Source organism: Salvia splendens, chromosome 21 (assembly GCF_004379255.2).
Source record: "Salvia splendens isolate huo1 chromosome 21, SspV2, whole genome shotgun sequence".
Classification (NCBI taxonomy): Eukaryota; Viridiplantae; Streptophyta; class Magnoliopsida; order Lamiales; family Lamiaceae; genus Salvia; species Salvia splendens.
The window spans coordinates 3,678,162-3,742,311 of NC_056052.1; the positions used below are offsets into that span (position 1 = coordinate 3,678,162).

The window sequence follows — 64,150 nt, forward strand, 5'->3', positions numbered from 1 at the left end:
TAACCTATACTATAAGTTATATGAATGTGGTGTGGTGACATGTAACATGACGCCCACATTCACCCACACATCCCAGGAGACACGCCAATGGACCATTTGCTCTCTCTCTCCAATCCCATCTGGGCCCTCTCACTTCATACTTCTTTTTTTTATATAATCAATTTTTATCTATATAAGTATTACTATAAATTAATGATTTTTTTTAGTAGTATGAGAATTAGCTTTCATGACTTTCTTTGACTAGACACACGTACATTTTGCTTAGTATGACTTAGAAACTGCTTTCAAGTAAGTTATGCATGATAATATTAGATTTTATATAAAATATAGTTTAGACTTTAGATCGAAATATCTTTTTTTGTGCTCGGAATTTAGCAAGCATCAGTACATTTAAGTGCTCGCTAAACATAGTTATCTAAATATATTGTCAGTAGCTAGGTACAAACTTACAAGTTACAACCAAGCATGTTGGGTAGCAAATCTCATGCCAACTAAATATTAAGTACTATTCCATTTTACAAAATTTCCAACTTATGTGATGGGACTAATCCAGCTGAGCTTGATAGTGATCAGTTTGTTTGAGTGCATACATAAACATTGAATGCCTTTCCATAATCAAGTAGTACTAGCATATAATATTACACAAAGTTATGGGACGAAATTACTTTCAACTTTGTACTAACACTTTTGGTGCTCTAATTAATTTATTTTTCTTTCCTCGTTTAATCCTACTTTAGTGAGACACCATGTCCAATCTGATGAGGAAAATGTTGCGATCTATTTATTCTTGGATAGAGAAAGATTTTGTAGTAAAGTTGGGAACCATAGAGATCTCACACCATTTAATTTTGTAATCTTCTTCTTTTCCTCAGTGCACCCTTTCTCCACCTACTCTGCCTAACTTCTTAATATCTTTACACCAACAAACTGGGGCAACTTAGACATATAGTACTACAAATTAAACCTTGGGCTCATTCAAATTAAAATATTACTACTATAATTCTCTACTACTCAATGACATTAGTGCCACATTATATTATGCAAAATTGTGAAATGGGGCATCCATCTCTTCATCATGTGGTAAACTAAGTTGTTGATTTCTTTATAGATGGGGCAAGATAGTTGATTGAGTGACAACATATTCATAGGTAGCATAATGTTTGATGAGTTTACAACATCAATATTGGACTAACTCAAGACATGGGAACAGAACTGAGATATCAAAGTTTGCAAATGTTTTTTAGTGCTACTGCTTAAGGAAGCATAATGCAGCTACTTGCCATCAAAATTGAAGTCTAAAGTTCCTTTTTTTTTCTCAACTAATTTCATCTCAATTAGGATTATCAATTGGGCATCTCAGTGAGGATTAGTTATAGGATAAGATTATCGAATAACAATTAGAATTTAATTAGGAGTAATGCACTGTAAAAGTAGTTTGAATCTATTCTACTGCTTATAAATTGTTTGAATTTGGTAAATACTTTTCAAGAATTTATAAGCTATTAGTAATGTTTTATCGATTAAATGCTTATAAGCTCAGTCAATTCAAGAGAAATTTCGGAATATGGGTTTAAATTCGCTGACCTTTCGAGATAAGGGATTCAGTTTGCTTACCTTTCGAAATATGGGTTCGAGACATGCGAATTTTTCGGAACAAGGGTTTTACACCTTTTTTATATTTATTGACTTCATTTTTCTTATTATTTCCCTTCCAATAATGATAGATTTACTAAACTATCCTTTAACTCATCTCTCAAAAATTTCATTTTACCTCCCTCCAATAATAACATACGGTTAAACTTTCATTTCTTAGATTAACATTATTTTGAGCACCCACTTATGTTTTCTCCCCTTTTATACTGTCTTTTAATCTCATATCCTCAAAACAGGATGAAGTAGACACCTTGAAAAAGACATCTACAAATACCATCGATAACTTTATGATCTACTCTGAATGAACAAGCAAAAACTCCATTAGTCGAACTGCTCAAATTTTTATAGCAACTGGAAATCATAAAGCATCAGAGACATTTAGTCGTTCACATATAAGTATGTGCACAATCATAATCTGATAACAGATATCGTCAGTAACAAATCCACTTCCTCAATCAACAAATATTTCTCTAATTTCCGCAATAAATTCCAAATTTAAACGAATAATAACAAAAAATTTCTCAAATGATAATTTTAGTAAATAATAAGAAATAATAAGAAAAATGAAGAGAATAAATAAGAGAATAATTTCTCAAATGAATTTTTTGAGAGATGGGTTAAATGATAGTTTAGTAAATCTATAATTATTAGAAGGGAAATAATAAGAAAAATGAAGAGAATAAATATAAAAAGGTGTAAAGCCCTTGTTCCGAAAAATTCGCATGTCTCGGACCCATATTTCGAAAGGTAAGCGAATTGAATCCCTTATCTCGAAAGGTCAGTGAATTTAAACCCATATTCTGAAATTTCTCGTCAATTTAATCACCCAGTTTGGATTTCGCTTTTGTTAAGATGAATAGGAATTATATTGTGGGCTCTATATATTTGGATGAACAAGATCACTATAAAACAGAGGAATAAAAATTGTTGGGCAATACCGAAATAGTATATATCAGCCCAATTTTAGGGTTTTTAGATTTTGATCATCAAATCTCTTGTGCCCAAGAACATATTTATCAATTTTAACAAATCAGGTAAATCATCTACACTCTACCTTACCCCAATTTAGACCGCAACTCTGTCACAATTCCCTTAATTTTTGTGTTAGACCACACCCCAAAAACCTCATATCTCTATTCATACCACAACTTAAATTTATGTGTTTTTATTTTCTTTATTTATTTTTTATTTTAATTATGCATAGAATTAAAATAATAACGAAAAATCACATTAACAAACACCAAAAGTTACATTATTAAAATACCCATAATTACAATAATTAAATACCAAAAAATTACATAATTATATTTCTTAAAAAAAATACACTAACTATACACCAAGCATTACATAATTTAAAGGTTAAATTTTTTAACAAAAAATAATATTCAATTAAAAAGTATGACCACAAGCCTCACACTGCGGCCCAAGCCTGACCAGCTGGGCTGCACCTCTAAACACTATTGGGCCCGACCTCACCACAAGATTTCCAGCTCCAGTTTTGCCCCAATGCTAAGGGATTGGTAACATTACAACTTATTTTTGTTAGTAGTACTACTCCTCCCTCCTTCCCTTATAATTTGTCACCATTTGACTCGACACGGATTTTAAGAAATGTAATAAAAAGTGGGTTAAAAAAGTTAGTGACATGTGAGTCCTACTTTTGTATATTAGTTTTATAATAAAATGTGAGTGGGAACGAGTTTGTGGAATGTGAGGTCCAATGCTATGTTGTATGTCGCTGATGGTCCCGGTAGCCAAAAGATATATAGGGTTGAGGTATGATGAAATGCATAAATCGGTTTCGAAAAATAGACATGTAGAGTGGGGAAGGTTTAGTAGTGAGGGACTTGAAAATATGGTGAAAGGGTATTGGGTGATGGCTCAAACTAGTAGTCCTCAGTTTGTTCTTGCCAGGTATTCCGTTTCTTCGCTCTCTGGAGTCTTGTGTCTTTTCACAGCTCTAGTGTTGGTACAAGATTGGTTTGTTCGAAATAGGCTTGTAGCTCATGCTTCCAGTTTTAACTTGGCGTATCTTGGTTCGAGCTATGGCCCCTCCGTCTACTGGATTTTAACCGTTCAGACTATGGGAACAATTGCTCCAGTGCTGAGATGGCTCGCTGCTTCGTGGTTCAAGATTGCTGAGACGGAGCGAAGGAGCTTCAGAGATGAACTCAAGGTTGACAAGTACTGGACTTTGAGGCTGGAAGAGTGGAGAGACAGACCACTTCCATTTCATGTTCAAAACCGCGCATGCAAGAAGATACTTCGCGATGTTGTAAGATTCGTTCTGAATTTCTGCATTGGAGTTCAGATTCTCTTTGTTTCAGCTGGGAAACTAGTTTTATTCATCTCTTCTAGATTTGGTAGTGTAGTTTTCTTTTGTTTCTGCAAGAATAAAAAAAGACCTGTTTTAGTGGGGGCACAAGTGGATTTTAGCCAATATGTTCTTCTACTTGAAGGCGAGCCTCGGTTGCCCTATAAAATCCTCAAGAACATCTGCAACGAGGGCGGATAGGCTGACATGTGTAGGCGAAGAAAAGCAGCCAAGAAACTTGATCCAGCTTCTAAAGAAATCTTCAAACTTCAAAGGGGTGGGACGATTTGACAGCTGCCATGTTCCGAGCTTGCATTCTGAAGAACCTCGAAATTGCTGGTCTATGCCCGTGGTGACTTTGACAGCCATTTCAGTTGCTCTTACCAAAATCGCGGATGAGAAGACTAACCAGTTACTGGTTTATGTAAGTGACGGCCTGACTATTGTAAAGCTTATCGAGGAGACTCTAGACGGAATTGGAGAGTCAGAAAGCATCAGAAAAGCAGCAGATGTGGTTTGGATTGGAGTTGTAGTGTATAGAAAATGGGATGACATGGATTTGAAGAGCACGAGAATTAGAGGCACAACGCACCGGGAAACACTGCAAAACCTTTCTAGCATTGCAGAAAAGGTTGTGACAGAATTTATTGCTCGAACGAAAGATATTCTAATGCAGAACCCTCTAAACTGGCCTGCTAGAGTTATAGCTGCTAACTCAATGTACAGAATTGCTCAGACGATCTTGGTAGGAATGGGAGATGACGAGCACCAAGATGACGACGAGCTATTTGAGAGTATATCCATCACCATCTCGGATATACTAGCAGGGTGCCTCACCAATCTAGTGCAGGTCATAACATTGAAGTGTCACACAAATGACATCAGAGAAAGGGAAAAAAGTGTAAGGCGAGCAACGATTCTTCTTGGTGAGAGCAAGCAGATTCTTGAAATCCTCCAGGAGCGTGAGCTTCCGAGTTTAGATGTGGAGAAAGCTTCTTATATTGACGAGTGGAAGGCTTCTATGGCATTGGATATTGAAAATCCTCCATCATCTGCTTCTGCTTCTTCAAGTGACGATGCAACAATGGTGTAGATTTTCATGTTGTTTATCTATTTTCAGTTACAAGAGTGTTTCTTTATCAATTTTACCAAAAATATCAAAATTATTGTTTGATATGTGCTTTTGAATTTTGCTCTCCAATTTCACTCTGAAGAGGTCCAAACAAAATGTTCACCAGAGATTAAGTGCTTTGAATGATTGTATTATAACTTGTTTGAAATCTCTCACTCAAATATTCAAAACCAATAAATGGAATCAACAACTACAAACAAATAGTTAGATTCAAGTATAAATCAAGTTTACATGGAAGGTAGCTGCAAAATTTTGCTCTCAAGCAGCAACTTTGTTGACTCTGAAAGCATCCATAATCTCACGCAATTCCTTTTCTTCCTCTGCAAACGACTTCTCCGGTGTCTGTAACCTAAGCTCGTACAGTCGGTTGTTCTCAACCCCAAGTACTGAAAGATAACGACGATCCCACTCCAGTCGTGCCACTCGGTCCTGAGGCATGACAGCCAACTCATTGTTGTTCGCATACGACTTTATGTTCACCTAGTTACACCAGCCAAAATCAGTCAAACGAGAAGATAATAGGATAAAGTGTTGTTAGAACTTCACATTGTGGTGAAAATTGTACAAAGGTCTTACTTCGACTTCATAGTATAGCCTTCCATCCCTAGCTACTTTTGACGAGGTAGAAAGAATACTAGATTCGCGCCTCACACCAAGTCTAGTGGACATAAACTCGGTCAGATACTGCTTCAGTACTTTCTTCCCTGCTTCTTCAGGTGAACCTAGATCTTCCACACTTTTGTATTGTGACGACGAAGGTGAAGATATGTTCACTGATATGTTCTCGTCAAGAACAAAAGGATCCCTGAAGAATATATCAGCACCAGCGCCACGGACTTGGATCCAATTTGATGGGTACTGCAATGTGTAGCCATCAAATTGATCTGTATATTCCCTGAATGTAACAGAGTTTGCAAAAGCATTATCGCACGTGCCAGCTTGTGAATAGATGAAACCTGATAGAAGCAATGCCATTGCTTTCCGCCTTGGAACTGCAAAATCTTTACTAGACTGTGTCTTCTCAGAAGCCAGGCAATAGATAATGTCACCACTAGACTAAAATGATATTACTTCACGACGAAAACAAGTTTATTATATCAGAAAATCATGGGATAAAGCAAAGGAAAGAAAGGCTCAAGATAAACATTTCATGAATTCGTGAATATCAATTCACATACAAATTCAGGTTTTAATGTGTTCCATCATTCCAGTAAAGGATTATAGTATAAAATTCAACATTAACAGATACATATATAGGGATAAAAATCATTTCTTGCTTGCACAATCTCTTCATTTCCTGCCATGGAAATTTTCTCAATTGTGTTCCTGACAGATCATATTAGGGTGCATTTTGAAAAATGAGGCATAGATTCACGATGCATTCGCCCTAAAATTAAATCCCAAATGTGAGTGATAAATCCTAATTAGGAAGTGATGAAATGTAACTAGGGTTTAATAAAACCTAATTGGAGTGGATGAAACATCCATCCAAATTCAAAATTACACAGCCTTAGCTAAACGAATAAACTTGATTTTCTGCAATAATTATAGATAATGAATCAGAAACATATACCACGAAGAATTAAAAAATTAACAAATGAAGAAACCAGATTAATAGATGTAGTAATTAATAGATGTAGTAAAATTGGGGGATTTCAGAAATGTGGGGCTGACCTCGTGCAATTGGCAAGAAGTGGATTTTGCTGCTACTGATGAACTACGGGGAAGTATTCCATGTGAATGAGGCGGCGGCCGGAGTCTTGGGAAGCAGGGCGGAGGGTGAAATTTGAGGCCCACAGTAATGCTGGCCATGGGGTATCTGTGAAGATGTTACAGTTAGAAAGCGATAATGTGGGAGTTTCGCAAGGGTAGTTAGCTTGATTTTGATTGCTGAAAGCGGAGGATTACGGCTCTCACAAGATCGATATCATAAAATTCTTCTGTTACTGAATTTCTTACCAGCTTGTGTTGCTGCTGAAGTTGAGTTGTAGAGAAGAGATAGAAGAAAAATACACGGAGTCACCCTTATCTTATCCACGAATATCTCAATTTATGGAATTTTAAAATCCGTTCTTAAAAATCTTAAAATATGGAGTAATGTAATTTCCAAATATTTTATTCTTTGTGAGGTTTCTTTACTAGTTTCTGACTTATTATATTAATTTATTATATAAGTACAAATTATAATTATGTATAATAGTTATTATTATTATAGTACTATGTTATTATTAAGTACTAGTAATAACTTATTAAGCAAATTTTAGTTTAATTTTTTAAAGTATGGATCATACTTTAATCGTAGCATCTTACTATTACGGTTATATTTAGTTAGTTGAATTTAACTAATCAATATTAATTTAGCTCTTAATACTTACAAACACAATATATGTAATTATTGTAAATCATATTCTTTAGAAATCATATTTTTAAAAATTATATAATCAGTAGGTAGTACTCCCTTAATCCTTGAAAGTTTGTCCCATTTTTCTATTTCCATTCGTCCTACAAAAATTATCTCATTTAACTTTTTATCATTTTTTATAGTGGACCTCATATTCCACTAACTCATTCCTACTCACATTTTATTATAAAACTAATATATAAAAGTAGGACCCACATTCTGTTAACTTTTTCAACTCACTTTTCATTACATTTCTTAAAATTCGTGCCGGGTCAAAATGGGACAGTATTTGGGGGACGAAGGGATTAGTAATTTGTTGACACACAACAAGTGGCTCCTTGAATCCTAAAATTTGATTAATCAACAGGTTTAAGCCCAATTCAAATGATCATATTATACTCAGCTTTGCCCCATATTAATAGTACATTCTAAACTAGGCCCAACTCAATTCATTTGAAACTTCCCAACAGTAAGTCAGAGGATAAACTTTGCACACTGTATTTTAGCGTTGTCTTCAGAAAATGGAGGCAAATCTGTGTCTATAATTCTATTCCTAAGTATGAAAATGAAATTCTATTGATAATTTTACATTGTATTGATATGTGTTTATGTTATGGTCTTTTAATAGCAATGTGGCATCTCTGAGCTTATAGTAATTGTAACAATACAACAAAATAGCTTGATAAAATGTTGATTTATTGCTGTTTTGGGTGAAATCTTTTCTTAAATCCTTAAATTTTGTCTATTCGTACAGTATAGTTTGCTCTCTAAAATCTAAACATGATTAATTAGTTTACTATCTCAAGGAGGTAAATTAATATTGCAAAAGTCTAGAGCGTCAAAATGTTTAGCCTCTTACTGAATCAAATAAATTCAGCATCAAACCAATCGAACTGAACTAAACCGAAACTTACAAAATCTCTTAAGAAAGATTACATCACGTGCTTCGGAACACATCCGTCCACGTAGAATCAAGCGCTGAGATATTCGAGGTCAATTGAGGCATCGTGACCAAGTGTGTCGTGGCAAGTGGGTTCATAGGAATCAACGAACTCAAACTCCCAACTCGATCTTTCTCATGATCATGGCACGCGGCCGCTCTCCAATCGGAGATTTGAGGGCGGTCTAGTTGGTGTAGGGACTCTTGACCAGCATAGATCGCGGCCGCGTCTCTTTTTGGCCTAGCGATCTCCCCCGGTAGAAGGCTGTCGCTCTCCATGATCCGCTCCACGTCATATTGCGATATATCGAAGTTGGTCACAGCATTTGTACCCCTAAATTTGATGGCAGCCACATCATATGCCTCAGCAGCTCCTTCTTGGGTGCCTAAAATTGAATCATGGTACCGATTTATTAGAATACGAAATTAACAAATACTCCCTCCGTCCCATATATTTAGTCCAATTGGGCTTTTCATGTGCCTAAAAATAAATTTTTGAAGTGAGAGGTCTCGGGTTTAAGAACTCACCGAATGTTCCGAGATAAAGATCCTTGTTCCCCGCAACTCGGCCAATACGCGCTTGCCAACGGCCGTGCTGATGATGCCTGCTAACAACAATACAAACTAAGATTTCTAAACAATAGTAGTACTATAGTATCTAAATAAATTAATTTCGATATAATTAATCATGTAGACCTTGTCACTCCTCTGTATATGGAAGCGCCCCTAGAGAAACCACTGCTCCTCCTACAATTGAAGTTTCAAGAAAATTCAAAAGCTAAAACAATGTGTTAAAAATCCTTCAAATTGAGAAGAAAGTGTCACCTTCTTAAATGAGCAACATATTCTTGTCTGCTCATGTTCTTCATATCATGGACTTCTTGTTGATAATTTTCCAACTGCATCCACTTATAATGTTCAGTTTCTAATTTTGGATAAGAAAATGAGAATAAAATTGTCAAGGAAAAAAATCACACCGGAAAATTGATATGTGTGGAAGGTCCCCAATACTTGATTGCTGCAAGATCATAAGCCCTTGCTGCCTTTTCTTCCACATCATAACCCCCTAAAAAGTTAAATTTTAGATACTAATCTTACAAAGTTCAGTAGCAATTTATTACAAAAGTTGAAAACATAGGAATTACCTAAATAAACTGCAAATGTATTCATGTTAATGTTATCCTCCCATCCAGACAACAACAACAAAAGGCAAAAGCAAAGTTTAGTAAGAAAATGATGTTAGTTTTTCCAATAATAAGACAGTGCATATAGGAGCATATTCTTGCCTTGTCTCCCTTTTCTGCTCTGCCCTTCTTTCTTACAACTATTGTCCCATAAATGAGCTTCAAATCTCCCTGTCCATCTATGCCTAAATGCACCATGTCACACTCAAATCTTGAAAATTAAAAAAATTAATTATACTACAAAGTAGCAAAATTACCTAGTGACACCTCTGTACTGAGAGGTCCTCTGCCCGAACGTGTCGATCGACTTGCGATGAACAATCTGCTTCTGATGGGCCTTTTCAAGGCCCCTTTTCCTGCTCTCAGCCGCAATGCAGGTTGAAATTTGGCCCGAACCGGCCAGTTTAGCTACCGGGGCCATCGATAGGCTCAGCGTGTGCAGATCATCGCCATACATATTTCTTGAATCCCAATTGGCTTCAGCCACTGGTAGTTTGTTGTTGATGAGGAAGCCTTGATCTGGAGTGTACAATGTATGTAAGGTGAGAGCCATTCCTTCTCTGTCACACCCTTCATAGTTATGGGTCCCCATTGTTGTGAAATCCACACCTAAGTAGTAAAAGTCAGTCAAATTAAATAAACCACACATTTTTCTTCACACACAATATACATTTGAAAAAAAAACCTTGTGGTTGATCATTAGGCCTATTGATGGCTTCCATTATAGAATTGAAGTCACTTCCACCGCAGTAGTCGGTTAACGGGAGGGCGGGGCAAGGCGGAGCCACGGTGGAAGGGGAGAGGGAGAAGCCTAGCCAATTGTTAACTTGGTTGGTGTTATTTTGGTTAGTCATGGCTTAATTTTTTAAATTTTGTTGACTATTGGAAGGGAGTGATGCAAAATGTCAAAAGGGAAGGTAGTATTGTTATAGTGAAAAAAAAGAGGGTGAATAATAATGAAGGAAAGCAAGTCAATGATTGGAAAGAAGTAAAATAATGTGGCGTCCAACCCTCCCTTTGTTTCCGGGTAAATTCCACGGATGTACGTCATGGGAGATAATATCCGTCATTTGTACCCGGAAAAAAAATGTTTCCAGTGATGGGAAAGACGCGTGAGCCTCTTGCATGTTTTAACCAAAAACGCGATAGTCTCTTGCGTGTTTCACCCGACCGGGTGATTTGAAAGTTAAAATCACCCGACCGGGTGTTGTTCTCTCTGGACCCCTCCTGTCTTAAATATTTCACCCGGCCGGGTTTTTTGAAACTGGAAATTCATCCGATCGGGTGTTTTCAAACACGCATGAGCTTGATGCGTGTTTAATTAAAACACGCATGAGAGTAACGCATGTTTGGTTTATCAAAGACGCGAGAGCCTCACGCGTCTTTCCCATCACTGGAAATATTTTTTTTCCGGGTACAAATGGCGGATATCATCTCCCATGACGTACATTCGTGGAATTTAGCCCTTTGTTTCCCTCCACTTTGAAACAACATGTTTGGTTTGTTTTGTAGCTACAAAGATAGGTAGAAACGAAATGAAGACTAGAATCTTGCTCACTTTGTTTTGTGCTTTAAATTCTTTAGCAAAAAGAATGAAATGTTGATCGAATTCATAGGGATCTGCGCACATCAGCTTCGTCTTTTGCTTTTATCGGCCTCTTCTCTTCACCTCTCCTTATCATCTTTTGCATGGATCTGCAGTGTGTGTATATGCTGCACCACCTACTTTTTTGGGCTTAATAAATCAATGAATTAGCCAAGATGAGAACATCAGTTTCTGCAGGTTTACTACCTTCAAAAACTGCTATGTAATGCAATTCCTCTCTCCATGCTTTTTATACGGTGGCTGATATTTAATACGATGTGACACGACCAAATAAATGGGATTTAGTTGACTGTTTCTTTTGCATCATATGTCGTTCATTTCCTAGTAGTATAATTGTTTGTTTGTGTATGATTTTGTAATACATGATTATAATGGTATTGGCTTGTCTTTATGTTGATTGATTGATTATTGTGGCTTTGTCACTTTTTTAATCTTGAAATATGGACTCATGTCTCACTCATTATAGGAGAAAACCGTTTCACTAGCCTCACTATGGCATTTCAAAAACCAGCCTATGTTTTGCTAATTAGAAAAAAAGTTGTTTCTTTTTAACTAAATGAGATGAATACTTCACTTTGAAAAATAGTACTCCTATTTGGATTCATTACCACCAGAATTTATATTCAGTTCCAATTCGATGATAGGAGTATTTGATATTCTTTGATGTCGAATCGCTCTCGAGAATGACCGAACATGTGAGGGAAACGAAGCGAACCAATACAGAAACACAAGTTTCTAAATCCCGTTAATTGAATTCTTCAAACACTACCATTAAAAATAGCAATAAGTTTATCATTTTATCAATTCAATTCTAACCGTATTAGGATGTAAATCGGATTCATCACTCAATTTCAAACACCTCAATTCACGTGTGGGTATCACCAAAACATATACGAAAAAAATACTCATTCTTAACTACTAAATTCAGAAGCGAATCAATATTTGATAAGTAACTAAGAAGAAATTTTTCGATCAATCAGAGCCACCCCAATCAAGTTTCGGGCTAATCCTAGCGGGTTCATACTACTTTTATTGGGCTATAAACTTTTGGCCCTACCGGTTTTTCTTTTTATTCAGTCTGTCTTCCCATCGATTGACATTTCTAACTGATTACAAAATTATTATTGACTATGGTCTTATATTTTTGCAGGATTCTGTTATTCAGTAGATATGCTAAATATTATCTTAGACAAGTCCATGATGATAGAAAGACATATGCAGCTACTACTGCATAGCTTAAAGCTACAAGTCAGTCTTGGTTACTTCACCACAATCCACAAAAGTGTGTGAACTGTGTGTGATGACACAGTAACTAAGCAAATGGGTGGTGTGTAAGGAAAAAGATAAAGATAAAGAATCTGAGTTTGACCAATGCATGCTTTTTGGTGCATGCTCTTTTGAAGCTTTTTGATTTGTATCTTTGCATCCAAAGTTTGAATGGATTACTATACAAATCTGGTACTCATATACTTCCTAGTAAATCTTCTTATTTTTAATAAGAATTTTCAAAATATACATGTAAAATATATTTTTTGAGTTAGTATAAAAATAATTTGCTGCTTTCATCCTAACTATCTAGAGTCCAGTTCATTTTTGAGTCGTCCCAACAATTTTGAGTCGTTTCCTTTTCGGGAAAAAAGTATAATTTTTACACATTTTTAGCGAGAATAAAGAAATAGACGATTGATTCAGTTGGAAACAATATATTCAAAGAAGAAAAGATGTAGCAATGTATACAAGTGTGACAATAGTATATGATCCAATATTATCTACTACATGGAAATTCTACAATGTTAATGATCTCTAAAACTCAAAATCTCTTCCAGGGTATTAATCTGACTCAACCAAGCAAAGTAATCATACATACAAACTCTGCCACCAAAAACAAAAACACTATCAATTACTTACAAAAGGTTTTATAGTAACAAAAAAATGAAAATATTACCAGAATTTGTGTAGTTACCTAAATGCACGACACGCGACTTCGTTGTAAGGATCCATCATGAAGGTGAGGCCGGCCTTGAGGAATTTCTTCACAGACACAATCAGCAATTGTTAGATGACGAATCTATATGGAGTTTGATGGTCACATTAATACCTTGAATATCATATTAGCTCCAGCAGGAATTTCTCCGTGGCGAGGGACGGGGAGGTTTGGCAGGAGTTTCATGCATTTCCGAGCACCAAACAGAGCATGACTGCGTATACCCAAGCGCGCTTGACACAGGCTTCGCTTTGTCACCCACGAGAGGTTATACTGATAAAGACTAGAAGCCTACGCATCATCACACGTATGTTAATTACTACACATTTCCAAAGACGAGATGCTCGACTCACTAGGGAGAAGAAAACTTTACAATTCTATATTGTAGGACAGCATGGCCGTAATTCTTATCCCCCGTGTACTTTGTGGCTCTGAAGTTTATTGCATTCAATTTCCTTTGCAATCTCGCCGTATTCTGCAAGATATGTGATGAGAGAAGGTTGTAAAATTCAATTGAAGATCAAAAGTGTTGCTCAGTTGTACACAATGTAAAAGTAGTTTCAGACCATTGCTGTAAATTCTTCAGAATGAGCGTACTCGGTTATGCCATCGACAGTCCAATTTGGAAAATGTGTAATCCGTTTAGTCACTGGAAACAAAATCTCCACCCCTGCACGATTATGCACCAATGCAGCTTCCTCAATAGGTTTGTAGATAACCTGAAAGTCGCCAATATCAACGCAATACAACAAGGCGATTTTAAGCTAAATATAAGAAAACAACAAGTAGCAAAATGATTAAACAACAATTAATTGGTTTTATAGAAGGATGAGACGGGCTGAAGATATCACAAGTAGAAAGGGAAACATATAAATTTACATTGTCAGCTAAATTTGGATCTGCTCCAGCTTTAAGCAAAGACTCGAGAAATTTTGTGTCGCCTTCTTTTGCAGCACATCCCAAAGGACTTAACCCACTTAGATACAAATTTGGGTCCGCTTTAGCCTGCAACGAGAAAGTACTTAACCCATGATAACAGATGGCAAGCAATTCAAACACTGAATAAGGCATCAGATACATATAACTGAGGAACAGAGCTAAAGAAGCATGGGAAGTTTAAATCATCTATTCGAAAACAAGGAATAATATATCTAGCATATAGTCATTATCATGATAACTGACATCAATCTCTAACAAAAACTAGACAAGACGGGTATTTCCATTTCACCGAACACACCTCAAGCAGCAAATCCATGCATTCCAATGAGCGAGACTTGACTGCACATACAAGAGGGCAGTCCACAACTTCATAAAAATGATTTGGCTGCAAAACGGAAAGCAGTAAAGGGATTAATCTCACAACATTAATACAGCAAGTCAAGAGATCATATTAGTATGATTGAGTAAGCAAATCACACTCTTATCCACATTCAAAAGTTACAATAAACAAAAAACTGCTGAAGGTTGTGCTTGCCCACGTTTGCGCCATGAGACAAGAGACACTTGACAGCCTCAGCATTTCCACGAGAAACGGCAACTTGTAAAGGCGTTCCATCTAAAGACTCTGCTTCTATATGAGCATGTTTCACCAGCAACAACTCGATAAGCTCCCGATTACCTGAAGCAAAACCAATCAATTCGAGCATATAATATAACACTACGAGCGAAGTCCTTCACAGCATTACAGCCTACAAAACCACAGACCTTTTAGAATAGCTAAGTGCAAGGGAGTGAGCCCCTCAACATCTGCAATAGCAATCACAGCATCATGTTTGATGAGAAACTCCACAATTTTGACATGTTCCCCTTTCACAGCTTCTGCCACAGGAGTAGTCACTGGAGCAGTTTGCACCATATCAATAAACAAACAATTCAAGAATTAACATAAATTTTTCAATAGCAACATAAATATGAGAGAGAGAGGAATAGAACTCTTGTAATCCATGGGATTGATATAAACTTTGACGTTATGTATCAAGAATTTGCAAATCTCATAATGTCCGATTGCAGCCGCGTGATGCAGGACAGTCCGGCCAGTGGAGAATTCGCTGCATTCATCGCATATTTTCAGGAACTCTCTTTCATCTTTCACCTTCTTTCTGATTGCTGTATCAAAAATCAGGCATTCAAAAAATCAGGAATACAAAAATCAAGAAATTGAAGAAATAACAAGAAAAAGACTTTTCACCCTTGAGTCGGTTAAGGCTTCCACTAGCACCAGCCTCGATAATCAATGCACCTGCCACTTTTAGCAACTGTAAATTGAATTACCGAAGCTCCACATATAGATGCAACCATGCACGAAGAGTAGAGATTGAAACGGAAATTAAAGGGTTTTCTAATCAACTTACCAGTTTCAGAAATAGAATCCATGGCATTCAAGTTCTTAGAGAAATTGAATCAGAAAGGGGTTTTGCAGAAAATTTCTTGTGATCATTTTCTTTCTTATGCTTTTCGTATTTTTTCTGAATTCTTTTTCCTTTTTCTTATGCAGACGCCTTACTAATAATCAACATATTCGAACTAAAAAATTCCAATTTCTGTTAAATGCAAAAAGTTAATCAACTAGCAATCCTATGATAATAAAATGAAAATCAAGTGAAGGTGCATTGGAATAGAAATTTGTGTTTAAGTTCCAATTCATAAATAAGATTGGAGGTGATCGGATTGAATGATATTTTAATAGTATACATCGAGCAAACGATTCCGACGGTAACAATTTTAATGTGAATTACATTGGAGTAACAATTTTTTGTACATCCCACTCGACTGAGTGGTGTGTCATCGACCTCCATCCAGTGCTCACCACTGGACCGAGTGGTGTGTCATTGGCATTTTTTAAATTATATATGTATGAATCAAATAGTAGGAGTAGTATTTTACTCATTTAATGTTAATTTTTGTGGCTCGAGAAAAAAATGAAAATTGGCAATGAAGAAGAAGTAAAAACAATAAGCACATAGATCGTGTGGCTGGAAACAAACCACACGACAAGTATACAAGGCAGCTTGTCGAACAAGAGAGGATGACATATGCCATTGAACATGTCAGAAGAAAACAAGATGCATGCATTTTGTCGAACCTACAACCAGTAAGCCATATATGGGCCGTTATAAGGAAATCGGAACATATAATTTGTGTGTAAATGCTGCAATCTGAATCAGAGAAGACCACACAGACAAATAGTTTGGTGGAATGCTGACAACACAGCCCGCATGGCAACGCGACACTCCAAACCAATGCATACCACACACAACGTGTGTTAACCGTATAACATTACATATCTTTCGAGATTATAAAGTCATTCGCAATGCCGTCTCTTAACCGTCTCATCTCTTAACTATTCATGGGTCCCACTGTACTTTTCACTCCATCTCTTAACTAAGAGACAACACCTGTAACCCTTCATTTCTTATCCATCTCTTAACCATCTCATCCCTTAACTATTCATTCAATTTCATTTTTTATTTTTATTACCAACATATTCAATTAATAAAAACACACTTCATTAAATAAAATAAAATAAAATTACCACTTAAAATCCTAAAAAAAAATACATAATTAAATTCGTGGCAAAATAAATAAAAAAAGACATAATTTAAAATACAATTTTATAGAAATTATAAAAACTACTCCGCCGGCGACGCATCCCCCGAAGGCGGTGGCGGTGCACTCAAGCTACCTGGAGGCAGAATACCAATTTGTCTTGCCATATACTCAATTCCGGCAAGGTGGGCTTGATATTGTGGAGGCGTCATGCGGGAAGTGTCCGCCATCGTGGCGGTCAAGTACATGGACAATAGGGTGTTCGAGCCCGAGCCCGCCTGGCTTGATTCGCCTCGGCCCCTCATCCCTCTAGTCGCCTTGGTCCCTTGCGGCCGACGGCGCCCACGGGAGGAGCCCCCTGCATCGGTGGTCGTGCCCTCAACCTCTTGTGAGGCGCTGCCTGACCCGCCCTCACTAGACGAGTATTGGCCACCCATCGTGTGCTTCGTGCGCTTCGAGCTCGAGCCCTGGCTAGACTGGACACCGTCGGCCCACCTTTCAACGTCTTTGACGGCCTACCAAACATGGACATGTTTGAATTATTTGTCGTTGTCGTCAAAGAAGACTAGCAAAGCCGTTCTCATAATGTCGGCTCCACTAGCTCCGCTTTGGTATTGAGCTGCTTCATTCTTGTAGATGCTGCAAAAAATTTTGACATCTCTGTCGACGCGGTCAAAATGACTGCGGAGCATCTTCAGGGTGCGGCGGCGGGACGGAGCCGGCTTGTTCTCGTTGTAGGCGGCGGTGACCTTTTCTCAAAAACACTTGCGGGTTTGTTGATTCCTGAAGATGGGATCGTACGAGACGCTGACCCAAGCGTTGAACAGAGTCATCATGTCCGCCCGACTATATGGATGACGGCCTATATCCTCCTCCTCTTCCTCCACGACGTCGAATTCGAGACCCTTGGAGCTTCCACCGCCTCGTCCTCACTCCGGATTGGGTTCATCCGGATAATCCTCCTTAATTTGGGATAATCCCCGTGAATACCTCGGGGCGGAGGGACGAGAGTATGCATCCACATCAAAATAGGGTGGTTGGTACGCCGCCATCGTCGACCAGCCTTGGGTGCCCGGCGTAGACGAACCGGAACCACCCAAGACATTGTACATGCCCCCCAATCGCCAAACGCGTTCAAGTCATATCCGCCGGAGCCGCTCTCGTTTCCGTCGCCGGACATTTTTTAGATGAAAATTGGAGAGGTGAGATGAAAATTGAAGAGGAAATGGAGATTATTTGAGAAGAATAGATGTGTGTTTGTGTATATAATGGGGATGAAAGAGAAGTATTTACAGAGTAAAAAAAGAAAATAAATAATTTTTTTTAAAAAAATGACCTTTTTTTTATTTTTTTTAATATTTTTTTATTAAAATTGAATTAAAAAAGATTTATTGTGTCAGCAGTGACGACGCGAGGCCCGCGAGTGGGCGTCACGCCTAGCGCCAGCGCGCGCCACGTGGCGCTGGCGCATGGCTGGCGCGCCATCCGTCTCGCTGGGACGAGATGCTCGCCGAGATCGGGACGAGACGCGGGGCTGCAACGCCGTCTCGATGCCGTCTCGTCTCGCCGAGACGAGATAGAGATGGCAACGAGACGCGTTGCGGATGCTCTAACAATCGTAAGAGGTTTTAATTATCAAAATAAAGGAATTAACACAGAATTTTTTAAAACAGCTAATAGTGTGAAAATCACCCCAAAGATATAACTTTCACACATAAGTAAAAGAAATGAGAGGAATTGACAAACTTGTCATCAATCTATGAAGGCATTTTTACAATTAGACATAGTACTCGCATTAAATCAAAGGTTTTTAGCTATTGATTTTTCAGTGATATTGATTTTAATTTAAACTATAGTAGTAGTATTGTTTTCTAATGCATCTTGAATAATATCGAGTTACTTTTTTATGTCTTTTTTAACTTGGGAATTAGAAGCTATATAGAATTAAAATTATAGTCTATGGTTGAATCAAAATGTCATATCATAAAATTCGACATATTCAGTAAAAAAGGAGAATTAAACTTAACACAATCCTTAATTAAACGTTCTCTGTTTAATTTTCCTTTTAATTTATCAATCAGTACTAATTTAGTTATAATTCATTTTCGACACCAAAAGCTTAGTTTTGCTATTGTTTTAGGATAATTCATTTGTGATTATCTGAACTTGGTGGTTAATAAGAGATCAATGGAATCCTTGCCGCCGGATTCAATCCCAATCCGAGCTTTTCTGCATTGCCTCTTTTCGCATAGTTAATTCTATTGAATACCTCTTGATTATAGCTGCAATTACCCCTACTTATTGTTTGAATTCCTCAACATATACATCTCTATCTCCGATCATAGCATAGTTGGGGCAAATTGATGGCCCCTCAAAGCAGGAGACGCCTCTCGCTGCTCATCCTCCTGCTCTTCCTCCTCCTCTCCCTCTCCTCCCTCTTCCTCTCCCCCTCCGCTCCCAACCCCCAAATCCAGCATCTCCGCTCACTCCCAACCCCATCCCCTCAATCCAACTTCACATTTCTCATCAAAGTCCTCACCTTCGACCGCCCCGCCTCTGTCTCCCGCTGCCTCAACTCTCTCGCCAGAGCCCACTACGACTCCGCCGACAAAGTTCATCTCCACATCTACGTCGACCATTTCCCTCAAAATTCTCCAACTGGGCCTGACGAAAAATTGAATCTTTCCACCCAGATTCTTGATTTCGTTGATGGGTTCGAGTGGAGATTCGGAGAGAAGGTGGTGCATTACCGGACTTCCAATGCAGGGCTGCAGGCGCAGTGGCTCGAAGCATGGTGGCCTGCTTCCGATCATGAGTTTGCATTTGTTGTTGAGGATGATCTCGAGCTTGCGCCTCTTTATTACAGGTTTCTTTTTTGTGTTCTTTATTTATTTAGGGATTTGATTTTGTTTGTATATATCATGTTGTATACTTTGCTTGTTGAAGTGGAATGAATGATTATCCGAGATCTTGAATATTTGAATCTGTGTATGGCATGGTAGGTTTCTGAAGGCGTTGATCTTGAATTATTACTATAATGCCACGAATTTCAGTCCTTCCATTTACGGGGCGTCGCTGCAAAGGCCGAGGTTTGTGCCAGGTAGTTCTCTTCATTCTTGTTATGATGTGATTGTTTTTTCAACATTTGGTAAATAAAAGCACTGTGGCTCGCATTTTGTGCTAAATGCTTGTGTAAGTGGAAGTATGCTTCTGCAGATTTTATGCTATTGTTGTGCGTTTATGATTCATTTAAGAGTTATGATTGTCTCCGTGTAAATAAATTTGGGTACACCCTGGCCGAGAAGCATTTTATGTTGCTGATGTTGCCTACATTTCAGGTTCGTTAGCGAGAAGATGGTTTGTTTTTTGCTGCTTTCCACTTGAAAATTATTTGATGTTTGTGCAGGTCGTTTTCCCTCTGTTATAACTCTTGTCTGGCTTTCCCTTGTTCCCCTGGTAGACAAGCAATTTCAAGATATGCATTGAGCACAAATTTGAACCTAACTTTCTTTGTATGCTTCAGTCTTCACTATCAATTATTCATGTGTATGCCGCAGTTGATATTTTAGAATATGCTTTCTCTCTTCTTCATTTTCTATTTCTATGTTACTTATTCAGTACTAAGTCTGTCACTGTTAGAATTCTCCTTTTCTAATCTTTTGCTTTGGTTTTTCCCGGCAGGTAAACATGGAAACAAAATGCATTTAGATGATGAATCTCGGATTTTCTTGTATCAGCTGGTTGGAACTTGGGGCCAGCTTCTATTCCCAAGACCTTGGAAAGAGTTCCGTCTGTGGTACGACATGCATAAGTCCAAAGGTGTGAAGCCTTTCCTAGACGGAATGGTAACTATTTCCATTAACCACTTTCTTCTTTTCTGCTTTGGTTTCTTTGTTTTCTAATTGATTCATTGTTTAGTCTATTTTGTATTTGATCTATGGGATGATATGACAACAGGTATCAAATGGGTGGTACAAGAAGCTGGGAGAGAAAATCTGGACTCCGTGGTTTATAAAATTTATCCACTCTCGTGGATACTTTAATATCTATACCAATTTTCATAATGAGAGAGCATTGAGCATCAGTCATAGGGATGGAGGTGTCAATTATGGCAAAACAGCAGGACCTGATTCTCAGTTACTGGATGAAAATTTGGTCGATTTCAACGTACTAGAACTATATCCTTTAAAGGATCTCAATTGGTATGATTTCTGCTTCCGAAAAGTATTAACCAACAGAATCGTGACGACTTCACATGAACTTGCAAGTGTTCTTCAATCTGTGCAACACAAAAAAACTGTTTTGCTTGTTAGTCTGTTTAAAGTACCAGATACGGTTGTCAGGAATATGCTCTGCCACTTCGAGGGGCTGAATATACGAAATTACATCTTGGTTGGACCGACTTCTGATTTTTTGATTGATCTTGCTAGAAGAGGGCACCCAGTCATTGATGCCAGCAACTATTCTGACTTCAGCAAACTTTCCATGTCCGTCAACTTTCAGGATTCGACGATGGAACTGTTCAAAGAAATTCTGGTGCTAGCATCTGTGACTAGAAATAATTTGGAACTTGGTTACAGCACCTGGGTGCTTGACGGTAACATGCTTCCACGTAATAACATGTCATTTTCGGATACCTTTGACCGCACAAATGACTTGTATGTCGGGAAGGCTAGTAGGATTCTTTTTGTTCGGAGCTCATCCTCTTCTTTGAGGATTTGGGCTGGTGATTTCCCTTTCAAGATTGCTTCATCGGTGGAGACTTTGGGAAAACTATCAGTTTCTTCGCCTATTTTTTTCTATGCTATTGAGAATTTACTGAAAAAGCAAAGTATCGATTTTAAGAACATTGATGAGATGCACATTGGCTTGGATTTTGGTGCTCTTCAAGCTAACTCGTCCTCATTTGACAGGGACGATAAATTTGTTATCTGGTCTTCTGATATAGAGTTAGGTGTATTACAGAAGCAACTTGCACATGTAAATTTGTGGTTTTTGGATGTCGATTCATCATGTTCTTCAGTTGTTTGCCATCCTTTGTAGCATTTGCATTTCCTTTGTACTTTAAACAAGAATGTTACTCTCAATGACAAAAATTTTGCTTCTAGTTTTATACACTTCGTTATTTCTTGTTTCACATGGTTACTGGCTCAAGATACATAATTGGTTCCTTTTTTAAGAACTGCTTGCTAATCGTGCTGTTATTCCATTTGTTATGATCAGGCCATCTGCAATAATTATTCAGATGATGACTCTTCTATTTAACTTTGCGTAAACACTATTAGTACCATTCAAATATAGCAGAGAGAATGCTTATACTCTGAAAATAGCAAAGCGTCTACAGGCGTATGCACTGGAATTTTTGTGATATTGGATCTGCATCTCTGCCGTCTACTTCTAAGGTGGCTTGAGGTAAGAATCAATCTACTTTGAAGTTTCCTTTTTTCTGTTTACCATCTGTAAAGCAAAAAAAAGTAACATCTCCTTTTCTGCATCAGTTAGAGAGTGCGGAATTGATATTCAGTTCTCGTCAAACAATGGAACAAGGTCTACAGAGGAGTAAGATAAATTGCTCATATCTTGCAGAGGTTTAGGGTTGAATTTTGCTGTTAAAAGTGGCAAGCATAATCTTCTTGTCTTCTCTATGATCTTGTTTGATTAAAATTAGCGACGTTTCGATCCATATGCACAGGAGGTGAATTCAGATGATGGAACAACTCCACATGGTGGATTTAAACTATGGGTCGATGCTTCATGATTTTGTGTATAAACTTTCTTCTTCTCCTTAGAACTAATTCAAATGCTTCCTTTGCACATTCTCTTCCTCTGCTTTACACTTCAAACTAGTACTATTGTTTGTAACAAAATTAGATTCAAGTATTTGTTGGTTTTATAGATTTTATTGGATACTGCTAGTAATGCAGTAAATGTGCGACTTGACTTGCATATTTATTATACATATTGGCACTTGCAAGTATTGAATATTTGACAGTTTATTCTGTTCTTGCAAGCTTGTTTTATTTATTTATTTAAGTTTTATTTGGGTTGGGGGTCAAATACAGTCAATATATATTTGTAATATATAGGCATGGAATCCATTTTTTATGGTGTTTTCAACTTGAGAGAGAAGGATAGTCAAAACTTGAGGGTGTTTATTACAATAGTTGCTGGAACATTATGTAGCCGGACTGTAATACTCTGAAGGTTTAGTTGCGTCTTCATCGGCCTCTTTTACTTGTGATCGATACTTGTACCAGGATGCCCAGTAGAGATAGTTTCCGAAGTTGAGGGTGCTAAGGATGGCTAGGAACCAGTAGAAGTAGTCGAGCTTGTAATGATTCAAGGGAGGCTCCATCTCCGGTGCCTGCAGCCAGCCTTGTTTGTCACTTGAAACCTTCTCCGTGACTGCATTCACAATGTTCACAAAGGCGGTGCTTAAGAAATATCCAAAAGACAGCGACAGCAGCGCGAAAGATGTGGAAAGAGACCTCATCCCAGATGGAGCTTCTTTATAGAAGAATTCCATCAGCCAGACCATTGCAAACATGTCCGCAATCCCAAAGACCCCGTATTGGAACGAGAGCCAGAAAAGACTAATCAGCTTGAATGGGTCCTTGAGAGCCTGATCCCTTCTTTTCACCTCCACCAGACCGGCTATCCCCATCGAGATTATGGACAGGACCAGCCCTACGCCTACACGCTGGAGCTGAGTTATTCCATTAGGATGTCCTGTGATCTTTCGGGCAAATGGGATGAATAGGAACTCGTAGAGTGGAAGGAGAACGGCCATGAAGAGTAAAGGGATGACAGGTATCCAAGGAGAGGGAATGTTCAGTGTGGCCAAGTGAGGTTCCATGAAGTATCCTTGGACTACTGAGAATGTCTGCAGCTGTGCCAAGCACGTATTCATTATGATCGTGCTCGCAAAGATAGGTAGCATCCGTATCAATATCTTCACTTCTTCGAATTGTGTCACCGTGCAGCCTCCATCTGGTTGGCCGGGAATAGCTGCTTTGTCTAGGAACCTGAACTGGTTGGTGTGTGCAAGTTTCTCTACAGACGTATCTCCCTCCTTATCGTCAGCCTCATACAGCTCGTCTGAGCTCTCGGGGAATTTCAGGTTTCTGTTTCGAACTGCAGTTGTAATGACCTGAATACATCGTAAAATTTTGTCGATTCATTCACTGAAATCCTTGATTTGTTTGTACAGGAAGGTGATGGTGAAGTGAAACACACAGACCTGTGATACCCTGACAATGGGGCTGTTAGCCAGTGGTTGGAACAAGTAGAAAGGCTTTCCGAGTGCAAGCACGACGAAGCTAACGAACGCTGTCACCAAGCCCGTGAAGAAAGCCCAGTGCCATCCCCTATTCAACACAATCCACACGACCACTGTCACTCCTATCAGCGATCCAACTGTCATGCTGAACTGGTAATAGTTGATGAAGCTCGCGACACCCTTTGCTCCTCCGGTCTCGTTCCGGTCAAATTGATCCGCCCCGAGTGCAGCCACAGACCCCTTCACTCCGCTGCAGCCAAACGCTAAGATGCACAGAGAAGCATAGAACATGGTGGCGTCACTGCCCCCGATGCAGCTCGGCTTGTTGCAGGGGACGTGCTCCGATTTCTTGGAGTGTGCTTGGATTGTTATCATCACGAGACCCTGTCAAAAGAAGAGAACCAACCACTGAGCACAAGTTCGTCAGAAGAAACGATGGAAAACGAGAAGGGGATTTACCGTGATTTCGAGAGAAGTTTGTGGTTTTGGGAAGAGATAATGAAGTTGAGAGTTGGATATTGATCATCGGATGCCTCCTCTTGTTTGGTATAATAGCAGCAAAGAGATGTAAATACGTTTGTTTGGAGAAATGCAATATCTATAAATTAATAAATGCAAACAAGATGACATGTGAGGGTGAAGGAAATCTCATGATCACTTTTGTATTAATAATGCCATCGAATTTGTAATCCGTATGTTAGAAATAAATACTCTGAATGATGATGAATTTGCCCAGACGCGGCGTGAAAAAGACAAGATACCGGATACAGATCTCGTCTCGTTGAAGTAGACACTCAGAGAATCATAGACAAGAACAGATCCAACCAGTACGACTAATCGACCTTATTTTCGGATTTAGACAAGGATTTTAGATGTCTCGGTTATAGCAACACCTTTTTAATTTCAAAATTTTGTATTATTGCTACTTATTTTTTTGGATGAATCCTAGTAATGTTCCCTCCGTCACCAAAGAATATGCACTTTGAGTACGACATGAGTTTTAATACAAAATTGGTAAAGTATGATAGAGAGGTAGAGAGAAAAAATAATTAAAGTATTGTAGAAATGAGTCTCACCTATTAGAGATAAAAGAGTTTTCAAAATTATAAAATACATATTTTTGTGGGACAGACTAAAAAGAGAAAAATGCATATTCTTGTATGACGGAGGAAATATATTTTAATTCTAAACATTTTGTTTATGATTTTATTTATTTTGTAGATATGGAACTTGATTCATATTAATTCTATTGATCGAGTTGGAAGCTCTTAATGTTGGCAAAGTCTAGATTAATACTAATATTTTGAAGTGGTATTTGATAAAAACAAATTAGTGCACAAAATTCGACCACTTGAAATATATTTCAGTATAATAAATAATGGAAATAATATGTATCGAAAACAAATTATGTGGACGAAATAAAATTATTTATCCTCTAGATTTTGCGTCTCATCTTCTTTGGAAAAACCCAACTAAACCCTCTCCATTCCGTTTCCAAATCTCATGAATCTTCAAATGATCGTCTCTTCAGTAGCTCCGCCGGCACCCGTCGGTTCTGGAATTCTTTTCCGGCGCCCCGGCGCGTTGAATTTTTCTTCCGGTGGCACCTCTTCAGCTTCAACAAAGCTCTCTTCCTTGTCCTCCACCTTTTTTCCCGTCCAAAAGGTGAGCTGATGTCTTGATTAAACGCTGCAAATTCATGTAGATATCTGACGTTTCAGTTTCCTTTGATTGGTGTAAGTATATTGTAAACAATTTAGAATCCCCTGTTAATCCCCAAGGTTGTTGTTTAGATTATTAGGGATTTCCTATCCATATTTTTCTACTGATATTTGAGTGACTTAAATCAGTCTGAATCCACATTTTCGTATTATATAATCCTTGTTAGCTAATTAGTTGTTGGATATGATAATTGAATTAACATTCGTTTATTGTAGTAATCTAATTTGCTTTCTATACCATAAGCTACAAAATTGAGATTCTAGTATTTCTCTTAGCATTTGATGTGATGAGTAGATGACCTAAGTTGTTACGGGTGCTAACTTCGTTGAAGCAAGCCGGTTGTCATTCTGAATCTTCTCAAGTATGCACCTCATAGAATGTCAGCAACAATTTAGTGCTTGAATTCAAGTATGCAATCTATAGTAGAATGGCGTATGGACTCCTGTTATTTCTGGAATGCCGTGTTCCCATTTTAGCCTAAGCAAATTTTCGATACACTTTAAGCAATGAGAGTCCTCTATAATGTCTATGTTGGATTGTGCTTCATATCCCGGGAAATTTACATAAACTTCTGTCCTTCGAAAACATTAAACAATCTTATGGAAAGCATTCTTTCATTTTGAGTTGGCTAATTCGTTGCCTGACATCAGTAGTATTATATTGCTAAACCACATTTTATTGGAGTTCACCACTTCACCTGTGCTTTTTTTCTTCATTGTTCTGATCTATTTGAAACAGAAGTTATATCTCTTGTTTGTTCTTAAATTGTTCTGACCTTAAGGTTTCCTGTAAACTAAAATAAACAGTCGGTCCTAGTTTTCATAGAAAACTTGGTTGTATTGCGCCCCTATTATCTATTTCAGAAAAACTTCTTCTGTATAAGCTTGTAGGTCAGAAATTAAATCATTATCGTTTTACTTGTTATTCTCTGTAACTTGAGGTACACAACGAGGAAGTCTCAGCCACAATTTATTTCACAATCCCATCCTTCAAGTTCAACTTTCAATTTCATTTTTTAACTAGCATCCACTGACATAGGTAATATCAGTCTTACTAATATATTGTTATCTGATACTTTCTTCACTAATTGGAAAATAGGATGTGGTTGGCAGGTTCCAAGCGTTGGAGACCAAGCTTCTAGATAGAGGTTTCGTGCATGCTGTGCCCAAGAAAGCTGAAAATTACTATGAACCTGAACCTTTGAAACAAGAATTCATGAGCACAGATGCCTTGAATTTGAAGTTTGAGGATGCTGTTTTCTTAGAGCCAGCGCCATTAACTGCAGTAAAGAAATCTAAAAAGGAAGGTCCACAGTCAACTTCTGCTATGAAGAATTCAAAAAAGGAAAAGAATCCCACACGCCTTAGCAGTAGTGCTGCTGTGATAAAAACAACTGATCATTTTCAAATCTTCAGATATCCTCTTGGGACGGAGTCTGCAATAAAGGCAATGTTGGAATGTAACACTTTGGTCTTTGTTGTCGACAAACGAGCTGATAAGAAGAATATCAGAGAGGCTGCCATAAATATGTTTAAGATAAGGGTGAAGAAAGTGAATACTTCAATCACGCCTGCTGGAACGAAGAAGGCTTTTATCATGCTGCCACCAGATTTTAAGGCTGCGGACGTAGCTAAGAGGATTAAAATCTTGTGAAGATCATAGGTGTGTTTTGCACTCCAACAATTTTATAGTGTTATCAAGATTCGGTTATCTTGATCCGTAGGTGTATGCTGTGAATCTTATTGTGTCTGTAATCTGTATCAAGCAGAGTCTGAACAATTGCAGGAAGCTGCATTCTTCTTTGAGTTTTGAGGCTATAACAGATTATGGTATCTTCATCCTTAATTAGTCATTTCCTGTATGCTCAGACCTTAATGTTCCATTCAAATTTTGTTGAATTTTTTCGAACAATCGTTTCTTATGAGAAGAAGCCTAATAAATAGAAACAGCAATAGATACTTCCATTAAATAATTTGAAAAAAGAGAAAAGGGGAAGGTAAAAGAAAAGGGAAAGAAACCATTTAGTATTCACCAATTCAATCAGAATATTTTATCACTTTTTTTCTTCCTCAAATAATTTCACATAATCACACTAATACGATAGCACCGAGCATGAAACATATTTTTACCAAATTTACGCTCGTTCAATTTTTTATGACGGTCGATGGTCTAATTAATCTTAATCACTCATTAATTAGGCTAGCTAATTAAAGAGTATTGTGGTAATTGTCCATTAATTGATGAAACATTATTGCAATATTGCCATGTAGAGGGACTAAAATGCTGCTGAAGCTGCCGGAATAGAAAATCTCGCCTTACATCACATAATCTTCGCCGGAGAATGGTCGCCTCTGAGCAGAGCCACTCATTCTCCCCGCGGACCACTTGGTCCTGATGAACCGCCAGCATAACCCGGTTCATTAGCCGCAGCCGGTTCAGTTCGTTCCTCAAGTTCTCTAAATGCTTCTGTTTCCGCATGCGCGAGCGCCGAGCTGATTCCCGGTTCGACAATCTGCGCCTGCGCACTCTCTCGTCTACGACAGCGTCGGATGCTGGTACTGTGTCATGTGAACCGGAGTTAGAATAGACCGGTTCTTGCGGGTTCAAAACAACCGCCGGTTCAAGGGCTTCCCAAGGGGGATAACCGGGTTGAGTGGGCGAAGCGGGAGGTTTTCGAGAGAGGATAGCATGACGGAGGTGTGGCCGGAGAGAGAAGGACGGTGAAAGGGGAGAAAGGGAGGAGAGGGTGGTGGTATTTAAGCAATGGTGTAGCATGGCATGGATGGCCCATGCCAGGGGCAATTTCGTCATTTTTGGATAAACTTTTGAGTCATGAAAGCACTAAATGTGTGGGGGTGATCAAGGCTTTTTTGAGAGGGTGCATGGATTTGGTGCTGACATCAGCATTTGGGGGGTCTAGTTTCATGCTTAGTCATGAAGGAATAACTAAAAACATCAAACACAGTTGCAGTTCTTACAACCGAGACACTTATTTTTAACACAAAGTTTAAAAAATGAAAGCTTAGTGCGTTAAGTGAATAGGTAATTAGGTAGTTATAGTAAGAGAGAAAAAAAAGTAGAGAAGATAAAATAGAAAAGTGAGTAAAGTAAGAGAGAATGGAGTAGAAAAAAATGATTCAATTACGAAATAATATTTTTTTCCCTAGTTAATTGCGGACACTTAGGTCATTAGGTGTAGGTGTGTAATATAATTTGAAATTTCGATCTTGGAAGTTTATGTTTACAATGACAGCGGTTATGTCAATTATATCATGGGGTTAAAACTTGATCATAATGCTTAATTTTCTTTAAAATTTAAGATCGACGATACTTTATTCCCTTTGGTCCCCATTAATTGACACTAACATGTGCAAGTTTTAAGAAATTGTTTGTCATTTTAGAAAAAATAGTTGACTTGCGCACCTGCTGTGAGCTTATCCTTTCTACTTTCATATAATTATTCTTTAGCTTTGTAGAATAATCAAGAACCCTTAAAGCTTAATTACTTAATAAGAAATTTCACAACTTGTGGAGCGTAATCCGAAAAGAATGCCACGAGTTCTAGAAGACAACTCGAATTTAATCATTAAATTAAAAAAATATGACTATCCATTTTCCTAAAGTTATTCGTTTAGTTTAAGAAAGAGGGTTTGATGCTCTCCCACAGTCCACTCCCAGGTGGCTGGACTTTTATCTCTGTTATTTGTCGGTTCATTAATTGATTAAATATTTGATCATTTAAATGAACAAGTAAATGATTGTAGGGTTTCAAGTCTCATCTGCAATATATACAACCCAATCAAACACACAAACTTGAAACATAAGATTTCCCATGACTTGGTGTTCTCAATTCACCTTAGTTAAACATTAAAAAGTCCCTTTGTTATGTGAATACAAGTTTTTCATCATGCCTGAATAGGGAGTAGCACTATTGAAAAAGACCAATGGATCTAACATTGTGATCTGACTTTTTATATTGTGAAATTGAATCACCTACTATATAGCTAGAAAATAAGTATGCATCACTTAAATTACTCACCTATTCCTATACATTCCACTTGCCTTCTACTACTCCTATAACACCCTAGACAACTAAGAACCATTTCACTTACACAACTCATTTTTCATTTTAGATTTTTCAACTCTTTCTCATTCCATATAAAACCAATTCTGCACTTCACTCAGTGCTTATTCTTTTGTAACGCACGCGCATTTTGTGCGCGCCGCGCACTCAGTGTTCATCCGCCTGCAACTCATGACCACGGAGTGTAGTGCTCAACAAAACTAAAACCTAAATATCAACCATGCATATATGTAAAATTTCCATCCTTTAAAACTGAATACATCTACGTACAATACAAGTGCATCCATCTTACTAATAACAAATTAATAAACCTTAATTCCATTTCAATTGTGGATGCACATTACAAATATTTTGAACATATTAGAGCACCGCACTCGGCTCGAACGAGGCAAGCGTCCCCGGACTCAGCAGCATAGCCGAGCACCACGCCAGAGAAGCCGGCGACAAGCTAAACCCGAGCGGGCTCATTACATCAAACGATTTCATCCTCTTTTCCTCTTCATTTTCCCCTTGATCAAAACTCAACCCTCCATGCTTCGGCCAATGCGGCGGGGAGAGGTCAAGAGGCGGCGGCGCCACCTCCCTCAGCCGCGTCGTCGCCTGGATCTCCACCGCGCCCGTCAGCCTCTGCACCACTTCCTTAAACTCCACCGGCTCCACCTTGTAGATCTTTGCCGGCGTCGGCGGCAGCGGGGCGATCGGTTTCTTCGTGATCGCAGGTTTCCGGACAGCCAGCGCTGTCCGGAAATTCTGCGCTGGCTTCCCTCTCTGGCGATGGAGAGGGAAGTGAGTCGATGAGTGTGACGAGAAGGAATACGAAGCCGAGGAAGAGGATTCCGATGAATAAGACTCCATAATTATCAAATTCTTGTGTTTTTTTTTGTGTGTTGATTAATTTGTTGCTTTAATTGTGATTTATATATACACAAGTTGGGAGAGAAAGTCGTGGTGACAAATTCCGAGCTCACGTTTTAGATATAACTGCAATTATTTGAATTCAAAGAGATGGGGACTTTGTAGTTGAAAAAAAACAAAAACAAATTGTGAGAGGCAAAATGTTTTGTTTTTGTCGTGAGCGTCGGCGTGGCTGCGGAAGCTGACATTCGATGGTGTGAATCATTTTTGACCGATGAAAATTTATTGGCTCAATTATTGTGTAATTTGATAATATATTTTTGTAGATTGAGTACAGTCTCGTTGAACATTTTGAGATTCATGCTTGAATCATGCATGGTAATAATTCAATCAATTATTTATAGCAACCATAAATGCAGTTGGGAAGTTGAGCTGGTTTATTAGATAATTATACTCCCAGCCGCCATCCCATAATTTAGTGGTAAATTTCGAATTTTTTAAATATTTTTTGTTATAATATATGCTTTTTGCACTATCAAAATTTTACTCCCATACCAAATAGTGAAGGCCAGTGTTTGAGAGCATCCACGGTGGTTATAGCCCAGCAATAGCCTAATCATAGCCTAGCCACAAACTACTCATGCCACATCATCAATACTAAAAATCCTCCTGCCACATCAGAAATAGCCCAGCCATAGCCTAGCCATATTATAAATAGCCCAGCCACATCAATAGTCACATCACTAATAACACAATATACGAAATTTAATTTACGAGACATATACGGGAAACATTAATAATACTATTTTAATTTTTTAAAAAAATTACAATAAATTAAAAAAAAGTACAAAATTTTTTAAAAAGTACATTAATAAAAAAAATGACATTCAAAATCGCAAAAAGAACATTACTTAAAAAAATCACTCGTCGGCTCCCTCGCAAAAAGTGCAAATCGCGTATATATAGTGTTTCGAAAATAAAAAATAAAAAATCCGCTGGGCTATGCGCTGGGCGATCCGGGCGCTGCAATGGAGCCGAGCGGATCGCCCAGCGCATAGCCCAACGGATTTTGACCGCCTAGCGCTAGGCGAAATTGATTTCCGAAAAATCGCTCGGCGGTTTTCGGCTCCTCCAATGGTTCGCCTAGCGACCGCCTAGCGCCGGCGCTCGGCTAGGCGGTGCGCTAGGCGCCATTGTGGATGCTCTGAACATGAAAAGTGATGCATAAAACTTTATCATTGGGTAACATTTTCTATTTAATTTGTAAATTGTGACTGGCAAGCTTACAATAGCTTTAGATTTCTACAAATATAAACACATAATCGAATTAGCTAGTATGAATATATTAATACATATTCAGGCATCGATAATAAAATGTACTAACCTTTTAAGATGATAAAAATATTTAAAAATCCTAATAGTACTGAACTATGTTCTATATTCATAATGACTTCGAATAATATGTATAGACATGAATTTAAATGCATTTGCTTAACGATTTTCCAGTAGTTCATCAATATATTTACTCTATATAGGAGTATAATATTTGGAAGTATGCGAATCTTGTTATGTTGTTGACATAATAATGAGGCATGTGTTGCGTGATAAAATAAAGAAACTACTAGATTTCTAGACAGTTCGAAAATATGGATTTTAATTTGTGACCTCCTATATTTGTTTTCTAATGATTATTTTAATTAGGCGGCGGGTCTGAAAAATCTTTGACCGGGCAAATTGCATCACCCAGTTTCCTATCCTCTGCCTCATATAGTTGATTACATGATTTTGAGTGATTAAAATACTTGCTAGATTTGATTTATTATTTTCGTTCTCAGTAAATTAATAGAGGGAGATTTGGTCGCAGTGTCGAAACCAATCAATCGTGACTTATAAAAGGCTAACTGTTTGGTAATTAACAATTAGAGCCACGAGATACATATAATGTTACATGATTATAGATGCAAGATGGCAGACTCCAAATCACATTATGCTATGTGTGTCGTTTGCATTTTTTTTATCACAAATCACATTCTACAAACAACAATCCAAATCACTTTATACATCCAAATGATTTCCTCAACTATCTGAAAACTGTTAGAAAATATAATGCGGAAAATAAAAGATTATGGCGGAAAGTGAAAGACGATGAGAACTTTAAAGACTACATTGTGAATGACTTGAATTATTTTTCTCAATGATTACCCAACCTTTTATAAGCTCTAATTCTAGCTATACATGGAAAAAATATTCTAATTATACTAATTTCCTTTGTATTTGATTTTCCATAATCTTTAATTGATTCTCTACTTTATTTTTGCCATAACTTCATGTCTTGCCTTCTTGTTCTCCAATCAATTTATTTTCTTATTCCAACACTCCCCCTCAAGTTAAGTATCGAGTTTTTCGACACTTAACTTGCACGATCTTTAGTTTGATAAATAGTTTATACTCGTATTTAAGAGTTCTTTAATTTCTATTGACAGTTTATGCTCGTATCATAGAGCTTCTTCAATTTATCATTGATAATTTATACTCGTATCAAAGAGTTATTGAAAGTTTAGACTCGTTTCAAGGAGCTCTTCATTCATCATTGAAAGTTTTAACTCGTTTCAAGGAGTTCTTCAATTTTCTGTTGACATTTTTAACCCATGCTAAGGAGTCATTCTAGACAGTTTTAACTCTTGTCAAAGTGTCAATTTAGACAGTTTGAACTCGTGCCAAGGAGCTTCAATTTTTGGTTGACAGTTTTAACTCATGTCAAGGAGTCATCTTAGATAGTTTTAGCTCGTATCCAGGAGCCACTTCATTTAGACAGTTTTGACTCTTGTCGAGGAGCTCATTCAGACAGTTTTGACTCGTGTCGATGAGCTAATTCTGACAGTTTTGACTCTTGCCGAGGAGCTCATTCTGACAATTTGACTCTTGTCGAGGAGCTTATTTACCTTTAGACTGAATTTAAGTTACAGCCCAGAGCTTAATTTTGGGGTCATTCTCGACCCATTTCTTTTCTTTGTTGAGCCTAAGGACACTAGACCCAAATTTGCTTGTTCTTTTTGGAAACTTTTGGTCGTCCATCCAAAGTCTGCTATCTCAACAGCTGACACTTCGCGGCTTTTCCCTCGGTTGTTCCTTTAACATCGTCTTTTGGCAACAGGTTCTCAACGTCCTCTCGACGTCATCCCATTCCCATCAACTCTTCACAGCGGTTGTGTAGCGACACTATCTCTCTCCCCCTCGCCACCCAGACGTTGGCTGCTCTGCCTTCGTCCTCGGCAATTCTCTCCTTAATTCGGAGATTGAATCGTTTGACAAGTGGTTGATATCTCCCCATGTGCCAAACACTTCATTATAACGTGAGTTCACAACCTCTCACGGCTGCCACCTCTTCGGCAGTAGATTTTCCTTTCTTGATTGCTTCTTCTTCTCCGGACCATTTCTGCCTGAAGCTATCTTCTCTGGCATAGGCGCTGCTCCAATCATCTCGAATAATTATCCGGCTGGGGCTAACCTCTCCCCCTCTGCATGATAATTCCTCGACTGCTATATCTCCTTACCTGAATGTCCTGCTGCTGGTCATGGCAAGCTTCTCACAGGCCATTCCGGCGGTACTTTCTCTGGCCAAATCTGATTGTTTGGTCGGATACTTCCTCTCCCCCTCGACCAAACAAACTGTGGAGTCCTTTGTTTTCTTCTTTTGAAAGAGGCTGGACGACGTCGCTCCATCAGTCGCCCCCATCATCCTGGTCCCATCGTTCTCCTTCTAGAGGCATCCAAAAGTCATCTTCATCTTCTGTATCACTACTCTTGCATGCAGAATCCCTCACTTCATTTACAATCTCATCAACATTTTTCTCCTCTTTCTTATTCTTCTCCTTCTTCAAACTCACATCTTCGTTCTCATCTTTTTTTTTGTTCAAACTCCCATCTTCGTTCTCCTTTTTTTTGGAGCTCTTTATCATCATCCGGATTTGCCTCCACCCCGCTCGGAATTTATTTCTCGGACTCAAATTTCTCTAGCATGTTGAGAAATCGTTTCCCACTCATATGATTCCATATATGCTCCTCCGATTTATTAATCGTAAGCCCAGTCAATTTGCACTCTAATTTGGAACTGGAAAGGGGGTCCTGGTGGAACATATTGAGCGGAGGTTTGCTGCGAGCGAGGGCATGATGAGGCCAAGCCGACAGTGCTTGGACACAGCGTAGGCTTCTCTGGCATGGGCAGGAAGCTCATGGCCGGTCTCCACGCATTTGAAGCGGCCGTTTTCGAGCTTCTTGAACTTAGGCTTGCCGAGTAAATTGCAGCCCTCTTTCGGCTCCTCGGATTTAGGGTTTTCTTGACCTTTCTTCTTCCCCATTCTTCAAAAACAAACGGTATAGAAATTAGATCCAAATTCCAACTACGCAACACATATGAGTTTGGTTTTTTTTTTGATATAGAGACAATGATCGATTTCTTTTGATCGAACCGGCTCTGATACCATGTTAGAAAATATAATGCGGAAAATAAAAGATTATGGCGGAAAGTGAAAGACGATGAGAACTTTAAAGACTACATTGTGAATGACTTGAATTATTTCTCTCAATGGTTACACAACCTTTTATAAGCTCTAATTCTAGCTATACATGGAAAATATATTCTAATTATACTAATCTCATTTGTATTTGATTTTCCATAATCTTTAATTGATTCTCTACTTTATTTTTGCCATAACTTCATCTCTTACCTTCTTATTCTCCAATCAATTAATTTCCTTATTTCAATGAAAACAATGCTCACGGTGCAGTGTGTTGTCTCCAAATAATATAGAGTATCGAGAGTTTTTCAATGATACATTTTCAAATTGCTCATGAAACTCCTTACATTGACTTATTAGCCAACAAAATTTTAATTTTTAAAATATTGCTAATAATACTATATTTTAAAAGATTAGAATTAAATTATACCGTAAAATAAAATACAGTAAATACTAATACTCCTTCTGCCCCAACTAAGTTGAGTCACTTCTATTTTTTTTACATTATTTTTTAAAAAATGTAGTAAATAAATAGTTAAGTGAATATATAATAGTAAAAGCGAGAATAATGTAGATACGACTCTTCTCTATATTATTCTCTCTTTTATTTTATTATATATCTACTTTAACTATGTCAAACTCAATAGGAGAAATCATATTCTTATTCATTGTTCCGTGAATGCATAGATTACAATGTTATATAGGCACAATAAGTTTGATGAATTATCCCATTCTCTTTACAAAACTGGGTCATAGCACTGTTAACAAATTCCCTCCCATTATCTGACCTAAGGGTTTTTTATGTTGGTATGGAATTGTGTCTGGATTAGTTTAAAAAAGGATGCAAATCTATCAAAGACTTCTGACTTGTGTTTCAAAAAATAAATCCACGTCATCCTATTACAGTCATCCACAAAAATCAAAAAATATTGAAAGCCATTTCCACCAACAAAAGGCGCAGGGCCCTAAACATCAGAGTGTACTAAAGAAAACATAGATTGCATACGAGTGTTTGTAGGTTTAAAATTCTGTCTATGGCTCTTGGCCAAAATACAAGTCTCGCAAGAAAAATCAGAAGAAATAGAAAGGTTTGGGTAAAATAATTTAAAGTAACCAGGAGAGGGGTGTCCTAGTCTTCAGTGTCAGAGCCAAGTTTCTTGTTTTATGGATCTGTGGGCCAGCATAGCACTTCCATGTTGAGCTATCTCGTCCACGTAATAGAGTTCTTGCTTCTCAGTGCCACGCCCAAGAATCCTCCTCGTCTGAATATCCTGCTGAATACAAAAATCAGGATGCATTAGAAGTGTGCAATTCAACTCCTTTGTCACATGACTTATAGACATCAACCTTTGAGACAATGTAGGAACATAGAGATAGTTCTTAAGCCGGAGTGTGGGTGATATTTCAATCATGCCCGAACCCACAACATTAATTAATTCCTCATTCGCAGTTCTAATATATGATCTATCAGCATCTTCACTATAATCAAGAAAATCATTTTTATCCGGAGTCATGGTATCGGTTGCCCCACAATCAAATATCCAACCTTTTGATTTCTTTTCAGTGATGCCATAAACATGAAATGCAGCGGAAATCTCTCGTAAGGGTGTAAAAGTATTTTCTGACACAAAATTGGGGTAGTTTTCAGATTTATTGGCAGCTGGGGGTCTTTTTCTAATTTTCTGGAAGTTTGGGGGTTCATATATATGTAGATGTGGTCTTTTTTTGTATTTTGCAAATTTCAGGGGAGGAAACTTATAATTAGGCAAAGTAAAATTAGGGTTTGGATATAATCCAAACCCTTTACCTCATTTGGCTGTTGCGCCGCCTCCGACTTCCGTCCATTCTGCGAAATTACCACCGCCCCTCACGTTGCCGCCGGCCGATGGAGACTCATGTCACATCCCCGTTCCGACTCCGGTTGATTCCCCATGATTTCCGGCCTCGATTCGCCGCGGGACCCCTTCTCCGTTCACGCCGATGGCGATTTTTGCCTGGGCTGGGGAGGTTCTCGCCTTCTGCCGTTCCTCCCACCAATCCGGGTATCCGACCCGTTTGAAGCAGTTCTTCCAAGTGTGCTTCTGGTTTCCGCAATGGGAGCACCATAGTTTCGAGGTATCGACCTTGTTTCCCGGCCGGCTGGTGGCCGCGGGACGCCGTGGTGGCGCGCTGTTTCGGTGTGGTAGTCGTTGATTCTGTGCGACGAAACCTTGTCCGATTCCCCCGCCAAATGATGATTCGGTTCCTCCGTTGGCTTCGTCGGTGGGTGAGGACGACGCCGGTGGCATGATTCGACGTCGAGCCGCCTCCACTGATGGCGCCGGTTCTTCATTCAAGATCTCCCTTCGGATTGAGTCGCATTCCTGATTTAATCCGATCAGGAATTTGATGAGTCGTTTGGAATTTGAGTAGTTCTGGAATTGGTCGATCCCCTTATCACAGCAGCTAATCGGTTGTTTCTGACTCCGATCTATATTGATCCACAATCCGTGAATCTTTCTGTAGTATGTTTCTAGGTCCATGTTACCTTGTTTGATGTTAAGGCCACCCGCAACGCGTCACGCGGGTGGCCCGTATTCCTTCACTAAGGGACGGGGCGGCGGCGTGACGCGTTGCAGCGCCCCGTCTCGTCCCCAACCCGTTCCACGTTCCGTCCCGCCATGACAAATGGCAAGACGTCTCGCCACGCGCCGAGGCGACGTGGCGCGCTCCGCCGCCAAGCGTGACACCCACTCGCCGCCCGCGAGTGGGCATCGTCACGCTGACGTAATAAATCATTTTTTTAAATTAAAATTAAATAAAAAAAATTGAAAAAATGAAAAACGGTAATATTACCGTTATATTACCGTTTTTTCATTTTTTTTTATTTTTTTACTCTATAAATACTCATAATTCATCCTCATTTCACACACAACTGCACATCTATTCTTCCCAAATCATCTCCATTTCCTCTCCAATTTTCATCTAACCTCTCATCACAAAATGTCCGGCGACGGGAACTCTGGCGGTGGCGGCTTCGGCGGGTTCGACATCAACGCATTCGGCGACTGGGGGGTATGTACAATGTCCTCGGTGATGGTTCCGGTTCGTCGACGGCGGGCACCCAGGGTTCTTCGACGCCGGGGGGTACCAACCACCCCATTTTGATGTGGATGCATACGCCCGTCCCTCTGCCCCGAGGTATTCGCAGGGATTATCCCAGATTCGGGAGGATTATTCCGTTGAACCCACTCCGGAAGAAGGCCGAGGCAGTGGAGGAGGCCGAGGCGGGGGAGGAGGCTTTGGCGGTGGAAGCTCCAGGGCGGAGGCGGAGGCAGACGAGGAGGAGGATGAGGATCCAGGCCGGCATCCGTAATGCCCCAAAGAAACGCTGGCGCTGTACAACGCCTGGATTAGTGTCTCGTACGATCCCATCGTCGAGAATCAACAACTCCGGAAGTGCTTCTGGGAAAAGGTCACCGAGGCCTACCACGAGATTAAGCCCAAGGGCTCCCGCCGCCGCACATATAAGATGCTTCGCGCTCACTTTGACCGAGTCGATAGAGAGGTCAAAATATTCTGCGCCATCTACAAGAATGAAGCGGCTCATTACCAAAGCGGAGCCCAGGGAGCCGACATTCTGAGGTCGGCTTTGCGAGTCTACTTCGACGACACCGGCAAACAATTCAAATATGTCGATGTTTGGGAGGTCGTCAAAGACGAGGAAAGGTGGGCCGTCGGTGTGAGTTCCAGCTCGGGCTCGACCTCGAAGCGCATGAAGCACACGGCGGGTGGCCAATACTCGTCTAGTGAGGGCGGTTCGGGCAGCGCCGTAGGCGAGTTTGCCTCGCAGGAGGTTGAGGGCACGGCAGACGATGCCGGGGGTCCTCTCGTGGGCACCGTCGGCCACAAGGGAGAAATGCGGCGAAGGCGGCTAGAGGGACGAGGGGCCGAGCTGAATCAAGCCAGGCGGGCTCGGGCTTGGGGGGACCCTCGAACTCTCTTATGTCCATGTACATGACCGCCACAATGCCGGACACTTCCCGCATGACGCCTCCCCAACACCAAGCCCATCTTAACGGAATTGCGTTTATGGCAGCACAACTTGGCATTCCGCCTCCTCACGGCTTCAGTGCACCTCCACCGCTTTCGGGGGATGATTCGCCGGCGGAGTAGTTTTTTTATTTTCTATAAATTTGTATTTTAAATTATGTCATTTTTATTTTTGTAGGATTTTAATTATGTGTTTTTTTTATTTTTTGAATTTTAAGTTGTATTTTTATTTTATGTTGTAATTTTATTTTATTTTTAATGAAGTGTGTTTTTTAATTGAATTTGGTTGGAAATAAAAATAAAAAATAAAATTGAATAGTAATTTAAGGGACAGTTAAGGGACGGAGGGTTGCAGGTTTCGTCCCTTAGTTAAGAGATGGAGTAAAAAAGTACATTGTGGCCCATGAATAGTAATTTAAGGGACGGATAAGTGACAGCGTTGCGGATGGCCTAATTGCCTTCTCTTCCAGGTAATAAATGAGGTATCGATCGGCCTTACTCTCAAACGTCACCGTGAGGTTGTCCCACACGGCCTTCGAGGTCTGGTGATGGCCGAAGTCCGCGATGATGTCGTTTTCAATATTGTCGACGATCCTCGAGAACACCACGAGGTCGTTCTCTTCCCATTCGTCGTATCCCCTGCTTCCCGGTTCTGGGGGATCATTCTTGATATGTGAGTAGGCGCCCCTGCCTCCAATCTTCACCTTGATCAATCGTGCCCACAACGAGTAGTTCCTACCATTCAGTTTGAATGGTACCGTGATGCTTTTGCTGTTTCTGAGGCTTACAGCTTGTTCCACCTCCTTCGTATCTTCTGTGTCTGACATGTTTGGATGTAGGTTCTGGGTATTTTGGATCGGTTTTGGCTGAAAAAGGTCGAGGAATAGGTATTATCGGCTATGATGATATTTTTCTGAGCCACGATCGTTCTGCTCTTGATACCATGTTAAACTCAATAGGGGAAATCATATTCTTATTCATTGTTCCGTGAATGCATAGATTACAATGTTATATAGGCTAGAGGATTCTACAAATATGGTAAACCTAATTTACAATAATTACAATGAGATATATATGGCATAATATATTCTCATATCAATTTCATATGATCTGCTGCCTGATTTCGTGTGATATGATTCTAACAAACTATTTATTACAGTTTTTTAAAACAACTGCCAAAAAGAAACGACTCAATTTAGTTAGGACTGAGATTGGGACTGATGGAGTACTAATCTTCACCAATCTGATATGGCAGCTAACTTATGTGAGGAGCAATCTTACCAAATTACGGTAAAATCTACTCAGAAGTTCGGAAGGGATCACCTACAACAAATCCTAAAACACACTCACAATAAAATAAAATAATTTTTTAAACATGAGCAATTTTAATAAGTGATGGTGAGATCCATTTTATATTGTTGTGAGTGTATTTTAGGATTTGTTGTAGTGATCCTTTCCGCTCAAAGTTTAGTTTCTGTCATTTTACAATTATACATTTCCTTTAAGAGCATCAGCAATGGCGCCCGTTCCGGCGGAATTCCGACTGGCCTGCCGGAATTCCACGGCGGACGTCCTCCATTGTACATGGTATGCACGGATACGAAATTCCGCCAAGGACACCGCAGTTCCGCGGCGTTACGCGGAATTCCGTCGCGACGGGCGTGCGGACGTCCGCCATTGCGTTGACTCCCACGGACGTCCGTACGGAATTCCCGTTTATTGCATTAATTTTTTTAAAAAATTCTATATATACGGCTCGTTGAACTGCATTTCATTCGCACCACTTGTTTTAACAAGTTTCTCTCTCCACATTTCTTTTATATATCCGGAATGGCTGGTAGTGGTAGTGGTAGTGGTGGGCATTATGAACACATGATGCGTCTGATTCATGCATGTGTGCGGGAATCAGCGGAGAGGAAGGAACAAGCGGCCTTGGCGCCGGCGGTACCTCGACCCATCCATCGGCGAACTATAATACCCCGGGACCACCTCGCTGCCACTAGCAATGTACGCATGGGGATACCCCATGACGATGTCGATCGAGTCCGTGCATTTGCCGACATGCGCCAAAGACAAGCCCATGTTCGCTCCAGAACGATATTATTGAAGAAGTATGGCAGCGGATGTGTCGTCGTTGATGTAGTTTTTAATTATTAAATGTTTTTTTAATTTGGTGAAATGCACTTTTCTTTTTTTTTATTTAATGGAACCCCTATTTGTGTCGAAATTTTAATTCCGTAAATTATTTAATTCCGAAATTGTTTAATTTGTGAATATGTGTCTTTTTTAATTGTGGGAAGTCCTTCGGGAAGTCCTTGAGGATGTCCGCCACTATGCAATGGGAAGTCCTTAGAGCATTAGCAATGGCGCCCGTCCCGGTGGAATTCCGACCGGCGTGCCGGAATTCAGCGGCGGACGTCCGCCATTGTGCATGGTATGCACGGAAACGGAATTCCGCCGAGGACACCGCAGTTCCGCGGCGTTATGCGGAATTCCGTCGCGACGAGCGTGTGGACGTCCGCCATTGCGTTGACTTCCACGGACGTCCGCGCAGAATTTTCGTTTATTGCATTAAATTTTTTTAATTGTGGGAAGTCCTTCGGGATGTCCGCCACTGTGCAGTGGGAAGTCCTTAACGTGGCAGTGCAGTGGGAAGTCCATATAACGTGACAGGAGGTGTTTTTGGGAATTCCGCGCTATTGCAGATGCTCTTATGACGTGACAATGTAGTGGGAAGTCCGTATTATGTGGCATGAGGTGTTTTTGAGAATTGCACAGGGAATTCCGCCAGGAATTCCGCGCGCCTCTGCTGATGCTCTAAAATAGAATTTCAATTTTGGGAATCCATATTTTCTCCTTAATCAAAATCCCTAAACCCTAAATATCCACCAAAGCTCTTCACCAATCTAACAAATTTCTCTTTCAAGTTCCTACTTTCTCCCTCTAATCCCTAAATCTCCACCCAAATTCTATCGCTTGTCTCCGTAGTTCAGCCATGGCGGAGATAAAGCTCTCAGAGACGCGAGACCTAACCCGAATTGAACGAATCGGCGCCCACTCCCACATCCGGGGCCTCGGCCTCGACTCCGCCCTCGAGGCCCGCTCCTCCTCCGAGGGCATGGTCGGCCAGACTTCAGCCCGGAAAGCCGCCGGCGTCATCGTCCAAATGGTCCAGGAAGGAAAAATCGCCGGCCGCGCAGTCCTCCTCGCCGGCCAGCCCGGGACCGGCAAAACCGCCATCGCCATGGGCATGGCTAAATCCATCGGCCAAGAGACCCCCTTCGCTATGCTCGCAGGGAGCGAGCTCTTCTCGCTGGAGATGTCGAAAACCGAGGCCCTAATGCAGGCGTTCAGGAAAGCGATTGGGGTCAGAATTAAGGAGGAAACCGAGGTGATTGAGGGCGAGGTTGTGGAGATACAGATTGACCGGCCGGCTGTTGCTGGGGCTGCGTCAAAGACGGGGAAGCTCACGCTGAAGACTACGGATATGGAGACGGTGTATGATTTGGGGGCGAAGATGATTGAGGCCTTGGGGAAGGAGAAAGTGCAGAGTGGTGATGTGATTGGCATCGACAAGGCCTCGGGGAAGATTACGAAGCTCGGGAGGTCGTTCTCGAGGTCAAGGGACTATGATGCAATGGGGCCTCACACTAAGTTCGTGCAGTGCCCTGATGGTGAGCTGCAGAAGAGGAAGGAAGTTGTGCATTGCGTTACGCTTCATGAGATTGATGTTATCAACAGCAGGTAGATTCTACGAGTTTTATGTTTGTGATGGAGATGCTGAATTTGATTTATTGATGCATTATGAATTAACAGTATCCCTTGAATGGCTTGAATTACTAGACTTGTTGTTTCGAAAATATTAGCTGGTTGGTGTTTACTTTATTTGCTTTATACATTTAGCTAATTGAGTTGAAGTCAACACCAAGGAGTCGGAGTGGGGGATTGGATGGAGTATGTTGTAAGCCAATTCAAATGCGCATTGCCCTAGTGTCTTTGATAAGTATAGCAGATAAGTTCTTATGTTTTTACCTGTCTCTCTCTGGATTGAAGAGATGTTTTGCGTTCAACTTGGCCATAATCATACCACTTTTGCTGGTGCTTGTTATCATCAGGTTAAATATTGGACTGCCTGCATCTTGAATTCTAGAATCTTGAGTTGTTACTTCTTTTTGTTAGGATCGTCGACTGCAACATTAGTTTGATATTGTCCGCTTTGGGTCAAGCCCGCACGGATTTGTTTTTGGGTCACTCCCAAAAGGCCTCAAACTAATTAGGGTTGGACAGGAATTATATACACCTTCCAACTTCCCTTACTCATCCGATGTGGGATGGGTTTGTACCCCAACAAACCTCCCCTCAAACCGAGACCACATCGGGAACGCAGTCGACACGAACATGGGTCGTTCCAGCCCTGGCCCCTGGGTCATCCTAGGCCCGACTCTAACCCGAGTCCTTCAGGGCCCGACCCTAACCGGGGCTCATCCAGGCACAACCCATAGCCACCTGGGCTCTGATACCACTTGTTAGGATCGTCGACTGCAACATTAGTTTGATATTGTCCGCTTTGGGTTTGTACCCCAACACTTTTGGTACTTTAGATATGCAATAGGTTGTGACTAGTTTGCTAATATGTGGAGACTGGAGGGTAAGCTTTTAAGAGTTGTCACCAGTGGCCAATCTTTTCTTTAGTACTTTACTTTTGGTTAGGTGGCAAAGGTTTAGATTTCTGGCTTTCTGCTAGCCATGGTTCGAAGACATCTCTTCCTCTGGAATCCAGCAATGGAGGGGCTAATATGAACTGTTAGAAGGCTGTTTTGTGCAATTTCTGGTCAGACAGAAGTGTATTGGAAACTCACTGACTGTTGAACATAGTATATTTTTTATTTCACAAACTCTCTTACTGTTGAGCATTACCTGGATGTTAAATGCTTTGCAGCTTAGCCTCTTTGGCCTTGTTAAAATGAAACTCAGGTGAAATATTTAGGAATTTGGTATGTTTTATTGAGTCTGTTTAATACAATTGGCTAGATTACCTTAAACAAAAAATAAATTCTTATTCCATGAGATTTTAATATGCTTATCTATATAGTGCAGTTTACACCTTTATGACTGGTCTAAGAATCATGGTTCACGGTACCACAGCCCCTAATTTGCTAACCGTGTTGTCTTGTTAATATATGTATATAACTGCACACATGTCTCAATTTCAGAACGCAGGGATTTCTGGCACTTTTTACGGGTGATACTGGCGAAATCCGTGTAGAAGTTAGGGAACAAATCGACACAAAAGTAGCAGAGTGGAGAGAAGAAGGAAAAGCAGAAATTATACCGGGTGTCCTCTTCATTGACGAAGTACACATGCTTGACATCGAGTGCTTTTCTTTCCTGAACCGTGCATTGGAGAATGACATGGCGCCTATATTAGTTGTCGCCACCAACAGAGGGATCACTTCCATCAGGGGCACAAACTACAGATCCCCACACGGAATTCCAATCGATTTCCTTGACCGCCTGCTCATCATCTCCACCCAACCCTATACAGGAGACGATATCCGGAAGATCCTGGACATCAGATGCCAAGAGGAAGATGTAGAAATGTCCGAAGATGCTAAGGTACTACTTACAAAGATCGGAGAAGACACATCACTGAGATACGCCATAAACCTCATCACCTCTGCTGCATTGTCCTGCCTGAAGAGGAAGGGGAAGATTGTGGAAATGGAGGACATAAGCCGCGTGTATGAGCTCTTCTACGACGTGAAGAGGTCGACACAATACTTGATGGAATATCAAAGCCAGTATATGTTCAGTGAGGTGGGAACAGGAGAGGGATATGAAGACGAAGCTAATGCAATGCTCTCATAAAGAGTGTGTATTGACACAATGGTATGTTTATGTTTGGTGGAAATATTATTTCAGCTTCGGATATGTATTAGCTATATGACGATATGCTTCAGTTATGGAAATGTTAATTAAACTGTTTTTAGTGAATATTTGAGGCAGTCTCAGAAAGTTTTGTGCTTGAAATTTGTAGGTTTGTCTTTTGCCACATGTAATTTAACTTAAAAATCACTTTAGTTACACCAAAGTTTTATCTATTTAAAGATTGATGGATAAATTTTCTTTAAATCATGGTCATTAATGATTGAACTATTAACTTATGCTCAAAGAATCAAGTATTCAGATCACAATCTATTTTTTATAATTACGAATATTTTTTTCGTGGTATAAGGATGATTAAAAATTAATGAAGAATTTATCAACATAAAAACATAATTTAAATACCTGATTTGTTTAGCCTTGAATTGACAATTTCAATTATGAGGTTCTAAATTGGGAGTGCATTTCAATAAAAAAAAGATATCTGAAAAAGTAAAAAAAAATTAATTGAAACCAAAATCACAAAAAAAAATATCTACTATTAATAATTTAATATCGTCCTCTAAATAGCGCGTATTAGTTGTTAAATTCAAGTGATAAAAATATCACGAAAATTGTAAAAAGGCATCAAAGTGTAATTACATATATGTCTAGAGTCTATTCAATGTTAATAAAATATTACACCACGAATATGCAAATTCAGTTGTCGGGGGGTCTATTTTTGTAATTCACTCTTAATCATCAACGACAACTATATTAGTGAATGGTGATTCTCAGGTATTAGTATATCTATAGTTTGCTTAAAATTAACATCTCAAAAATCATCTCTCTAGTATGCTTATGAAGTTTTAAAGCATCTCAAAGGAGAAAGGTAAATGAAGAGGTAAAGTCATATAACTACCATATTTACCTTTTTTCCATGAAAAATCATTCTCCAAGGGGAGAGGTATTTGAGAAAGTGTTATACATTTTCCTATTTTAAAGATGCATCTTTACCTATCCATCAATGGAGAGGTAAAATCTTATAACTATCATATTTGTCTTCTTTTCATGAAAAAATCATTCTCCAAGAAAGAAGTTATTTGAGAATGTATTACACTCTATGTTTTTTAATGCATTTTATACTGCTATTATTTTATTTTTAAAAATATGATTTAGCTTTCTATATACCTTTTTACTTTGGAATGTATTACTTTTTAGAAGGGTATATTTTACTTTTTAAGAAGGTAAATAGATGATATATCTCTTTTATTTACCTTTCCTTATTGAAAATGCTCTTACTCTTTCAACTCAAATGAATTTTATTTTTATTTTTATTTTAGTTTTGAACTTCTCTATTCCAGCTTTCCTTTTCTTCTCAATATATGCTTTTGTTTATTTATGCTACTTTATCTTCGTTCGTTTTATCATTTCAACTAAATCTTCTACTAATATTTTCTAGTCATTATTTCATGTTTTCATCAACTTTTTAAAAGATCAAACTGTATCATATATTCAAAATGAGAAGAAATAACAATATTGATTACGAAAGAGAGAGAAAAAGAAAAATAAAACACAAAATCACAGACTCCAAAGTATACGAATTTCAAATAAAAAAAGTGACCTTCAAAAAATAAACGCCGTTGCCGGGGATCGAACCCGGGTCACCCGCGTGACAGGCGGGAATACTTACCACTATACTACAACGACTTATTGTTTTAATTCAGCAATTATAATATTTAATTGTGTGATGTCACTTGCCTCTTTCTATCCTCTTTCAGTAATAATACTACCTTTTCTTGACAAATTTCTGATTTATATTTTGAGAGACTAAACACAAGTATCTGGTGAAATCCTAAAACATCAACTATTTTAGTAATAAAAAATTGTAAAAGATAAATAGTTATAAAGCATATAATACCATCGTGTGCATGCACGTACAGCCATAGAGATTGAGTTTTGACTGAAAATTTGTGGAAATTTCAGTACACTATTATAAAGTAGATGTGAATATTCGCATCAAGATTACAAATCATATTATAAATTAAAGCCAGTGCAAAATTTGACCGAACTGGGCCAGCCGTGGACGACCATGTTGTGGGCCTTGTATCGGCCCAGTGGGAGCTCGAAGTCCATGTCGGTGAAAGCGGCGTCGGAGTCCACCCACCAAATCCACTCGGCCTCGAGGTGGGCCCGCATAGCAGCCTTCACCTCGGCCGTCTTGGCCCAGAACGATTGCATCTTCGGGTGGAGCAGCGCGTTGTTGTAGAATACGCCGATGCCGTGGCGCCGGCGGTATTCCGGCAAGGCGCCGCCTGCGACCCCGTCACCATCAGAATCCTGCTCTCGGCGCCGGCGGCAAAGGAAGGGTGCTGCCGCAGCCAGGCGGTCCGCTTCTCGTCCCAGTTCTTCACCGGCGGCGAGTCGATGGTGTAGCTCAGGTCCGGGTCGTCGTAGAAGCCAAACGAGGAGGAAGGTGAGGAGAGAAAGGTGGTGGATTTTCTCCGGCTGTTGCTGTTCTTGGACATTGTGGAATTGGGGAGCTCAAGCGACACCATTATAAATTCTGGAGAAATTAAAAGGAAGAAAAAACGATACAATGTCGGAGTTGATGTAAATGCGTCGCCGGTGGCTAAATTTAGGGCGAGAGTTGGCGGATTAGGGGTGGCGGAGCAGTGGGCGGCGGTGGTTGAGAGAGTTTAATTGGATTTTGGAGATTGTTTTGATGAAGAATCAACTAAATAGATCTTTGATATCATCATTTCCATTAGATTAGTTTTTACGTTCTCATGTAAATATATGTGAAAAAAATAAGAAAAAAATAGATATGATAAAATAAGAGAAAAACAAAGTGTTGTTTTTTTTGTCATAAAAGGAAATGTATCACTTATAGTGGGACGGTCCAAAAAAGAATACGCTTCATTTATAGTGGGACGGAGGGAGTATATTTCTTCCACAATCCATGAGATTAGGTTGTGTATTTCTATCTTCATTTCACTTCAATTTATTCCATTAGTCTCTAATTATATCACACATGTGAAAGTTAAACTGTGAAACCATAATTTATTTAAAATACTGTAAAAATTAAAACCAATACATTCCTAATATACAGTTCCCTTTACGGATAAGGTATTTGGCACATAAACGCAAGAATACTACTATCAAAATTTATACCAAAATTTTTTTTAGTACATTTGTCAGATTTTGAATAGAAAAACAAAGTTAGGATTGCAACCATGAGCATTATGTCAGGGTTTGCTCTTATCCTATGAACTTCGCCTAATAAGATAAATATAAAAATCCCAAATGGACAACAGCTTTATTGGAACAGGCATATAGTAGTATAATATAGTCGTGATTAATTAATGTAATATACTTAATTATATTATTTGTCTGAATTTATTCGTATAACTGAGCATGTGGTTTGGCAAAACAAGAGACAGAAATACTCTATCGACAATCAATGACACAGCAATTTAATCTATGTAAAATGTAGTATTCTTTATTATAATCCACGGAATAGCTCTTAGTTTCTAAATTACATTAATGTGACTGAATCAGGATTAGACGAGTCAAAATTCTAATTCAAATCAATATCTAATGACATTAATTACTATTGTTTCTTTGGATCTATATCCAGATTTTTATCCGTCTCCTAAATTTTGCCTGCATTTTCTAAGGATAGAAAACACGGTTGATCGCGACTAGGGGAGGATTAAAGAAGCGGAGAAGAAAGGGGAAAACAACACAACTCGACCATAGCTCAAAATAAATGGGAATAGTTCAAAGGGATAATATCTCAACAATACATGAACTCAAAGAAACAACATTCAGCGGAAGCATTCGAGAGAAGAATAATTTATGTATGAATACATAATATATTCGGAACATTAAAAGCAAACACAAATCTTCACCAGCTCTGCTCAACACCCACCGCGCTCGTCACACTCAACCTGCACATTTTTAAAAAGAAATGCAGGGCTGATTACTTGATGCACTCAGTGGACTCATGTCAAAAATATTTTATAAAAAAAAGTATTTATCATGCCATTAACGAATGATCTCAGGGTTTTAACTTTGAAAGGGCCCGAGTCACTAAAACATCTCACCAACATCATCATCAACATCACCATACCATATCTGAGCATACATGACAAGGAATGTAGCCACATTCCAACCACTAGACCGGCCAACTCAAAGAGATAGCGCACGATCTACGGGGTGTACACTAGCCTGAGTAGGGACTCACTCCCTAGTCATACCCGAATTCGATTAATCATACATGGCAAAAACCACTTCAGATAGGTCCAATAGTAACACAAAAATATGGCATGATAAACATATTTCGCAAAAATAAATATACTTAGGACATAGTCCTTATTTAAAAAGAAAGCTCGCCTCAATCGTTTAACTCCTCAACTTGTCTTTCCATTCCGTTCTCAATCGTTTAACTCCTCAACTTGTCTTTCCATTCCGTTCTCAAATAGCATGCCAAAAATGATCCCCTTTTGAAAAACATAATATGCTACAAATTAGACTCTAGGAGAAATAAATTGAATTCAAACAAAGCATGCATCCTACGTGATGTTAAATCTTACCCTTCGATCTTTCTTGAGAAATTCAGAAATTCTCGCGTGTTACTCATAAATTTAGCCCACATCACATATCTAATTTGCCCAATTAAATTAATACACGTGCAGATTTGAAATCCTTCAGCCTAACTATATCACTTGACCCAATTTCTAATAAAAGTTGACCCAAACAAACAAAGGAAACCACTTCCTTTCCTCCATTCTAATCAATCCCCCTCTCTGTATTGTTCCCAGAAATTAAATCCCCTAAATGAACTCCAATTTCCCTCTTTTCTCTCACACTAGTTTGCAACGTCTGAAACTCTTTTTCTCCCTCTATTTCTCTCTACTTTGACAGCAAACCCTCTCTCTTCCCCTTCCTCACTTTGCAGCTCTTCCATCGGTGCTCGTAGCTGTCTAGCCCCACCGTCACTCTCCATCTTTCACCGTCTCAATTTCTGTTACAGCTGCCACGTTCATGACGACAAGCTCGCTTCACCGCCTCGTCGGTAATTCTCTCTATCTCTTTCTGGCAAGCTCTCCCTCCGTCTTCTCCCTCTTGCTGGAAAATCAGCCAGTTATCTTCTCCGTCACTTCTCACTTCTTCACTCCTAAATTTCTACATCTCTCGTCTCCTCCTTTTCAAAATCAGGAGCAATCCCCCAAATTCAAACCCAAATTCTCATTGTTGTCACCTCATCTCTTCCATCTCTCTCTAATCGATCCACCTCTCCTAAAACTCAAATTCAGGAAATTTCAAATCGGAAGCTCCCTCCTTCCTCGCATCCACATCGGTAGCCGTGTCTGCCAGGCCGTTGCTGCCCCCGTTTACCGTGCCTCAAGCCTACCCAGCGCCACCGCCGAGCGCCCGGACCTCGCTGCTGTTGCTGCTATTCGCTCTCTCCACGACCCGCTAAACAACCTCAACTTAGCGTCGCTACATCTCCGTGAATCACTTCGTCGGACTGCCAGAACTCTCTTCTCCTTCTCGGTATCTCCTCTACTTCTTTTCTCCATGATGCATCCCCAAATTCCTCCCCCTCGATCTCACGCCGAGCCACCGTTGTTGTCCTCTACTTCGTAAACTTCTGCGCCGCTGCTGTTGTTCGAGATTCGCCGGGTAGCCGAGCAGTGCCGTCGTCCATCCCTGCTGTTCGGTGTACAACGCCACAGCGAAGCCGCAGTTCTAAACCGCCGTTACGCCGCAGTTCTAAACCGCCGTTACTCTCCATCTTTTCCGTTTGAGAGCTCAGCAACCTGCTGAGGAGTAAGCTTGGCTGAAAAACCACTCGCAGCATGCTTGTAACTATGTATCAAAGCATCCTTTGCAGCATCCTCACTTCCAAGAACAGAAGCGAGGGTTCTGATGTGATCAACAAGATTGTTGGGAGTGATGAACGTGGGATCATGGGAGATATATGTGTAGAAACCGATTTCATTGAATGTGGAGTAGAAACCGATTTGTTCTCTTCGGTCGGATTTTGTGGAACATAAATTGGGTGAGACTAATCTCACGATTAAATTCTTGCATATTCAAAGTGAGATGAAAATTAATAAATTATTTGGGCTCATAATAATTGGATTAAATTATTTGGGCTCATAATAAGTGGATTTCAAATTGGGCTAAAAGGAATAATTGCTCTATGCCCAAAAGGAAGTTGAAAAGGATTTCCAAAAGTTGGTGACGAAGAATTAGGCTTCGTACAAATAAAGAAAAAAGATCATAGCCCAAATTTAATAATAAAAACACTGGCTATTCCATCAACATCTAAAAGAAGTGAAAGAAATTTTTCGGCTACACAAACGACGTCCCTTCAAGAACAACTAAAAAGATAGAAAAAGTCGGGGTATTACAAATATGTAAAATATAAAATAGTCACATACGAAGGTAAGTTAAGAATTTTTAATCTTGATTCACTAACAATATCTACATTCAGAAATACTCTACAATAAATCAATGCAAATATAAATACTGTTGCCTAAATTTCACATAACACTAGGCTCTCGTAGCTCAGTTGGTTAGAGCACCCGTTTAGTAAGCGGGAGGTCTTGAGTTCGACTCTCAACGAGAGCAATTTTAAAAAATTATTTTTTCTTATTATCTGTTCTGTTTTTCTTCCTAATCTATAAAATCTATCAATTTTATGCTACTATTAATCATTAATAATTGCGTCGCTTTCACTATAATTTTTAGTAACTGTTCCGATTTTTTTCATATTAACCTATCATTTCATTTAGTATTTGAACTAATCGTTTGAATATATATACTGTACATGATTAGATTGGAAAAACACATGCAAAAAATAGACTCCTACAGTCCTAATCTATGTCATGTCACAGCTTAATTGTTGGAGTAAAATTTCGATTATAAAATTATTATGAAAGCTTTTTTTTAATAGAGTGGTCAATTTTAAATACTTAATAACTTAATAAAATCGTTATTCAGTAATAGCGCTTAACATCAGTTAAAAATGTTGTTGGCAATCTTAATTTCTGAAACAGATTCATTGGGCTTTAACGATGCGCCAACTACGGCCCATTATATTTATTCTCTTAGCTATATGGGTTAAATTTGTTAGTAGTGATTGTATGCATAGCCACAGCCAAATCATTCCCAATATTTTATGGACTCGAAATAGAAGAATTAAAGATTTGGAAAAAACTTGTACTACGAATTTTAAATTAAATCAGTTATGTAATGTATAATGCACCATCTAGCCGAGTCCAAAAAATATTATATTTTAAATATTCGTAGATTTATTTTTAGGGGTGATACAAAGTATTTTTGCATACTTTTCCCCTTTGCTCTACATACTTACAAGTTATGACTCATTAAATTGTAGTTTTCATTGTAGTTCAAGTAATAGGTTGACACTACCTGCCACCGTGTGGTTTTGGAAGCAGTTTTCCAGTTTCAACTATCAATTAACACGAGAAAAAACGCGTTTATAGGCGATTTTGCCTTTAAAATAACGCAAATGTACCCATTTTGTTATCAATTTCATTTATGGGAAAAACGCCGATGAAGTTGGCGTGTTTATAAGTAAAAACGCCAGTGAGATTGGCGTGTCTATAGGCAAAAACGCCAACATAGTTGGCGTTTTACAATGGCACCGTATCTTGCTCGTATTTTTAACCAAAATACTTAAATTTGAACACGCCAATCTTGATGGCGTCTTTACTAAATAAAACGCCAAGGTCATTGGCGTGTTTAACGTAAAAAACGCCAACCTGATAAGCGTTTTTCGGTTGAACCATATATCTCAGATCTCCCCCAAAATCGCAGACCCTAATCACATTTCCTCCCTCCCCAAAACGCGAAAAACCTTCCCAAAGCTGAAAAACGCGAAAACGCTTGCCTTGGTCGGGTTAACCCGGTGGTGGATTGAAGCGTGTAGATTTCTATTTTGGCTCATTTCTTCCAAATATTAGTACTCGCAATCGGTTAGTATAACTAATTTTTAACTCATTCTTCCAAACATTAGTCTACCAATATCAATATTTGATGGATTATTATGATAGTATATATTGTAGTGTAATTTATATAATTATTTGATGGATTGTTATAGTATTATAAATTGTATTGTAATTAATAGAAATATTTTGACCAATTGTTATGGTATTATATGTTGTAGTATATCTAATTTTTTACCCATATTTTTTACACCGTACGTCTTCCGATGGCACTCCTGCCCATATGTTATTAGAGACGTGTTGTCTCTGCAGATATAATACGGAGGGGTCCTCAGGACCACATAACAGCCGACGACGAGAAGTTGAAGAAGATGCCATAAATCACCTACACAACATTCATATTCCAAATTAAACAACAAACAAACCTAAACAAATTCAATAATTACAAACAATTTAATACAATATCACAAAATGGAACACCTATATCAAACAATTCACAATACACAACTTCAACATCATAACACAATTCACCTACACAAAAGTAACAGTTCAAATAAACAATATACATCAATTTTCCACCAATTCAACTTACCCAATTTTAGTTTAACCAACCTAACAATTTCAATTTCAATCTAACAATGTACACAAAATTAACATTTCAAACTAAAAAAAGACATTAACCAAAACCCACATAAACCAAATCAATTTGCCCAATTTTTAAGCTATCAAACCCTACGATTTTGGTTTATAATCAAATGTATACACAAATTCACTTAACCCAAACAATCCAACATAATAATCAACACTAACGTCATACAAATAATCCATATGCACAATATTTCAACTCAAATCGCAACACATTACAAACCCTAGCTAAATATCCAACAATTACTCTAATAATGTAAAAGATAAGCATACTAACCGAATAAATTGGACGAATTTGGGGAAAACTAGCACCGATTGATGAATGGAGGGCGAAATCACAAAGACACGGACGAATTTGCGAAGGATTTGCCGCTGCTAGAGAAAATCGCGAAGTGGGTCTGTGGTGTGAATTTTTCGCGACTGTCTGCTGCTAGTATATGTTTCTGAACAAAGACGCCAATGGTGTTGGCGTCTTTTCGTAAAGACGCCGATCAGGTTGGCGTTTTTTACGTTAAACACGCCAATGACCTTGGCGTTTTATTTAGTAAAGACGCCATCAAGATTGGCGTGTTTAAATTTAAGTATTTTGATTAAAAATACGAGCAAGATACGGTGCCATTGTAAAACGCCAACTATGTTGGCGTTTTTGCGTATAGACACGCCAATCTCACTGGCGTTTTCACTTATAAACACGCCAACTTTATCGGCGTTTTTCCCATAAATGGAATTGATAACAAAATGGGTACATTTGCATTATTTTAAAGGCCAAGTGGCCTATATACGCGATTTTCTCCAATTAACACAGGGGAATGGGAGAGAGAAGTTGGGACAGGAGTTTTGGAGTTGGTTTTAGATACAAGTTGACGGTTGGAGGCTTTAAAAAGGGAGTTGTTGACAAAGAAATGGGGCTTCTTCCACAGTACGATTGGGATGGAAATTAGAGAGAAAAGAAGAAGAGAGAGGAGGATCCGGCCTCCAATCTTCATCATCTCGGAGATGGACTACCGCCGGCTACCGGGGAACACCATTAGTCTTACGGTTCTTCTTCTGTAGCATGTGTGGCTAGTTTGTCTTCATTGCTCCTAACACTAGTAGGTTGAATTGATTGTAGAGATTGTATATTTAATCATTCGTTTTGGTTTTTGTCTATGGTTCGGATTTTATATATGCTATGTTTTGATGCATCTAATGTAGTATATTTTTCGCCTCTTTCTAATGTCTCTTTAACTTGGAAATTGGATGATAACATAGATGAAAAACTTATGAATTTTACCTTGTTCGGAGAAAAATGCATAAGTGAATATTGATGTAAAAAAGTCTTCAAAGTTGAATTAATACTTACTACACTTTCGTGGGAGTTTAGTTTGATGAGAAGAAGTTATGTGTTAAGTGTTCAGCTAACCATAATATTTGTTGGCTTGAAGAAGTTAGTCTAGTATTTACTGCGCTTCCGCGAGAATGATAGTCTAATGAGTAGGTACTTTTGGATATGTGTCCAGCTAATACTAGTACTATAATTCTTTAAGTATGTTCAGTACTTTTAGAGTGTAAAATTGATACATCGTTCTCAATAGCTTATGGACTTGAATATAGAATCAATACAATAGTGATTCATCCAAATGTCGTTAGGAGCAATGTACTTTTTCTTGAGTTTCTCTATTTTCGTACTTTAGTTTTTAAATTTAGTTTATTAATCTTGTCAAACCTTGTTAAATAATCATACGCCTCCCTATGGTTTGACACTCTTTTACTACACCTACATATGTACTCTCGCAGAAAGGTTGTAATTTTAGAGCTATTTGATATAGTTGTGTGTTATTAGTTCATTGATATAAAAGCTCGAAAATACAAATCAACGGGTCAATATAGAGTCGGTGCATTGTTAGAGCATCCACTAAGCGTCCCGCGCGGGGCTCGCGTTCCGTCCCGGAGGGACGGTTCCGCCGCGGGACGCGTTGCAACGTTCGTCCCGTCCCCAGCCCGTCCCGTAGCCCGTAGCCCGTAGCCGCGAGACAAGGGACGCGCCATCCCGACACGCGCCCGAGCGACGTGTCGCGCCCCCGATGCATGCGTGACGCCCACTCGCTGGCCCGCGAGTGGGCGTCGTCACGGATGACGCAATAATTCGTTTTTTAAAAAAATTTTGAATTTTAATAAAAAAAATTTGTTTTTCAAACGGTAATGTTACCGTTAATTTTTTATTTTTATTTTTTTTTATTTTTTTTGATTTATTTACTCTATAAATAATCCTATTTCATACTCATTTCACACACAAACACACATCTATTCCTCTCAAATCCTCTCTATAACCACTCCAATTTTATCTTAAATCAACTCAAACAAATAGATCATTTTGAGCAAATGCGTCAACTAATGGAACAATCACTTGAAGAAGATCGACGCCGAGAGGCGGAGGAAGCCGCGCCGCCTCCACGACGATCCCAGACATACATCCATCGCAACCGGGAGGAAGCCGCCGCAAGGTTAGTACGCGACTACTTCTGCGATAACCCGATTTGGGGAGAAACCTACTTCCGTCGCTGTTTCCGCATGAGTAAACCACTATTTCTCCACATCGCGAATACTTTGGCGGCCCGGGAAGAGTTCTTCCAAGAAGGGTTCGACGCGGACGGGCTTCCCAGCCACACGACGCTGCAGAAATGTACTGCAGCAATCCGTCAGCTTGCGACTGGACAAACGACCGACATGTTCGACGAATACCTCCACATCAGAGACACCACTGGGCGCATGTGCTTGCTCAAATTCTACAAAGGCGTCCGGGCAGCCTTTACCGACGAATTTCTCCGGAGGGCAAGCACGACCGATTGTCAGTTCCTCCTCGACCTGAACGAACAAGTGCACGGATTCCCCGGGATGCTTGGCAGTGTCGATTGCATGCACTGGCAATGGAAGAATTGCCCGGTGGCTTGGAGGGGGTCCTACACGAGCGGCCATAAAGGCACCCACCCAACCGTTGTACTCGAGGCCGTTGCCGACTACCAGCTTTAGATCTGGCACGCGTACTTTGGGGTCCCTGGCTCGAACAATGACATAAACGTGCTCCACCAGTCCGACCTCTTTACCGAAGTTTTGGATGGTAAAGCGCCGGCCATCAACTTCGTCGCCAACAACCGGCTGTAGAAAATGGGGAACTATCTCGCCGACGGCATCTACCCGAAGTGGCCGACCTTCGTGAAGACGTGCAACAGGCCTGCGAACCCAAAGCAAGCTCTTTTTGCGCAGAAGCAGGAGGCTGCTCGCAAGGATGTGGAGAGGGCGTTCGGGGTTCTCCAAGCGCGCTTCAACATCATCAAAGCCCCGACTCGTTCGTGGTTCATGGAAAGCATGGCCGATATCATGTATACGTGCATAATCTTGCACAACATGATTGTCCAAGACGAAGGACCCGAGGCGGGAAATTGGTTCGACCCCGAATCCCCCGGAAGCTCACCCGCAAGTAGTCCGCCGCGAAGTGGAGCGCATCCGTCAATACAAGAACGGTTGTCTATTCGGGCAAGGACACGAGACTCTAGCGCCCACGCCCAACTCCAAGAGGATCTAATTGAGCACATTGGGGAAAACTTTGGCGGAGAAAATTAAATTATGTCATTTTTATTTTTTAGGATTTTAATTATGTCCATTTTCTATTTTTTTGAATTTTAATGTTGTTTTAATTTTAATAAAGTGTGTTTGTTTTAATTGAATTGGGTTGGAAAAAAAATAAAAATGAAATTTAATGAATAGTAATTTAAGGGACGGAACGTTGCAGGTTTCGTCCCTTAATTAAGGGATGGAGGAATAAAGTACAGTGAGATCCTCAAATAGTAGTTTAAAGGACGGTGGGGGACGGCGCAGTGGATGCTCTTAGAAATATTCATCGCGTTCTGTCAACGTGGTAGAAACAATAACATGAATGTAGAGAACCGACACCTAAATGTGGTCGGATTCCATCATGACTCATCGACAAAAATCATGGAGGAAGGATTCAACTTCTTTACATTCTCGGTTCACAAATGTCCTTACTAGACGAGACTTGAGAGGTGGCACAACAACATCACTCCTTCGCAACATTTTTAAGCACTGTGGAAGCTACCAATACCAACTAAATAATCACATTCTCATCCTCATAATCGGAGTACAATTTGTACACGAAAAAAGTCTATTTTTTTAATATAATTTTCGTTCGTCTACTAAATTTAGTCTCATAGTAAAAAATAAAAAGCTACTCTCATTTTTTTAAAATTTTCGTTCGTTCACTAAATTTAGTCTCATAGTAAAAAATAAAAAGCCTCGCTCTCTCAATTTAGACTTAAAATATGTATCGTTCACCGATAAAATTATTTTTGATGGACTAAAGGAGTATAAAATAAAAATTTAGTACTACTAATTTTAAATGCAAAATATATGCTGCATTTTGGATTCCCTGATAATTTTCTAGAACCTCTAGCTTTGAGTTTGTTTTACCTATATTCCCATTATTAAGAATAAATAAAATAGATACATAGGCTGCATCGTTCTTTATATTCTCAAAAAAAAGTTGCGACAAATAAGTGAGATATTTGAGTAAAATAATAGACTGGCCTATGTAGTGCCAGTCTATTAGCGTTTTTTTTGTAGTGCCTGTCTAATAAATTATAATCAAATTCAACATCATGGATTCTTTGTCACTGGCCACAACTCTTACTAGGATTGACTGATGATTCCGCGAATTTTTGATGATGATAAATGCTCGTAAAAATAAATTACGACACCGAGAATTTTACGTGGTTCGATTTACTGAGGTAAATCTACGTCCACGGGGAGAAATGGGGGCAGGTTTGTATTGCTTGATCTGCGAATTACAGCTTACAACACAGACTTGCTATATGATTATTTCTCTAGAGAGATTCTAACCCTTTTCTACCAGATCTAAGTTCTATTTATACATTGAACTAAGATCGTGGCTTACATCATCACTCTAGGTCGTGGAGGTCGTGTAGGTCATGGCCTAAGATCGTGGCCTGAGTTGACGCCACGTGGTAGTGGGTGTGTTGGAAGTTGTGGAAATCCTGCATGGGTCCACTAACTCCTTGTTCGGTCGAATACTGAGACCGAACTGCTTTGGTTGCCGATCTGAGAGTAGAGCTTGATGCCGACCTGAGAGCAGAGCTTGATTGGTTGGCTTTTACCGAGCTGTAGGCTGAGGCCGAACTCTTTGGTAATGCCGAACTCATCCGAACTCTTTGGTCATGCCGAACTCATACTCTTCCTTGGGCTTCGGGCTGATGGGCCGTCATTGCTGTTGGGCTTGTTTAGTCCGCACCCCATCACTACCCCCCCCGAAAGACGAAGCGAATCACTTCGGCGAAGCGAGTCACTTCGGCATTCTGGATAAAGGTACGGGGGAGGCTGACGTCAGGGGACGTGCCTTGCATGTGACTGCATTAAATGCGACAGTAAAATCCGGCCGTTGAATCCTGAAAAGGTGGGATTCGAAACGGTGCGACGATTTTGAAATCTTCGCCGAATCTGATAAATATGCTCTTTCTTCCTCATTTGAACACCTTTGCTGTTGCGTCTTCTATACTCTCTCTTTCTCGAGAAATTTTCTTCCGCTTTCAAGAGCTTCTTCAGACTTTCTTCACTTTCAAAAAGTAAGAAAAATGTCTTCTTCTTCTTCTTCGGTGTCGGGTAGCGGTAGGAAAGGGGATAAGGGGTCTTCTAGCCGGAAAGAATCCGGGGAGAAGACCGTAGAGTATTTTCACAGTATCTTGAGTAAGGATACTGTGATATCCCTTCACGAGAAATATTTTTTACCTGGGGGGAAGGCGGTGGTTCCCGACGATGATCATAGGGCTAACGACCCGCCGGAGGGTTATGCCACCGTTTACGAAGCCTGCTTAGAATGCGGGCTTCGTTTTCCTCTTCCCCCACCTTTTGTAGAGCTTCTTGATTTTTTTCAACTCCCTTTAGGTCAGGTGACTCCGAACTCTTGGAGGCACTTATCGGCTTTTGCTGCCGAACTGCGTAGGCTAGATAAGGATCTGTCTCTGAGGGCAATCCTTAATTTTTTCCAGTTTAAAAGGAAGGGATCTTGGTTCTACTTGATCCCCTTACAGCCTTTTAGGGCCTTCTGCCGAACCAAGTGGCCGAAATGGCAAAACCGTTTCTTTTTTTATAATAGGACTTCGGCTCCGGGCTTTCCTTGGAGAAGGCCGAAGTCCGTGATTCCCCATCCTCGGTTAGAACCGTTGGCCGAGCTCGAGGGCGAGCTCAATAAGATTCCTATGATTAGGAAACAGTATTCGGAAACTGAGCTCGTCAAGGGCGACCTCGTGTTCAATATCTCGTCTTCGGACGAAGAGGCCGAGGGTGAGGATTTCTCTTTATCTTTATGCTCTACTGCTTTAACGAAGAAAACTAACCTTGTTTTCTTGCTTTTTGGCAGTGTTCATGCTGAATAAGGCTATCCGAAAGTCCTCCGAGCTTAAGGAGCCGGAGAAAGAGAAGGCTACCAGCTCGGCGCCTGATGCCGAGAAGAATCCGAAGAGGCAAAAGACCTCTTCGGGTCCAAAGAAGCCGGAGTCGACTTCGGCAAGTAGGAAGGGGAGGACCCAGAAGCCCCCGAGAGCGCCAGAGAAAGATGTGGTCTTGGCGCCTCCTTCGGAGCATATCTGTGAGCCATTTTTATGGCCCACGGACTTCGCCGAGGTGAATTGTCTTCTTGATTCTTTGGCTTGGCTTCTGTCCTGTATTTTTGGTGCCCTCTGTTGACTTTTTTCCTTATCCATTTTCAGAGGAACGATATGCTCTCCAAGCTCGTCGCCGTCGAACTCTCCAAAGCGTCCAATGACTATGCCGAGATGCAGAGGAAGTTGGCGGCTGCTTGTCATCGGGCCGAACAGGCTGAGGCTAAATTTGAGAAGGCCAGAGCTGCTAGGATTTCGGCCCAGGATGAAGCTCAGTTTGCCAAAAACCAGCTCGTCATCCAGCGAGAGCAGGCGAAGCGGAGCGATGCTGCTGCCGTGGTTGCCCAAGGGGAGGCTCTCCGTGTTTACACGGAGAAACTCTTTTTGAGCAGCCAGTTCTCGGCCTTTGTCGGTAGCCTGGTAAGGCTAATTGCCGATAAGGGCGAGCAGGGGGCCGATGTCGTGCTGCCTCTGTACAGCCGAGAGATAGCAGCTCGGCTTCAGAATCTGCCGCTCCTTGAGGAGCTCGCTTCATCCTCGGTCCTGCTTTCTGCAGACCGAGTCCGGAGTTGTCGAGCTGATCGGGACGAGAACCTGGAGGCTATCTTTGCCTCCGTGGGACCCGTTTCACCCGCTTCGACTTACAACGGAGAGGGTGAGGCCGAGCCGCTGGAGCGGGAGGCCGAAGTCGAGCGAGCCGGGCATCCGGAGAAGGAAGCCGATCAGGAGACGCAGCAGATCGGCTACGGTGGCGCCGAGCAGGCTGAGGAGAGCAAGGAGGCAGAGGCTGAAGCTGAAGCAGATGAGAAGGAAGCTGAACCTCACCGAGAAGGTGGAGACGAAGCTAGCGAAGTATGATTTCGTCTCCCTTCTCTTAGTTTAGTTTCTTCCTTTATGTAAAATGGCCTTGAAGCCCTCCTTGTATAAAAAAATTTTTTTCTTATGAATGAAAAAATTCTTCTTTCTGCTCTTGTGTCTTCGTATAGCCTTTCGTACTCTCTTACTCCTGTTGTGGTTTACTACCTGCTCGGTAAGCTGAAATGCCGAACTGACGTAGCTGCTTTGTATTCTTAACTCTCAAGGAGCTGGAGGTACTTCACTGGAAGCGGCTGTACTCTTCGGCTTTAGACGAAGCTGAGAAAAGAGCTATAGCCGATCAGACGAAGAATGACGAGCTTCTGGCTCGTTTAGTGAAGCTGGATGCCGATAATAAGGACTTAGAGTCCGATAAGAATGATCTGGAGGCCGAGCTGAACACGACCATTGCTGAGAGGACTGCGTACGAGGATTACATCCGTGTGCGCGGGGGAATGACCATATCAGATGTTCAGAGTCGAGTTGACGAACTGTGGGAGGAATATAATGTACTCCGGAGGAACAATGCGCTGGAGAGCTCGGCTTGCCAACAAGTCGTGACATCATTGCGGCGCTGGGCTTCTCGGTACAACATTGTTCTTTCTCGGCGCCCCTCCATAGAAAGATTCCTTCGGCATATCGTGCCAACAGATGCTCGCACTCCAGATCAAACCTTTGATTCACTTGCTCAAAACCGTACTCCAAGTCAGCAACGAACTCTGGAACAGCCGGAAACGTCAAGACGAGAACAGGCTGAAGTTCGTAGAGGAGCTGTGATTATGAGTGAGCAAGATCGACAAATGCTTCGTGAAGAGACTCTTCGCCGCCGAGGTGCTAGGGCTTCCCGGGCTCAGAGAAGAGGTGGCAGGTCGATTAGAGCATCTCGTCGACCTGCTTATTCTGCAGCTGCCTGGAACGCCCGAACTCAGCTTCACGAGGATTTTGTGAATAGATGGCTCAACTTTAGCAACCCTGGACAGTAGAATAGTCCTTTGTAATAGCGTAACGCCATCTTGTAGGGTAGCGGAGTTGTGTGCCGAACAAGATTTGAAAATGAAATTTTGTTTTTGTTTTCGCTTCTAACACTGTGTATTTACAGCTTAGCGAAAAAATTTCATCGTACTTGTCCTCGGTCTTATGAAGTAAACTTCTTTGACCGGACTTGTCTTTGGTCTGATGAAATAAACATCTTTGACCGGACTCGTCTTTGGTCTGATGAAATAAACATCTTTGACCGGACTCGTCTTTGGTCTGATGAAATAAACATCTTTGACCGGACTCGTCTTTGGTCTGATGAAATAAACATCTTTGACCGGACTCGTCTTTGGTCTGATGAAATAAACATCTTTGACCGGACTCGTCTTTGGTCTGATGAAATAAACATCTTTGACCGGACTCGTCTTTGGTCTGATGAAATAAACATCTTTGACCGGACTCGTCTTTGGTCTGATGAAATAAACATCTTTGACCGGACTCGTCTTTGGTCTGATGAAATAAACATCTTTGACCGGACTCGTCTTTGGTCTGATGAAATAAACATCTTTGACCGGACTCGTCTTTGGTCTGATGAAATAAACATCTTTGACCGGACTCGTCTTTGGTCTGATGAAATAAACATCTTTGACCGGACTCGTCTTTGGTCTGATGAAATAAACATCTTTGACCGGACTCGTCTTTGGTCTGATGAAATAAACATCTTTGACCGGACTCGTCTTTGGTCTGATGAAATAAACATCTTTGACCGGACTCGTCTTTGGTCTGATGAAATAAACATCTTTGACCGGACTCGTCTTTGGTCTGATGAAATAAACATCTTTGACCGGACTCGTCTTTGTGTTCTAATTTGGCGATTTTCGTCGCCGGGATCGAACTTTCCCTTGTCCTAATTCGGCGAGTTTTATCGCGTGGATCGGACTTTCCCAGTTAACCGAAGTGGTCTTATGCAGTAAACCTCTTTGACTAGACATGGTCGTCCTCGGTCTTATGAGGTAAACTGCTTTGACCGAACTTGGTCGTCCTAATTCGGCGAGTTTTATCGCGTGGATTGGACTTTCCCTTGTCCTAATTCAGGCAAGTTTTATCGCGAGAATCGGACTTTTGTTGCAGTTCGTTTCAGACGAAGTGCTTGATTCTTAAGCAGAATTGTGGTCTTGTATCCTCTTTAGAAGCTTTGACACACAATCGTGGGCTTGTTGCAGCTCGTTTCAGACGAACTGCTTGTTTAAGCTGAATTGTGGTCTTGTATCCTCTTTAGAAGCTTTGACGCACAATCGTGGGCTTGTTGCAGCTCGTTTCGGACGAACCGCTTGTTTAAGCTGAATTGTGGTCTTGTATCTTCTGTAGAAGCTTTGACTCACAATCGTTTAGCTTGTATATGTTCTAAGAAGGGGATCAGCCTTCGAAGAACAAGATACCTCAGTAACATTTGTAAGAGACGACACGCACATAGACAGACAAGACGCATATAGACAAATAAAAAGCACATAGAGACGAACAAAAACCAAGCAAACCAAAGAAAGCACATTGACCGGACTGTCTCTTACAAATGGAACTTTTTGAGGTTGGAAACGTACCATGTTCGGGGTACTTGTGCTCTTGACACGTGAGTCAATTTGTAAGACCCTTTGCCGAGGACTTCTGACACCCGATATGGAACTTCCCATGTGGGTTCGAGTTCGCCCAGCTTTTCTGCTCGGCTTACTTCGTTGTTTCTCAAGATGAGATCTCCCACTTGAAATTGCAGCTTTTTCACCCTTTGGTTATAATACCGGGCTACTTGCTCCTTGTACTTGGCTGCTTTTATGCAGGCCAATTCTCTTCTTTCTTCGGCCAGATGTAGTTCGGCTCTTAGTCCGTCACCATTCATTTCTGAGGAGAAATTGAGTT

At 40.0% G+C, this 64,150-nt stretch overlaps 9 protein-coding genes, 2 non-coding genes and 1 pseudogene across 18 annotated transcripts; 5 read left to right on the top strand and 7 right to left on the bottom strand.

Moving 5' to 3' along the window:
- The first annotated feature begins 3,508 nt into the window (after positions 1-3,508).
- On the top strand, positions 3,509-5,060 carry LOC121784059. The gene is made up of 2 exons (XM_042182243.1): positions 3,509-4,021; positions 4,113-5,060. Exons 1-2 carry the CDS (start codon positions 3,509-3,511, stop codon positions 5,058-5,060), a joined length of 1,461 nt encoding a protein of 486 aa, XP_042038177.1.
- A 148-nt stretch (positions 5,061-5,208) lies between these two features.
- On the bottom strand, positions 5,209-7,160 carry LOC121784996 (psbP domain-containing protein 1, chloroplastic-like). Of its 5 annotated transcripts, none has more exons than XM_042183315.1 (4): positions 7,059-7,160; positions 6,774-6,918; positions 5,676-6,116; positions 5,209-5,579 (listed from the first exon to the last, which is right to left on the bottom strand). In XM_042183315.1, the coding sequence occupies exons 2-4, from the start codon at positions 6,909-6,911 to the stop codon at positions 5,358-5,360; spliced, it is 801 nt and encodes a 266-aa protein (XP_042039249.1). In that variant the 5' UTR covers positions 6,912-6,918; positions 7,059-7,160; the 3' UTR covers positions 5,209-5,357. The 5 variants fall into 5 exon arrangements, with proteins under 5 accessions (XP_042039249.1, XP_042039248.1, XP_042039247.1 ...); XM_042183314.1 differs by having other exon boundaries at positions 5,676-6,110; positions 7,017-7,108; XM_042183313.1 differs by having other exon boundaries at positions 7,017-7,108.
- A 1,132-nt stretch (positions 7,161-8,292) lies between these two features.
- Positions 8,293-10,532, bottom strand: LOC121783843 (AP2-like ethylene-responsive transcription factor ANT). The gene is made up of 9 exons (XM_042182019.1): positions 10,310-10,532; positions 9,882-10,233; positions 9,727-9,809; positions 9,586-9,594; positions 9,418-9,506; positions 9,266-9,339; positions 9,137-9,187; positions 8,969-9,045; positions 8,293-8,826 (listed from the first exon to the last, which is right to left on the bottom strand). The coding sequence occupies exons 1-9, from the start codon at positions 10,476-10,478 to the stop codon at positions 8,438-8,440; spliced, it is 1,293 nt and encodes a 430-aa protein (XP_042037953.1). The 5' UTR covers positions 10,479-10,532; the 3' UTR covers positions 8,293-8,437.
- Positions 10,533-12,917: 2,385 nt separating this feature from the next.
- On the bottom strand, positions 12,918-15,858 carry LOC121785449 (ankyrin repeat and death domain-containing protein 1B-like). 3 transcript variants are annotated; one of them, XM_042183884.1, is made up of 12 exons: positions 15,566-15,858; positions 15,403-15,469; positions 15,147-15,320; positions 14,919-15,050; positions 14,693-14,832; positions 14,452-14,538; positions 14,094-14,219; positions 13,781-13,933; positions 13,588-13,689; positions 13,329-13,505; positions 13,194-13,261; positions 12,918-13,102 (listed from the first exon to the last, which is right to left on the bottom strand). In XM_042183884.1, the coding sequence occupies exons 1-12, from the start codon at positions 15,590-15,592 to the stop codon at positions 13,024-13,026; spliced, it is 1,332 nt and encodes a 443-aa protein (XP_042039818.1). In that variant the 5' UTR covers positions 15,593-15,858; the 3' UTR covers positions 12,918-13,023. The 3 variants fall into 3 exon arrangements, with proteins under 3 accessions (XP_042039818.1, XP_042039819.1, XP_042039820.1); XM_042183885.1 differs by having other exon boundaries at positions 15,403-15,459; positions 15,566-15,854; XM_042183886.1 differs by having other exon boundaries at positions 15,403-15,453; positions 15,566-15,851.
- A 3,020-nt stretch (positions 15,859-18,878) lies between these two features.
- LOC121784882 lies at positions 18,879-21,873 on the top strand. Its single transcript, XM_042183143.1, has 4 exons — positions 18,879-19,626; positions 19,763-19,860; positions 20,442-20,605; positions 20,718-21,873. Exons 1-4 carry the CDS (start codon positions 19,124-19,126, stop codon positions 21,801-21,803), a joined length of 1,851 nt encoding a protein of 616 aa, XP_042039077.1. The 5' UTR covers positions 18,879-19,123; the 3' UTR covers positions 21,804-21,873.
- A 389-nt stretch (positions 21,874-22,262) lies between these two features.
- LOC121784883 (protein NRT1/ PTR FAMILY 4.6-like) lies at positions 22,263-24,749 on the bottom strand. 2 transcript variants are annotated; one of them, XM_042183145.1, is made up of 3 exons: positions 24,499-24,749; positions 24,001-24,423; positions 22,263-23,910 (listed from the first exon to the last, which is right to left on the bottom strand). In XM_042183145.1, the coding sequence occupies exons 2-3, from the start codon at positions 24,412-24,414 to the stop codon at positions 22,936-22,938; spliced, it is 1,389 nt and encodes a 462-aa protein (XP_042039079.1). In that variant the 5' UTR covers positions 24,415-24,423; positions 24,499-24,749; the 3' UTR covers positions 22,263-22,935. The 2 variants fall into 2 exon arrangements, with proteins under 2 accessions (XP_042039079.1, XP_042039078.1); XM_042183144.1 differs by having other exon boundaries at positions 24,001-24,748.
- A 709-nt stretch (positions 24,750-25,458) lies between these two features.
- On the top strand, positions 25,459-27,606 carry LOC121783558 (60S ribosomal protein L23A-like). The gene is made up of 2 exons (XM_042181667.1): positions 25,459-25,704; positions 26,860-27,606. The coding sequence occupies exons 1-2, from the start codon at positions 25,543-25,545 to the stop codon at positions 27,412-27,414; spliced, it is 717 nt and encodes a 238-aa protein (XP_042037601.1). The 5' UTR covers positions 25,459-25,542; the 3' UTR covers positions 27,415-27,606.
- A 2,466-nt stretch (positions 27,607-30,072) lies between these two features.
- On the bottom strand, positions 30,073-30,804 carry LOC121783897. The gene has a single exon (XM_042182081.1). It carries the CDS (start codon positions 30,698-30,700, stop codon positions 30,206-30,208), a length of 495 nt encoding a protein of 164 aa, XP_042038015.1. The 5' UTR covers positions 30,701-30,804; the 3' UTR covers positions 30,073-30,205.
- Positions 30,805-34,422: 3,618 nt separating this feature from the next.
- LOC121784587 lies at positions 34,423-35,058 on the bottom strand (annotated as a pseudogene).
- Positions 35,059-42,117: 7,059 nt separating this feature from the next.
- Positions 42,118-45,264, top strand: LOC121785510 (ruvB-like 2). Its single transcript, XM_042183966.1, has 2 exons — positions 42,118-42,993; positions 44,463-45,264. The coding sequence occupies exons 1-2, from the start codon at positions 42,245-42,247 to the stop codon at positions 45,115-45,117; spliced, it is 1,404 nt and encodes a 467-aa protein (XP_042039900.1). The 5' UTR covers positions 42,118-42,244; the 3' UTR covers positions 45,118-45,264.
- Positions 45,265-46,749: 1,485 nt separating this feature from the next.
- TRNAD-GUC lies at positions 46,750-46,821 on the bottom strand. The gene has a single exon. It is a non-coding gene; the product is annotated as a tRNA-Asp (tRNA).
- A 4,861-nt stretch (positions 46,822-51,682) lies between these two features.
- Positions 51,683-51,756, top strand: TRNAT-AGU. Its single transcript has one exon. It is a non-coding gene; the product is annotated as a tRNA-Thr (tRNA).
- The last annotated feature ends 12,394 nt before the right edge of the window (positions 51,757-64,150 follow it).

Coding starts and splice junctions, on each gene's coding strand:
- LOC121784059 (XM_042182243.1), top strand. CDS start 3,509: ATGGTGAAAGGGTATTGGGTGATGGCTCAAACTAGTAGTCCTCAGTTT. Junction 4,022..4,112: donor TCTCTTCTAGATTTGGTAGT/GTAGTTTTCTTT, acceptor TTCTACTTGAAG/GCGAGCCTCGGTTGCCCTAT.
- LOC121784996 (XM_042183313.1), bottom strand. Junction 6,117..6,773: donor CTTCTTGCCAATTGCACGAG/GTCAGCCCCACA, acceptor GCTTCTGAGAAG/ACACAGTCTAGTAAAGATTT. Junction 5,580..5,675: donor GGCTATACTATGAAGTCGAA/GTAAGACCTTTG, acceptor TGGTGTAACTAG/GTGAACATAAAGTCGTATGC.
- LOC121783843 (XM_042182019.1), bottom strand. CDS start 10,478: ATGACTAACCAAAATAACACCAACCAAGTTAACAATTGGCTAGGCTTC. Junction 10,234..10,309: donor GCCTAATGATCAACCACAAG/GTTTTTTTTTCA, acceptor TTTACTACTTAG/GTGTGGATTTCACAACAATG. Junction 9,188..9,265: donor TATGTTGCTCATTTAAGAAG/GTGACACTTTCT, acceptor CTTCAATTGTAG/GAGGAGCAGTGGTTTCTCTA.
- LOC121785449 (XM_042183884.1), bottom strand. CDS start 15,592: ATGCCATGGATTCTATTTCTGAAACTG. Junction 15,051..15,146: donor CAATCCCATGGATTACAAGA/GTTCTATTCCTC, acceptor AAACTGCTCCAG/TGACTACTCCTGTGGCAGAA. Junction 14,539..14,692: donor TCTTGTCTCATGGCGCAAAC/GTGGGCAAGCAC, acceptor TCCGTTTTGCAG/CCAAATCATTTTTATGAAGT.
- LOC121784882 (XM_042183143.1), top strand. CDS start 19,124: ATGGCCCCTCAAAGCAGGAGACGCCTCTCGCTGCTCATCCTCCTGCTC. Junction 19,627..19,762: donor CTTGCGCCTCTTTATTACAG/GTTTCTTTTTTG, acceptor ATGGCATGGTAG/GTTTCTGAAGGCGTTGATCT. Junction 19,861..20,441: donor AAGGCCGAGGTTTGTGCCAG/GTAGTTCTCTTC, acceptor TTTTCCCGGCAG/GTAAACATGGAAACAAAATG.
- LOC121784883 (XM_042183145.1), bottom strand. CDS start 24,414: ATGATAACAATCCAAGCACACTCCAAGAAATCGGAGCACGTCCCCTGC. Junction 23,911..24,000: donor CCATTGTCAGGGTATCACAG/GTCTGTGTGTTT, acceptor CGATGTATTCAG/GTCATTACAACTGCAGTTCG.
- LOC121783558 (XM_042181667.1), top strand. CDS start 25,543: ATGAATCTTCAAATGATCGTCTCTTCAGTAGCTCCGCCGGCACCCGTC. Junction 25,705..26,859: donor CCTTTTTTCCCGTCCAAAAG/GTGAGCTGATGT, acceptor ATTGGAAAATAG/GATGTGGTTGGCAGGTTCCA.
- LOC121783897 (XM_042182081.1), bottom strand. CDS start 30,700: ATGGAGTCTTATTCATCGGAATCCTCTTCCTCGGCTTCGTATTCCTTC.
- LOC121785510 (XM_042183966.1), top strand. CDS start 42,245: ATGGCGGAGATAAAGCTCTCAGAGACGCGAGACCTAACCCGAATTGAA. Junction 42,994..44,462: donor ATTGATGTTATCAACAGCAG/GTAGATTCTACG, acceptor TCTCAATTTCAG/AACGCAGGGATTTCTGGCAC.